Source organism: Mauremys mutica, chromosome 12 (genome assembly GCF_020497125.1).
Source record: "Mauremys mutica isolate MM-2020 ecotype Southern chromosome 12, ASM2049712v1, whole genome shotgun sequence".
Lineage (NCBI taxonomy): Eukaryota > Metazoa > Chordata > Testudines > Geoemydidae > Mauremys > Mauremys mutica.
In genome coordinates this window covers 64,889,648-64,961,465 of record NC_059083.1, presented here as the reverse complement: position 1 = coordinate 64,961,465, position 71,818 = coordinate 64,889,648, and the positions used below count along the sequence as shown (strand labels likewise).

General features: G+C 45.2%; 2 protein-coding genes across 3 annotated transcripts in view; both read right to left on the bottom strand.

The window, feature by feature from the left end:
• Positions 1-8,667, bottom strand: part of LOC123346339 (T-cell antigen CD7-like) — a 10,010-nt gene extending 1,343 nt beyond the window's left edge. The window contains exons 1-4 of the mRNA XM_044983670.1: positions 8,554-8,667; positions 5,040-5,378; positions 1,592-1,701; positions 1-258 (exon numbers count right to left, since the gene is read on the bottom strand). The exon at positions 1-258 is cut by the window's left edge and continues 1,343 nt beyond it. Of these exons, the coding sequence (XP_044839605.1) occupies positions 142-258; positions 1,592-1,701; positions 5,040-5,378; positions 8,554-8,626 (639 nt within the window). The 5' untranslated portion in view covers positions 8,627-8,667 and the 3' untranslated portion in view covers positions 1-141. The remainder of the gene's footprint in view (positions 259-1,591; positions 1,702-5,039; positions 5,379-8,553) is intronic.
• Positions 8,668-19,636: 10,969 nt separating this feature from the next.
• Positions 19,637-60,240, bottom strand: LOC123346297. 2 transcript variants are annotated; one of them, XM_044983632.1, is made up of 7 exons: positions 32,123-32,295; positions 29,209-29,346; positions 28,029-28,352; positions 25,766-26,080; positions 24,747-24,857; positions 22,990-23,047; positions 19,637-21,562 (listed from the first exon to the last, which is right to left on the bottom strand). In XM_044983632.1, exons 2-7 carry the CDS (start codon positions 29,276-29,278, stop codon positions 21,559-21,561), a joined length of 882 nt encoding a protein of 293 aa, XP_044839567.1. In that variant the 5' UTR covers positions 29,279-29,346; positions 32,123-32,295; the 3' UTR covers positions 19,637-21,558. The 2 variants fall into 2 exon arrangements, with proteins under 2 accessions (XP_044839567.1, XP_044839566.1); XM_044983631.1 differs by lacking the exons at positions 19,637-21,562; positions 22,990-23,047; positions 24,747-24,857; ... (2 more) ...; positions 29,209-29,346; positions 32,123-32,295 and adding exons at positions 41,239-41,974; positions 43,418-43,477; positions 45,383-45,493; ... (2 more) ...; positions 49,712-49,849; positions 60,026-60,240.
• Between the last annotated feature and the right edge of the window lie 11,578 nt (positions 60,241-71,818).

The following is a 71,818-nucleotide window of genomic DNA, read 5'->3' as shown; positions in this document are numbered from 1 at the left end:
GAAATATTGCACAGGACACGAGGCACGTATTTTTTTCTTTTCACTAAAGGGAATGATTGTCAGACGTCAGCCTTTCTAGCTCAAGGAGCACATGGAGAAGGAGCTGCTGATGTCCACACTGCCTCAGCTGGCAAGAGCTTGCTAACAATTGTTATAAGCGTTGCCTGTGGCCATGGTGTTGAGCCTAAGGGTGTAGGACATGTCTTCGTACACCGTATTTGATTGCTTTTTCTTTCCTTCTTGGCAGTGTTTCTTGATCTGCAAAAAACAAAACAAAAAATACCAAACACTCAGGCAGCCATTCAGGTCTAGGGCTGGAGCAGAACCCCTGCCAAGGAACTGTTCTCATCTCAGTGTGCAGGGAGTTACAAGTAGGGGTGGCTCCAGGCACCAGCACGCCAAGCATGTGCCTGGGGTGGCAAGCTGCAGGGGGCGCCCTGCCGGTTGCTGTGAGGGGGGCAGGCAGGCTGCCTTCGGTGGCTTGCCTGCAGGAGGTCCACCGGTCCTGCGGTTTCGGCGGCAATTCGGTGGCGGGTATGCCGAAGCCGCAGAACCAGAGGACCTCCAGCAGGCCTGCCATGCTTGGGGCAGCAAAATACCTAGAGCTGCCCCTGGTTACAAGCAGAGATAACAAAGCAGTCCTTCTCATAGCCCAAAGAGCAACAAGCAGAAAGGGCTGGGTTAATCCCCAAAATTCGTACAGGCTCTTCTACCAGCAGCTATAGGGCTGAAAGTATCAATGACTCCAACTGCTTTGGCCAATTGTCTTGTAATTATTGCAAGAGGAGACACGGCTTCCATAGGAGAGGCTCGCTGGCGTCATTGTACTGCAGTGCCTGGTAAACTCGTTAGGAGGCGGCCCAGAGCAAGGCTTTCATCTAATCCTGTTCTACAGTTTGAAATGACTCTCCTAAATAAACATGCGGGGCAGGGGAGGCGAGTGCGTGTGTCAGTCACAGCCCATTTCCAAAGAGGCTTTTCTGCACAAGCCATCTCAGGGAGCTTTATTGTCAGGATATGGCAGGGACACATGCCTGTGCTACCCTCTGATGCTGGGCTTCGTCATGACCCGGATCTCCCCCAGAACACCGCAAGAAGGGGACATCCCTCTCATCCATCCCAACAGGAGCTTGTTGAGATTCCGTTCTTCAGAGAGAAGGATTCTTCAACTGCAGAATGGTGGGACTTCAATGCAGTTACCACATCAAGGTCCATAGGCAAAGCGGGGGTGGGGGGGGCATGGCTCATGGTTTCCTCCTCCTCTCTAAGAAATTATCACATTATAATAGAGCCTGAAAATGAGCCTGGGGCTGTACAGACATGATAGAAGTGGCAGCCCCTCCTTCAGCGATTTACAGTCTACATGTAGTCCTGACACCAGGAGATGTCAGCACACAGTGGGGATGGAAGGACAAAAGGACAATAGAAAGCTGCACATGGTCAGACACGTTTATCATTTTCATGTCTTATGGCTCCACAATGTTTTGTGTGCACAGCACTTTAACAGGCACGGTTGTGCTTGGGGATGACTCCTAGCTGCAGGGTCAGAAGTGCAGAAAACTTTGCGGCTGTGGCCGAATGACATACTTACATCTATGTGAGACAGAATGAGGTATCCCAGCACAGAAACCGAGATCAAAACCATGAAGGAAAGGACATAGGGCACCCAGGAAGCCATGTGGCACTCTGCCTGCTCCATTCCTGTGGGTGATTTATCAGAGGAGAAGCAGAATTATGATTTCATGTGAGGAACATGTTATGTCACTCTGCAGGGGAGAGAGTAGTGCTTTGTACTGTCTGGTACTGCAAAAATGTTTGTGGGAATTATCATCCTTTGTGGAACAGAGCAGGTGGTTCCATGTGTTTAAGCGGAAGCTGAAAGGGCAGAACAGAAGCAGTATATCAATAGAGGAACCAGCGAGGGACTGTGGGAATAAGTTGATCTAGGGGAGATGTCTATGTCATGCAGGTCTTTGAAAAGAGGTAACCAGAACTCAGTTGGGCAATCTTGGCATCGGGAGCAGCATACTGGGTGAATGTTACCAGTGGGAATGATGTTACCCATCTTGCTTTTTAAGAAAATGTGATGGCACCAGGATATAGTATAAAGGAATGTAAGGGTGACTCTGCCACCGGGAAGAACTGTTACATCACTTTCCCTGAAAACTACAGTTGACGGTCATGGTTCAAACTCCTCTGTTCCTTATAAGTCCCAAGGGAGGATGTGGGACTTGAGACCCCAATATTTACCCATAGTATGAGTATCTGCTGCTGTATTTGTCTTGTTCTAGTGGTGGCAAGAAATTAACTGTGGGGAGAGATAGTTTGATGGTTTGAGCATTGGCCTGCTAATCCCAGGGTTGTGAGTATAACCCCTGAGGGGGCCACTTAGGGATTAGGAGCCAAATCAGTACTTGGTCCTGCTAGTAAAGGCAGGGGGCTGGACTTGATGACATTTCAGGGTCCCTTCCAGTTCTATGAGATTGGTATATCTCCATTTTTTTTAATTTTAGCATTATTACTGACAAACAGGCGATATTTTAGCTTTGTGCAAGAGGCAAAGTTGCAGCACTGGAATCTAAGAGTCCTTGATACAACTCCCAAAAGGGACAGATTCCTCACAAACGCTTTAGGCTTAATATTTTATGTAGGCACGCCTATCCGAGACTCCTCTGAATCCTTTCAGAGCTCCCCTGATTAGACAGAGCTCTGTGTACTGAATATGTGTTGTCTTTGAAGGACTGCAAGGTCCATGACGCAGTGGTGCACAACCTCTGGGACCAGACTGCTGCAGAGGGCTGGGTCTAGGCCGAGGAGACACTGTAACAGAGCTCTGTTGTTCTTGTCAGGGTTGAAGACACACAAACAGGGTTAAGACTAAACTGCAGCTGACAACTTGTCAGCGCTGACTGAGCCCTCGCTCATGGGCTCCGTCTCCACCACTAGGCATTGGGAGCAGAAGCGGGAAACTCAGTGAGGCAGCAGGTCTGAATTTGGCTTACGGACAATTGAGGAAAGAGCAAGTTACCCCTGGGCCATTGCTCTCTAATGTAACAACCAGTACTGCCGGCTAATACTGTGCAACCTAAGCTGGTCACAATACAAAATTGCCTCACTCCTTGGTTCACCTGGACTGCCTTTGCGGTCCTTACAAAGTGCTGGCCTGAACTCCTGCTCACTCATCTGCAGGGCCGGCTCCAGACCCCAGCACGCCAAGCGCGTGCTTGGGGCGGCATGCCATGGGGGGGCGCTCTGCTGGTCCCCGGGAGGGCGGCAGGCGGCTCTGGCGGACCTCCCGCAGGCGTGCCTGGGGAGGGTCCGCTGGTCCCGCGACTTTGGTGGAGCATCCGCAGGCGTGCCTGCGGGAGGTCCACCGGAGCCGCGGGACCAGCGGACCCTCCGCAGACACCTCTGCGGAAGATCCACCGGAGCCGCAGGACTGGCGACCGGCAGAGCGCCCCCCGCGGCGTGCCGCCCTGCTTGGGGCGGCGAAATCGCTAGAGCCGCCCCTGCTCACCTGCACCTGCGCAAGAGAGGGCCCAGGACTATATAAGCTTAAGGCAGAGTGTGCGCTCAGGGATGGGGTGGATCTGGGTATAATGCCACGAGTGTTGGTTAGGTTTATGTTGCAATTTGCTGTTGAAAATTGCAGCCATTAGCTGATGTGGCATAGATATAACAACTTAACCTATCACAGTCTGTTGCATGTTCTATTCTGTGTTGTTAGGATAAGTTCTAAGTAGAATTGTGTTAGGGTTTTTGGGGGTGTTTATTGCCATTATTTACATTTTTGTTCCTGGAGGTGACCTAGCTACGCCCACAGGTGTATATCAGGGGTTCTCAAATGGGATCAGGACCCCTCAGAGGGGTAGCGAGGTTACCACATGGGGGGTTGTGAGCTGTCAGCCTCCACCCCAAACCCTGCTTTGCCTCCAGCATTTATAATGGTGTTAAATATATTAAAAAGTGTTTTTAATTTATAAGGGGGGGGTCACACTCAGAGGCTTGCTATGTGAAAGGGGTCACCAGTATAAAAGTTTGAGAGCCACTGGTGAATACAGTGGCTGTCCAGGTGGAGGCACTGCAAACTATAAATATTCATAGGCGTGAGAGGACTACTATGGATGGGTGACTAGAAGATTCCCACCTAATTCTCCACCTCAGCTGGGACCCCCAGGATTTCCATTATCCTTAATGACCATAGGCACCCAGACCACAGGTGAGAGTTGCCTACTCCCAAGTAACCTGGGAAAGAAATGGGGGGTTACATTTAAAATTTTATGGCTGAACAGCAAATTTGGGAGGGAATAACTGTGGTGTCTGGAGTAGGGGCGGCTCTAGCGATTTCGCCGCCCCAAGCACGGCGGCATGCCATGGGGGGCGCTCTGCCGGTCGCCAGTCCCGCGGCTCCGGTGGACCTCCCGCAGACATGTCTGCTGAGGATCCGCTGGTCCCGCGGCTCCGGTGGACCTCCCGCAGGCATGCCTGCGGATGCTCCACCGAAGCCGCGGGACCAGCAGACCCTCTGCAGGCACGCCTGCGGGAGGTCCGCCAGAGCCGCCTGCCGCCCTCCCGGCAACTGGCAGAGCGCCCCCCATGGCATGCCGCCCCAAGCACGCGCTTGGCGTGCTGGGGTCTGGAGCCGGCCCAGGTCTGGAGCTATAAAACTATGATGCCTTTGTTTCCTGTGTATTGCCTGTTTACATATCAAAGAAATCTGTTCAATGCAGAAAGAGCAACCATTTCACTTTCAGACTTGCTGCAGCCTGTTACAGATGAGACACACACTGAACTCTCAGCTGGAGACTTTACTTTTGTTCTTTCTTATTGTCTTCAGATCAAAAAATTAAGGTTTGTATATAGGAAAAAGTGCATAACTGTAAGAAGATCCCTTCCCTCCATAAACCCATCCTTGGCTCTGCTAATATACTGAAACACATAACCATTCAGTTAATGTTCTACCCTTCCTCAGCCCTTTCAAGTGAAAATAAATACCCATTTGCCCTATACTTAAAAAAAAATAGAAAACCATACAATACCTTTCACCACCAATATGGTGCCTTGGCTCGACACACAATTGGGCTCGTAATTTTCTAGAATGCTCCCTCTACAGACATATAGAGCAGTGTCATTTTTCTGCAACTGGTGCAGCGTTATCCTCACTTCTGTCTGGAGACAGGAGATAGTGATGCGGTCTTTGTAGCGAACGTTGACGGTTAGGCTATTACAATTATTTGTGATGTATAGCACTTCCATGGCATTTAAAACTTCTCTTTTCAAATACATCCCTACTAGCATCCCCTTGGTACGATTGGAACAGGTTATATTGACCGACTCTCCTTCATTAACCAGGAGAACAGCTGGCTTCTGTGTAATATCTGTGTGCAGAGAGGAGGAAAGGAAAACATGTTATTACCATGTGGCTCACTGGGAACTGTTCGAGGCTAGACGGAAGATGGCCTCGCCATAGCAAACTCTTCCAATTACAAAACACACCTCTGCTCCAGAGCCAGGTGTCTTTGCCACACTCTTTCTAACAGAGTGTGCTGGCCCTTCAAGGGCAGGCACCATCTACCACTGTTCACAGTTCCAGAGCCATATCAAGGGAATTCTGGGACTTGTAGTTCAGGCACTGTTAGATTTGCAGGCCTGAGGGCAAGGCTTGATGGGAGATGAAGCAGGCTATAAAAGGCCAAACCACTTTCTCAGTTTAAAAAGAGATCTGGCGGGGACAGAGAGGGTTTGCGAGTCTGCCCCCTGGGAGACCTGAAAGGGAACAGCAGTGATTTTTAGGCCTCTCCAAGCAAGAACCTGAGGAGGGGCAATAGCTGTCTGGAACCCGTACAGCCTAGAGGTGGGACTTATGAACCCTGACACGAGAAGAAGAAGGTTATCTGCACACCCTATTGACTGGGCTGTGGGGCTTCCCAGGGAGGAAGCTATAGTCTAGGAAAGGTGAAGGACTATCTACAAGCCCAGAGGAGAGCCGTGGTATCCTGAGGAGGTGTGGGTGGATGGGGTCTCCTGTTGGGATATATTTTGTATAGTGATAAACCAAGGCTTGGGAGGGGAAGCTTTGAGATAGAACTTGAGTCATTTTGTGAGCAATTACAACAGATCCCTCTCCCCAGAAAGGAAACTGAGGCAGGGCTGCACATGGAGGACAGACGGGTAAGGTGCACCCTTACTCCCTATCTAAAAGTGAGAGGTGAACAAATAAGTCTCTAGTAATAGCCATTTTCCTTCCGCTGACCATCTTGGAAGGTTATCTCCATTGCCTTTGCCAGGTTTCTGAAGCCAAACTCTGGGGTGAACCTGGTCATTCGGAATCAGAATCCAAATGTGTGAATGCATATCCAGACATTGGAGCATGCCTTGCCCTACAAATATGCTCACTTTCCTCACAAGACTTCCCCCCTCTCCATCAGCAGGTCCAGGCTTCCATCCTTATCTTGGTTGTCTTCCAGGGGGAGACCCAGTGGCCTTCTGTCTCCCATCCAGTATCTTTGGGGGTTGCTCACTGGTCTGCTTCCCTTCCTGTTTTGTTGGGAGCTGCCACTGGGCAGGTGAGGGGCCACGGATGTGACTTTACATAAGTCCAGAGGACCCACTATTCCATGCAATGACTGAAGTAGCAGCTGCAATGGAGTCGCTGCGATAGCTGCCCAGGGCCTTGGTCCTGTGTTGGGGTATAGATTTCACCCCCAGGTACTCCAGCTAAATGCTTGGGTTTTATGTGCTGCCAGTGACTTTCACGCCATAATAAAAAAACGTACAAAAGTAATCCACAGGAACTGTGTACTGCAAGCTTCAGATCAGTAATGTAGATTATAACCAAACACTTGGGAACACAGAGTGTGTGCTCCACTACATTTGAACAGTACTAAGTACCCTGATGGCATTCAGTAAAAAATGAAAAATTCAGTATTTCCCTAGTTTGTTTATGAGAAGGTCATACGAGACTGTATCAAAAGCCTTACTAAAGTCAAGATATACCACATCAACCACTTCCCCTCGCGCCTCATCCATAAGGCTTGTTACCCTGTCAAAGAAAGCTATCATGCTGGTTTGACACAATTTGTTCTTGACAAATCCATTCTGACTGTTATTTATCACCTTATTATCTTCTAGGTGTTTGCAAATTGATTGCTTACTTATTTGCTCCATTATCTTTCCGGGTACAGAAGTTATGCTGACTGGTCTGTAATTCCCCAGGTTGTCCTTATTGCCCTCTTTATAGATGAGCGCTATATTTGCCCTTTTCTAATTTTCTGGGATCTCTTCCATGACTTTTCAAAGATAATCGCTAATGGCTCAGATATCTCCTCAGTCAGCTCCTTGCGTATTCTAGGATGCATTTCATCATTAAGCAAAGTGGCCCAAATTCGAATCAGAACAACACCAGTGGAAATCTATATTCTGCAAATGTGGATGACACTCCTCAACCCATACCAATGGTTTCATTATTTCCATAATACAAATATATTTCAAAGGGCGAAAGTTGAGGAGGAACTACAAAGATACAAGCAAAATAAGTGGCACTGACAAAATGCGTGTGCTACAAAATTCTTTTACTATAGCCACTTGATTGGACTGATTTGCAGAATTCATTCTTTGGCTCCAATGTATGCGAGTGACCGAGTTATCCCAAACTCTCAGTGAGAAATACTTTATCTCGCAGCACCCCCACACTATCACATATTCCCTCTTTATGCACATACAGAGGTACTGCAGGGGAAGAAAAGCAACTGAATTTAAAGTAATAAATCATCTGTACAAAAATTATTTGTAGTTGTATGAGTCCTACTGTAACAAATGATCTGAAGAGTTAAAAAGGTTCCAAGAAATCTTTGTTAAACATTGTTGGGGTTTTATCCTTGCGGTTGCTGGCTGAAATATATCACCTGAAGTGTATTTTCTTTTGACTAAAAAATACTATGACACACAGAACAATCCTACTGTAATTGAAATGGGCTAGGATATACCAAATTCAGTCTCAGAAAATTTCAGAAAACTTCTGAAACTTTTGTTTCCTTTTAAACCAACCCACCTCTCCCGAGTCAGCGGTTGATAACTTCTATTAACACCCAGAGAATACATTTGCAGGAAATAACAATGTTATAAAGTCCTTCTCCAAATAAGTTTGGTAAAGAACGTCATGACCTTGCTTTCCATAACATAAAGGCCTTGCAAAAATGTATGTGCAAATACCACGATTGCAGGCATGTGTGCAAACAAATAACAAGGTAGGCTAGGGTTTCTCAGCACCTATATATACACTGCGTGGTGGAGACCTGGTGGAATTTCATGGATAATAAGTTTTCTGTAAGAGTGATGAAAATGGTGTAGCTCTATCTACACTTGTAGCCAAATCATCTTCAATACCAGTTGAAAGAAATCCTAGGGGACCCATTGTTACTCCCCAGCCATTGTGAACAGCTGGTCATTTGCCCAGATTAGAAGGCCCCTAAGCCAAATTTGGGTTTAACAGACTGAGCCATTGGAGCTACGATATTCCAAAACAAAGTTACAGCTTGAATCTTCACTACATACCTTTCTGGGCTGGGGTAACCTGGAAAAGCAGGAAGAGCAGAAACGCAGCTGGAAGAGCAGGTGTCCAGGGCATTTTCACAAACTTTGGAGCTAGATTTCTGTGCTGCTGTGTAAAATGCCACCCAACGTCAAGTGAAGAAAGGCAGAGTTTGATGAGTTGTTTCTCCTGTGACGCTGAGCCGGTGACAGCTGACTGTTAACCACATCATTAACAAACAGAGTAGCACAAACACCACTGCCTGAGATAGTTTTGAAAAAGTGCTGAGGGGGGGGAAGAAACCCCAAGCATCGGTGTTTGTAAGGCTCAGTTTGGCCATGCACTGAGCTCTCTTTACTCCCACTGAAGTTAGCTAGAGCACAGGTCCCCCTGCACCTCACAGGAGTGCTCAGAGCTTTGCAGGTTTGTGCCATTGGAGGGCCACGTTCCACCTTGCTGGAATAGGTGAGGCTCCACTGACTTCAGTGGGTCTTGCACCCACTTACGCCAGGGCTGAATCTGGTTCAGTTTATTCCCACATCAGCTAATGGTTCACTCCACTTTCATTCCCACTTCTGCATTCTTTTCAATGTCTATTGCTGTTGTGACAAAGTCAGGCCGGACGGCTGCAGGAGGGTCTGGGGAAACAGGTATGTTAGTCCTAGAATGCTAAAGGCCCTTTTTCGGACAAGCTGGGAAGGGGTAACTTCAGGTCAATTAGGGACACCTGAGTCCAAATAAGGGCTGCCTGAACCTGTTAAAATCTCTCTCCTGGGGTGGGGGTGGAGAGTCAAACTGCTATAAGCTGGAGGCAGCAGGGAGACAGGCTTCCCCAGTGTGAGAGACGGGGCTCCTCCCCATAGGGGAGACACCTAAAACCCAGTGCCTGTTTAGGGGAAGGACTGACACCCGGGGGCCAGCAACAGGACAATGCCTGCACCAGCGATGGGGCCAGGGAAAGGTATTCCCCTTTTGCTTTAGTGCTTTATAGACTTGTTCCCCTCTGTTTGGCAGAGGAGCACTCCTCAGGCCTGCCCCGAGGCCTACTGGGAAGGCTCTGAGAAACAAACCCTGAAGAGGAAAGACGGACACGCTCCAGAGTGGGGGCTCATTTACCCCAGGCCCTGTCCCTGCCAGAGGAGGGCACGCTAAGCCCGGCGTGGCAGAAGGGGTGCCTTGCCACACTGTACATGCAGGAAGGCTGAGTTCTGGCAAGGTTATAAAACAGGGAAGTGTTTTTATGAAATCAGCATTTCACTAGAGAAATCTGCACTCATCGGTATGGACAAGAGGCAGATCTGGTGCTAAGTAAAGACTAAAGCCACCTCCTGTCTGACAGCCCCTGCACTGTTAAGGAGTTTGAAAGTCTTGGGGCAGGAAAGCATCCAGCTGCAGCAGAGGGAAACAATCCCATAGTTGGGACTCGCCTTCCAGATGATCTCATGATATCCTCTTGCACTGAGGATACCCCTCTGGGGAGCAGGCAGGGACCCCAGTAATTAGCGAGAGACACGCAATAGTAGTGGTGGATTTGATTATTAGAAATATCGATAGTTGAGTTTGTAATTACCGGGAGAACCACATAGTAGATTGCCTGCTGGGGACAAAGGAGTAGACTTCACAAGACATCTGGATAGGCTTATAGGTAGTGCTGAGGCGGAGCCAGTGGTCTTGGTACATGTAGGTACCAGTGACACAGAGAAAAGTAGGACTGAGATCCTGGATGCCAAATTTAGGCTGCTAGAGGAGAGATTAAAGTCCAGGACTTCCATGGTAGCATTCTCTGAAATGCTTCCAGTTCCATGCGCAGGGCCAGATAGACAGGCAGAACTGCGGGGTCTCAATCTGTGGATGAGATGATGGTTTAGGGAGGAAGGATTTAGGTTTATTAGGAGAAGGAGTAGCCTATACAGAAAGGATGTGCTCCTCCCAAACCAAAATGGAACCAGATTGCTGGCATGTAAAATTAAAGAGTGTAGAGGATAATTTTTTAAACTAAGGGGTTGGAGGAAAGCCAACAAGTGCAGAAGAGTACATAGTTTCGGTGGAGACATCCTTTAGGGAAGAATTTATTAAAGGTGAGACTCTGTATCCTCGTGTAGAGGAAAGGAAAGAAGTTGATAAAGTACAGGTAGAAGCTAGCTACTGAGGAACAGTCAAACATAAAAAAGTCCCATTTAAATATACCACATGAAGGCAAACCACTAAATATTGACAAAAAGTACAAGGGCTTACTTCCAAAAACTAGAAGTCTAAATACTAAGATGGGTGAACTAAAGTGCCTAGCTTTAAATGAGGACATTGATATAATTGTATCATGGAAACTTGGTGGAATGAAGATAATCAATGGGGCATGGTAATACCAGGGTAAAAAATATATAGGACTGATACTTAGAGTAGGTCACGTTGGTTGAGTGGCACTATATGTTTGAAAAAAAAGCAGAGTGTCAAATAAGGTGAAAATCTTAAATGAATACAACTATACCACTGAATCACTATGGCTAGAAATGCCATGCTTGAATAATAAAATACAACAGGAATATACTATCCAGCTCACAATTAGGATGGTTATAGTGAAATGCTAAGGAAGGGTAGAGAGGCTACAAAAGCAGACAGTGTAATAATAATGGGTGATTTCAACTATCCCCATAGTGACTGAGACCATGTCACCTCCGGATGTGATGCAGAGATAAAATTTCTAGACACTACAAATGACTGCTTCTTGGAGCAGCTAGTCCTGGAACCCAGGAGCAGACAGGCAATTCTTGATTTAGTTCTAAGTGAAGTACAAGATCTGGTCCAGGAGCTAACTTTAACTGAGCAACTCAGTAATAGGGACCATAATGTAATTAAATGCAACATACTGTAGGGGGGGAATATTAAAAAAATAAAACATCACAGTAACATTTACTACACACGAATGAGGACACTAGTTAGAGGGAAATTAAAAGGAGCACTCACAAGGGTAAAATGCATGCAAGCACATGCAGACTACTTACAAACACCATAATAGAGGCTCAGACTAAATGTATACATCAAATCAAAAACGACAGCTGGAGGACCAAAAGAATGCCACCATGGCTAAATAGCAGAGTAATGGAGGCCTTTCGAGGCAAAAAGACATCCTTTAAAATTTGGAAGTCAAATCCTAATAAGGAAAATAGGAAAGAGCACAGACTCTGGCAAGTAAACTGTAAAACTACAATAAGGCAGGCCAAGAAAGCATTTGAGAGGCAACTTGCTATAGATGCAAAAACTAACAGTAAAAATTGTAAGTATATCAGAAGCAGGAAGCCTGCCAAACACGTAGTAGGGCCACTAGATGACAAAGGTATTCAAGGGGCGCTCAAAGGCCACCACAGAAAAGTTAAATTCATAATTTGTATGGACCTTTACTGCAGAGGATGAGGGGGAGATAACCAAAGAGAATAGCTCTGAGTGGGTAACAAATTTGAAAAACTGATGTACACAAATTGATGTGTCAATAGAAGAAGATTTAGAACAAATCAATAAGTTAAACAGTAGTAAGTCACCAGGACCAGATGGTGTTCACCCGAGAGTTCTGAAGGTAGTCAAATATGAAATTGCAGCACAACTAACTGTGATATGTGACCTATCCCTGAAATCAGCATCTGAACCAGGGGACTGGAAGGTAGCTAATTTAATGCTGATTTTTGAAAAGGGCTCTAGAGAATATTCTGGCAATTACAGGCTGGTAAACCTAATTTTAGTACTGGCAAATTGGTAGAAAGTATAGTGAAGAACAGAATTATCAGACACATAGATGGACACAATTTGTTGGGGAAGAATCAAAACAGTTTTTATAAAGGGAAGTCATGCTTCACCAAATCCTCTGATGGAGCCAACAAGCAAGTGATAAGGCCGAGCCAGTCAATATAGTGTACTTGGATTTTCAGAAAGCCTTTGACATGGTCCCGCATCAAGGGTCTTAAGGAAACTAAGTAGCCATGGCCAAAGAGGGAAGGTCCTCTCATGGATCAGTAACTGGTTGAAAGACAGGAAACAATGGAGAGAGGTGAACAGTGGGGTCCCACAATAATCTGTACTGGGACCCCATGCTGTTTAACATATTCATTAAAGATCTGGAAAATGGGGTGAACAGTGAAGTGGCAGAATTTTCAGATGATAACTAGCTTGAATAATTTTATAAGTCCAAAGAGGACTGTGAGGGGATTTCACAAAATTGAATGTCTGGGCAACAAAATGGCAGTTGAAATTCAGTGTTTATATATTTGGCATATGCAATTCGGTCAAGTTAAGCCGCAGTGGTCTTATCAATGACATTCAAAGCACAAAGACCAGGAAGTTGAGTTGTTTTTCATCCTCAACAATATGTGTTGTGGTTTGTGGCTGCTCACACTGTCATAGTGGACTGTCTCTAAAATGCTAAAGAAATTCTGCTGCAGCACAAATTCCATGTCTGGTACGAAACCTGTTCAGAAGCCTCCATTTTTTCTCAGTCAGTCAAACCCAGGTTGACGTTGAGTGGGGTCAGAGTCAAGATAATTATTTGTCACTTTCTCTGCGGACCATGAAGCTCACCATGTGTCCTCTACTGTAAATCCCTCACCCAGTTAATTTATCCACAGTGGACACTGTGAGGGCAGAAGACCATGTGGTGGATTAAACAAGTCTTTAATTAATGGTAAATCTGGCATATCATGCAATTTCATCACAAGCTTTGCTACGCTTTCCTCTCTTTGAACACTGGGCAGAGCATATTTCAGAGAATCGGTAATCGTGGTAGAGGAGTAGATTTAAGTGTGCCTGAAATAATACACATAATTCAATGCTGATACGTGAAAAGTGATGCACAGTAAAAAATAATCCCAACTATATAAACACAATACTGGTTTGGAGTTAGCTGTTATCACCCAAGAACAAGATCTTGGAGTCACCATGGATAGTTTGCTGAAAACTTCTGTTGAATGCACAGCAGCGGTCAAAAAGCTCAACAGTATGTTAGGAACTATTAGGAAAGAGAGAGACAATAAGACAGAACATACCATAAAGCCATCATATAAATCCATGATGTTCATGCCTTCAGTACTGTGTCTAGTTCTGGTCACTCCATCTCAGAAAGGATACAGTGGAACTGGAAAAGGTTCAGAAATGGACAAAAAACATGATCAAGGGTGGGGTGAATCCTAGTCCTATCTCTTATGCATGTAAGTCCAGATTTTTAAAGGTATTTAGCCTTCTAAATCCCTTACAACTTGCAATGCTGAGTGGGACAAAAGCTAAGTTCCATTTTAAAAAATGACTGTGGCACTCATCTCATCTTGCCTTTATTCTTGGCTAGGTGGAAGAGGAAGGGTCCTTTTTGCAGCTTTTCATTTTTTAAATTAACCTGTAGGCCAAATGCTCACATGCTCCACGGCTTGCATTTTCGGGAGGGGGTGGGGATAGGGCTTCCACTGAAATTCAAGAGGAGCTGGGTACCTTGGTCTTTATGAAAATACTAGCTTATGTGCGGAAGGTATGAAATCCCCCAGTGCTGATGGCCAGCCTAGGCCTCTGCCCCACTTAAATCACATTGAAGACCTCTTGTGACGACTTAAGGGTGCATAGACCTCATACTGGTCCTCCACATGGGGAATTTCACCCCTAAAGTGTGACTGAAGTGTATCCCTCTGACACACCCTGGTACCCCCATATTGACCACTGTCATGTAATTAGGATATGTTTTGTACAAAGTATGCCTTGTGAGGTATCATTCTAAAAGTCCTGATCTGCAGCTAGACATTAATATCTCATTGGATTCTATGTGCTATCGTCATATGTGAAGTTATAAAGTTTGGCTATGTATGTGTGACTGAAACATGTTGTGAGGTTGCAAACACCCACAAGCAGCCTTTCAGGCACAACAGTAAAAAGGCCAAACAATGTTAATGGCTTATTGAGAAAATGCACACAAGCACAAGGATTACCCCAGGAACAGTGTACAATAGAAACCTCTCAGAGATAGCACTACACAATGGGAACTGTTTGACCCATGTCACAACAAAAGAGCTTTCCAACAAGTGGGAAGAAGATATAAAAGGGGGAAATGACACCATGATGTTACCTCTCTCTCCCTACAATAACACACCTGGAAGCATCTGAGGAACAAGAACTGAACTGTGGGAGGTGACGGTCCCAGGCTAAGGGATTGCTAGTCTGTGTATGACAACCTGGGAAAACCAAGCTGCGAAGCCAAGGCAGCTTGTGCCTTAAGAATCTGCTAGCCTATTTATCACTCAGGGTGAAACTTTGCTAATTCATATCTTACGTATCTAATATGTTAAGCTCAGTTTGCATTTTTTGTTTATTTGCTAGATAATCTGCTTTGATCTGTTTGCTGTCCCTTATAATCATTTAAAATCTACCTTTTGTAGTTAATAAACTTGTTTTTGTTTTGGTCTAAAACCAGTGTGTGGAAATCCTAACTGGGGGCAGAAAGCTGTTGCGTATCTTCCTCCACATTGAGGGAGGGGGTGAATTTCATGAGCTTACACTGTACAGTTCCTGGTGCAGTGCAAGATGGTATAATTTTGGATTTCCCCTTCAAAGGGGAGGGTGCTCTTGAGTAACTGGGCAGTTTCTTAGCTGAGTCTTCCCATGCAGAGCTGATCTCAGCATGTGTGAAGCTGTAGCTGAGTGCGTCCCTACCTGTATGTGTGCTGGAGTGGGGCTTGAGAGCCTGTCACAGCAGTATGGTGTAAAGGGATACCAGGGTCAGGTGGGTTCAGTGTTACCCCAGTTCCAATTAGCACACTGGGGGGAACCCATCACACCATCCTCCTAAACCCTAGCAGACAGTGTTGCCAGGACTCTGGGCTCTTGTCACATGTAGGCGAGGATGTGAAGAGTTGCTGCACGTGGGGCTGAAAATTCCACAAGTGGTCTCTGTATTCTGTCAGATGGTTTGCTGGACCCACAAGTAGAGCCGGCTCCAGCCGGTTTGGTTACGCAGCAAGAGCCTGAGACACTGAGGTATCAGCACACCCGGTGCTCATTGCTGACCTGACTCACTCTCCTGTCTCCATCCCTGACTATATGGCTTATTACGGCTCCTAGCTTGCAGAAATGATGCTTGCATTGGGCAGAGTTCTTCAGCCCATGTGGAATGTGGCCATGGCCTTAGCTCATCCCTTTTCTCCATGACTAAGCCTCCTATCATCTCTGCCTAGACAGAGCTGTGGAACGCTGGCAGAGCGTCGTGCAGTTCTCCTCTCTGGACTCAAGTGACAGAGCACATGGGTGTGCTACATGACAGCCACCATTTTGCCAGGTATGTTCAACCTAGCACTCTGAATTTAGCCTTTGTCTTTTCTATCCTGCCCTAAACATCCCTGCTCAGCTTATGCTGCGGGGCATTCAATCAATATTTCAAAGGTATCAGTATGGTCAGAAAGTGAAACTACATTCACTGGTTGTTGTTTCCTAAGTCTGCTAGGTGTACTAGACTTTGCTATTGTCAGCTCTGCAGAGCCGGTACTGCTGCAGGAGATCAAACCGTGCTCTGTTCCACTTGGTGCAATTCCTGGCTGAGAGCCAATTCCCATCTCATTATGTATGAAGTAGGATTACTCTAGACTGCAAGCTGAGCTAGCAGTGGTGACAGAAAGGAAAATCTTGGTTTGCTTGGAGCTAGTCTAGGTTGGAAATATGGAATTTATGATACAAGATTCAAACAAGATAAGTTATGCTATCTACCTACCTTTCTTTCATTCTAGCTATGTAAAAGTAGAAGTGTGACTGTACAAAGAAGGGGGGTGAATTCTGTTAGAATATAGATATTCAGGCCTGTCTGCAAAAGCCTATACTTTAAGAATTTAGGTGTATTCTTATCACTTAGCTAGTTATAGAGATATAAAAGAAAGACTAAAAAGTCACTGTCTGTCTGTGTAATGGACTTCTCTTACTGTGACAGTCTGAGGCCCTGTTTAGTCATATTGAAATAGGGCAATCTGGGGCTGTTAGGAAGGTGACCCAATCTATCACTTCCAGAGAAAGGGAAGAGCCTAGAAGATGTAAAAGGAAACTTAGTTTAATAGCATCCTGTCTGGTAAGAACTCACTTATCAATAGACACAGCTGGAAAACCCTTATGTCTGTATAGATGTAGTTGTGAAATCCTCACTTCTGTATTGTTTTGTATGTTTATTTGCATGGTCTCTGTCTGGTTCTATAATTGTTTCTGTCTGCTGTATAATTAATTTTGTTGGGTGTAAACCAATTAAGGTGGTGGGATATAATTGGTTAAATAACCATGTTACAATATGTTAGGATTGGTTAGTTAAGTTTCAGTAAAATGATTGGTTAAGGCATAGTTAAGCAGAACTCAAGCTTTACTATATAGTCTGCAGTCAATCAGGAAGTGGGTGGAAAATGGGAATAGGGATTGGGGATGGGGGAATTGGGATCATGTTTTGCTAAAGGGGGAAATGGGAACAGGGGATGGGAACAAAAATAGTGACACAGGCAAGGCTCTGTGGTGTCAGAGCTGGTAAGGGGGACACTAAGGAAGGAAACTGGAATCATGCATGCTGGAAGTTCACCCCAATAAACATCTAATTGTTTGCACCTTTGGACCTCGGGTATTCTTGCTCTTTGTTCATGTGAGAAGGACCAGGGAAGTGAGAGAGTGAAGGAATAAGCCCCCTAACCAATTATTTCGGGTGATCCAAGCTGGTACAGCTAGGAATAATGGGATGAAGCTGAGCAAAGGGAAAACATTCCTTACAATAAGGTCTAATAGTCTCCTGAGTTGGAGAAATCAATGTCTGGAGTAATTTAAAGCTAGACTGGACAGAGGCTGGAGAGCAACCCAGAACTGCCTAGAGAAGCAGCACTTAGACAGGATGGTCCTCGTGATCTTTGCAGTTCTATACAGACTGAGCTGTCATTTTCACAGATGCTTTTCACACCACAGCTGCCTTTGAAGCCCCAGCAGCTTTGCGATTCACAGCGATAGGTATACGGTGAGCTAGGCTACATTTGAGAAGGTGGTTTGGCAGCTTTCCATGTACCTGCCCCAAAAGACTCCTGACCCCTATTAAAAACAATGTTTAAACCATTTTAAAACAATTTTTAGTCTTCTTTGCAACTATAATAATTAAGACAGAAATCAAAACGGTGACTTCAAAATCCTGTCTGGTTAAAACCTTCTGTTCAGTTAGCAGACAGACAGAATCCAGAGACTAAAAACATTGAGAAATAATTTCCCACTTGCCAGTGAATTGATTTAATGTTTATGTGAAAATCTTTCATATCATTGAGTAGATTGGGTGCTAAAATGACACCACAGCCAGCAATTCTCATTTTAGCAGAAGACATTGATCCATTGCATTATAAAACAAAGCACCTTGCATTTGTGTTTTGATTAATGTTATCTACAGGATTGATTAGAGGGGCACAGAGCCAAGTAGTTTAGTTCAAAACTTTCTATACTTTGGAAGTTGCACATTATGGCCTTGGTCCTACAAGCGTCTGATCATCCCCAGGGGAGTTGAGGGTGTTGGACATCATACAGGGGAGACCTATTAGCAGATATCCTTTGATTATTGCCCTTGTTTCTGGTTTGAATAGCAAGCTCCGAGGAGCTAAAATATATTCCATTGTCTGTCTCCTACTGTAGGTGTCTTGCATAGCTATAGCTGCATATAGGTGGACTGCCAGCCCCATCTCTCTTCCTTGATATGGGCACCTCCTAGCAGGGCTCAGCATGAGTGCTAGGTTCCTTTCTCAGCCATGCCCCCCTCCACCACGCTCAGCCCCACTCCCACCCTGGCAGAAATCCAGGGGGAGGGGCACATGACCCCACATGACACTCCCCCCCACACACATATCACCTCAGCTCCCTGCTATGTGAGATACAGGTGAAGGGAAATCAAGACTCCTTCATGAACAATCATGGTCTAGCAGCCTGTCCCTTCCTCGCCCACAGCCGCAGGTACCTGCTTGGCTGTAGGTGCCCACAGCCCTCTCCGGCCTGGGCCGTGCCCGCAGCGGGGAGGCAATGGGAGCTGTGAGGAGAGTGGGGGCAAGTTGGTGCTGGCTTGGAGCGGGTGTGGATGGTGCAGGGGGAGTAGAAAAGGGGCCAGAGGCAATACATGGGGTGGTCACGTGCCTCCCCCAACCTTTAAATTGTCGTCCCCCCTGAAGAGTTATAGGTCATTTCTGGCTCGGAGTGCATCAGATTCAACATGCTCATCTCTCAGGTCCCAGTCCTGCACTGTGATCTCATTGTGTCCATGTGGAGCCCATTGACAGCAGCTGGGCTTCGCACAGGCGCTGCAGTCTGCCTACATGGGTCACAGTGCAGGATTGAGGCTTCCTTTGGTGCAGCTCCCCTGCACCTCAGGAAAAACTAATAAAGTTGTGCAGGTACGTGAGCACCCAGCAGAGGCAACACGCTAACACCCAGGCAGGAATCCGAGCCCTGATCTCACGCAGTGTTAACCTCTGCGTTGGACATAAAGAACACACTGTCATGGCTTTAGTAAATACGTAACTGTCAGGATGGGAACATTTGAGACCTAACCCACCAGCCAAGGTGCCCTTTCCAGCCATAGGAAAGTTCAAAACCTTATGGAAAAAAAATAATATTCTTATCACTGATACTGCAAAATTAATTCAAACGGATTTCTTACAGAAATAAACCACAAGTAATTAGTGTTACCATGAAATAAAAAAATGTCAAGAAAGAAAATGCTATCCACAGCCAGAGACAATGCCAGAGCTAATTCTGGAACACAAGCTCCCGTGGCAACCTGAGTGAAAAAAAGAATAACTTTGGTTCACATTTGAAAAATGTCACTAATGGAAATTCCATTAGAAAAATGGACTAGAAACTAGACCAGCACTAGAAACTAAAATAGACCAACTGAAAGATTCAAAAAGAGCCGACTGGAATTGTCATTACGGGTTTGATGCTCCAGAATCTGAAAGGACAGTGTTAGACTTTGCTTTGCATTACCTTTGGCTCTATACACACGACATTCTTTGTACATAAAATACACTATAATTGATTAAATGCCTTTGGCCTTAATTAACAGAGAATGAATCAGCATAGTAATGATAAGAAAATCCACCTCTTTAATTAACAGATTCCTGAGATTATCCCAATGGATACCTGGTCATGGGATCGCCAGCTGTTTGCATAGGTTTAGATGGAATTTTGTATCTGCAGCTTCCTGCCCTGAAGAAGCTAGATCCTGGGCCTAATAACTGGTTTAAAACTCAGCCAGAGGAGGTGTGACAGGGTGCTATTAATAACACCCTGGTCACTGAGTTTGCTGCAGCACTGGCAAGAGTGCAGGATTAATTGAAGCCAATTAGACACTTTCTGTTGGGGGATTATGAGCCCCTGGGTGCTATTCACTGAGCTAACGAGGTAATTGGGAGGCTGTAAGTGGGAGGAACAGGAAGCAAGGGGAGCTCAGAGGATGAGCCTGGGCTGAGGAGTGAAGGTGGCATGGAAGCCTCCTCTTGGTATAACCCCGCACTGAAATCCTCACAGCGTGTAAAAGGAAAGAATAAATACACCCCTGGTGAAAGGGTAATGGCCAGGCATGTGTTTGTGACTGTGAGACGACACAAACTGGCCTGGAGGTCATGGTACACTGGGCAGCGACAGAGGCACCCAGTTACAGGACGAATAGTCTCACAAATCCTCCCACCTCCAGGTTCTAACACACCCATGTGCAGGCCCTTGTGTCGCTGGTGGGTAACTGGAGTGTCACAGGAATATAGGCTCAGCTCAGTGGCCCATCAAGGCTAGTGTTTTACATCTTATAGCAACTAATAGTGAATGCTTCAGAGGAAGACAAACCAGCATCTCCCAAACATGCACTAGTTATCTAGGACAAGGTTCCCTGATATCCTAGGCAGCTTTACGTCTGCTTGTTTAAGCCTGGTGGGTACTACAATTCCCAGCAACCACTAGTACAATTTTCAATTAAGCTTATTTAAACAAGGGTTTCAAAGGTCCTGGCCTTTCCATAGAGAGTGTTTGGAAAAAAATACTAAAATCTGGCCCTGTGGGAATCTCCCACAGCTTTTCAGCCAGAGGGAGGAAGGCAGGTATCTCTGTGTTTTTCAACATAGCAAGACGTTTGGATAAAATCCATGGCCAAGATGTTTTTTCAATGGATGCCTAAAGTTAGTGTCCTAAATTGATATTTTAATTACCTGATTAAAAGCCTTGACACACACCACACTTTCATTATTTAGGGTGAAATAATCCAGGTAACTGTCAGCCCACAAAACAAGATTCTCCACGTTCTTTCTATATTTTTTATCATATGTCAGAAGAAAATCAGAGCAATTAACTTCTGCAATCTAATTGTGAAGTTGGGGCCCCATTCACATTCATTTTCTCTTCAGTGTGTCCATTCAGCAGACGACTCTTGCAAGTAATTGAAGTTGGTGCTGAGTCAGGGGATGTTTCCCAGTTCCACAGTCCCCTCACAACACAGTATTTGGTTGGTGAATTAGATCGGCACTTGCACCACAATGTCTTTGTGATCGTGCACTGCACGTCTGTCCTGATGGCAGCAGGTTAATAATGCTACATAATGCAGGGGATAAAATGCTCCATACGTGTAGCTGCTGTATTAGCCCATCCTAAAGGGCTGGCTATTAAGGTAGGAAACAAAGCTTTGATTCCATCAAAAGTGGGGAAAATAAGGCCTTAAAGCATCAGTGTTTCAGGGAGGGAAAGAACTTTGCTCAAATTATCAGGCCACATTTTCCACTGAGTTACACCAGTGAAACTGAGAGGAGAATGTAGCCCCCAGTCTGCAAAACGGGGGATGTCTGACAAAAAAAAGTCTTTAAAATGCTAGTTGTGTCACACTGTTTGATTGCTTAGCGTGTATGTACTGAATCTCTGAGTTTCTGTCTCTACTGCTTTGCTTAAATTCAGTTGCATTGGTGCAGGCTGGATCATCGTTTTCATTCAGGAGCCATTTTTTTTTCACCTGTCACACTTCTTGGTTAGGTGCATTTTCTTCTACTTTTTCATCTGTAAAAATCGAGGGGAAACTCTTGTGAGAACATCATTGATTCAATTCCCTCTTTACAAAAGAAATGTCTGAAGCCAGGTTAGTGGCAGCTGGGTGACGGCGAGCTTGCTCCTGCTCTATCTCACACCAGTGTAAATAAGAATCCCTGACACCAGGGTAAAATGGGTTTCAATTAGATCAGAACCAGGCCCGTGTGTATCTGGTTGGATACAGTACAGGCAAAGCACAGACTGTGGTGTGCCAGCTTCCCCTGTATGGCCCTGCCAAGGTACCTCAGCTCTGAGCTAGTGGAACTGTCTCTAGGGGCGAGGAGGATTCTGTCACCGTGGTTCCATAGGGGCTAGTATACGCTACAAAGGCTTTGCCAATACCATATAACTGCACTGGCAAAGCCCCTGATGGAGACCCAGCATGGTCCGACAAGAGGCATTCTCTGCCATTATAGTTCATAGATTCCTACATTCCAGGGCCAGAAGGGACCACTGTGAGCATCTAGTCTGGCCTCCTATGTGACACAGGCCATTAAACTTGCCCCAATTAATTCCTTTTGAACTAGAGCATATCTTTAAAAAAAAAATCCAACTGTGATTTGAAAATGGCTATTGATGGAGAATCCACCATAGTGCTTGTTCCAATGGTTAGTTACTTTCACTGTTAAAAATATACATCTTATTCCAGTCTGAATAGTTAAACCATCTCTCCGAACAACATAAACCATCCAGGCAAAAGTGCCCCTTTGCCAGAATAAGCTGCAGCTACACAGCTGTTTTGCCGGAATAGGTATGATTATTTTTTCTCACACCACAAATGACATAGCTATGCTGGCCAAACTTTACAGGGCAGACCTGGCCTCTGCCTGTAGCCTGTCGGTTCAAACTGCCAGTGATGAGTTGCAATGGGAGAGCTGGGTGGGTTGCCAGGACTGGAAGTGAACAGGACATTGCAGATGATTATAGGGGGGCAGAGGCTGAGTTTCGGTAGGTTTAACATGCACGGCTAGAGCTGTGTGGTGGTTTTAATGAGTGGTTGGGGGAGGGTGGCAGCACTGAAATAGGAGGTGTGGGGTCCATCAGCTGAGCTGTATGGTGTCCCAGGACTGGCAGTGGGTGCTTCAGATCAGGAGTTAGGTACTTTTCACAGCTGTGTGCTCCTGGAACATATTTGCTTGGATTGCTGCAGGTCAGAACTGAGGTGTGTTTGGCAGAGCTGCAGGGGAACAGCACGTATAGCCAATCCATGCAACGCACGACACTGGGTTCTTATCAGCTTTTCATTGTGAAGGGCACTAAAATGTAACAAAGCAATCACATCACATAGATATTGGGCTAAATTCAACCCTGGCACAATGCCACTAATTTCAGCTGAATTACACACTGGATGAACTTGACCCATGATTAGATAAAATATGAACAATGGAAAGGCTTACGTTGTCTCAAAATTGGAAGGAGGGTCCTTAATAGGTCTGAAAATTCCCTCTGGCTTTGCTAGGAAAATGAAGGGGGAAAGGGATTGGTATTAGAAAATGTACGAAACCATTAGATGATTTAAATTCAGGAACTATACTGCATCACTGAAAACAGATTTTAGCAGTGCTGCCTTAACCGTGTTGACCAAGACAATGAATGAGAGGCAACATCCCATTGTGAGCACAGACACAGGAAAGGACTATGTTTTGATTTTGACTGGGGCCAGTCACGTGTTTCGGTGCAGCCCTCTGCATGCTTCCCTGGTTATTTGTATACCAGGGGCAGTGTTGTCTTGTGTGTGTTTGAAATTCTTTCTCTGGACTGGATTTGGCACTGCTACCCAATGCTTTACTTTAAATGCCATCTGAAATTTAGCAAGAGATTAACTCTTTGCCTGGCTTAAAACTAATGGCAAAGGGAAACATTTTCAAATATGCCTATGTTACTTAGGAGCCCTGGTCCCAATGACTTTCAGTGGGACTCAAAAGCATCTCCTTGGGACACTTTTAAACAATATTTCTCTGTTAATGGAGGGGCTGGACTTTACTGGGGGCAGAATTGGACCATTGGAGCTGGGAGTTACACCTCTCCAACACCATTATTTCACATGGTAGGACACATTCTATGGATATGACTGAAAAACACAGGTTACTTTAGTGCAGGAAAAAGATACCCTTGATTGCCTGGAGGACAAGCAGGAACACTCTACTTTCCTGCTATCTCTATTACAATTTCTCATTCTCTTTACAGGGTGCAAGGTAAGGTCCATTGGGTGTTACAGGTTTGCATTTGTTCATTTGTATGGAATCAGTCTCCACCAAGGATCATGCAAACTTCCTATTACGTTCTTGGGTGTAGCATGAAGTGCGAGGTTTCAGTCATGAGGACATATGGGCTGGAATGGACTCTACCCGGTTTGTAGCATGGAGGGGTTCAAGTGCCCACAAATACTGGCTAAATCAAGCCTGTAAACTTAAGAGGAGATTAAGCTTTTGTCTACACTCCTAACTCAGATTAAAATAGCGGTGAAGATGCAGCAACTCTGCCTTTAATTTGGGATAGCAGCTAGAGTGCAGGCCTAAAGGGATATGTCTACACTGCAGCTGGGCGCAAGCCTCCCAACCTGGGTAGGCAGACTTGTGCTAGTAAGAGCAGTGTGGACATTGTGGCTCGGGCTCTCGAGCCCACCTGACGCCTGGGTGTGAGCTTGGGTGACCAGCCTGATTCTTGCTGGAGCTACAACCGCCACATGGTTATTTTCAGCATGATCGCTTGAGCCCAGCTAGTGTGAGTCTGTCTGCCCAGGCTGGAAGGCTCACATCCAGTTGCTGTGTAGACATACCCCAGGGGAGCCTGGGGTTGAATTTGAGCTGCTAATCCAAGTTGACATGTTTTCACTGCTATTTTAACCTGATGAAAGACATTTCTTTTGCAGTGTAGACATATCCTTAAGCAGCAGCATTCCTCCCTCTTCTAAACTCATGGGATTGGTCTGCACTGGACATTTTAATCTCAAACCTTTTTGTTACCAATTAACATGTGGTAGCTAACACATTTACAAAGGCTGGCATGGACACTCCCCACATGTTTGTTCCAGGCTACCTCCATTAAGTGTGGATTAGCTGAGTTTGTGATACTAGCTCCTAGCAAGTGACTTTTTGAAACTCAGTAGATGCAGATCGAACAGGCTTCGACTTTAATGTGTGTCAAACTGTACCTCGCTGGCAGCACTTGTAGTATAGAACAGCTGCAAAACAGCAGAGAACCAGAATGATGGGCACTAGAATGATGGGAACGTGCTCTTTCATAGTCTTCGGAATTTCTGGATCTGGAAAATAAACCAGGTGTGTTAATAAGAACTCAAAAACATTATGGTGATAACCAAAGCCGTAGCTTGTTTAAAGCAGTAATTTACAGCCAGAGGACTTGCGGGTCATATGATACGTTCGGCAGATGTTGATGGTAACTTTTGTGATCTTGCTTTCAGCTTACTTGGAGGAAAATTTTGAAATATGCCTAAGTGATTTAGGAGCCTCAGTTGACTTCCAGTAAAACATAAGCAGCTACAGGCTAGATCCACAAAGAGACTTAGGCACCTTGGTACCCAGTGCAATCCACAGCCCTCAGTTAGGCACCCAACTCCATATGCAATGCTTGAGGTCAGTTAGGAGCCTAAAAAAGGGATCTGCAAAAGCCAGCATGCTGAGCGAGGAGCTGCCTAAGCTACCCAATGGGAAATACCTTGGCACCAATCTTCATGCAAGGTGACCAGATGTCCTGATTTTATAGGGACAGTCCCGATATTTGGGGCTTATTTTTATATGGACTCCTATTACCCCCAACCCACTGTCCCGATTTTTCACACTTGCTATCTGGTCATCCTATCTGCATATGAGATTCACAGCCATGAACCCTCTCATGGCATCGATGCCTAAGCTCTTTCTTGTACAAAATACACTGCCCACACTGCTTTGTGCTCTAAAAAAACCTAGCATATGAAGCAGACGCATGTGAGATATTATTCAAAAATCTCTGCTTTACCTGCATACAGCTATTTCTGGAACAATATGTTGGTGGTGCTCAATAATAATGGCATTAGAACTAGTACTCTGAGAACTGCCAGTTAACCTCCAGCTGGGGAGCAAGAATTCTGCACATGACACCTGCTAACATTACATCATCAGGAGATGATTGATTTCTGGCTGAAACTCAAAGTATTTCTGCTATATCTTATACCTGGGGTTGAAGTGAAATGAGGATAATCAGTGACTGCTTTGTGGGTACTAAGGCACTTGGTTTTGTTTCTCTTGGTGTGCACATCATACAGCACAGTGCAGCAATACTTGGAGGCAGTTAAGATGGGTGTCTCATGGAGAGTGCTAGTAAGGCTGGTTAAGCCACCTTCTACTTCCTCAGAAACCAGGCTTGCACTGCCCGTCAGGTTAGTCCCGTGATCATCGAACCAATGGAGCTGCCTTTGTGGATGCCCTGTAGGTGACAGGCAGGCGAGCTTTCTTCCATTCCAGGTGAGGCTAGGCTCAATTTCAGGAGCTGAAAGAAACACTGTGTTGATTATAGCTTGTGCAATATTCATGGCTTTTTGAGGGCCTGATCCTGCACCTCTGAAATCATTGGACACAGGATTGGGTCCACAACAACTGAATGATTTCTGCTATTTGCAAGCATTTACAGTCATCTGAATGTTGCTTTCCCCAACGATTTCCTCAATGGGTGACTAGGGGTCCTAATTAACAGCTAACCTATGGGTCAAATTCAGCTTTGGCGTGTGTGGGTAACTCCACTGAAATTCAGTCGAGGATGAATTGGCCCTAGAACTGGGTAACAACAGTCCTGGCTGGATTTCTGTGGGGATGGAGCTAAAGGATCTGGTGCTAGGGTGGGTTATAATTGCAGCTTATACCATACGTGGAAGTACAGCTGGGGGAAAAGGGAAAGTGACAATAAAAGAAAAGTGGATTGTGGAATCACTAAAGATTCTGGAGATGGCAGGGAGTTTATAAACACAAATGGTTTTTGCCAGGGTGGTTTGGGAGTCTGTTTACAGCTGATTTCTCTAAATGTTTTATATTGCGGGTGAACGTGTAATGCAGAAGGCTTCACAGCAGTGACTTCAGTCACACACAGTGCAGCCATGTGCTCTACAGGCTTCCCTCCCGCAGCAATTCAACAGCCCTTGGTCCTTTTCTCAGCTCCCTGTGTCTGGTCCAGTGCTGACCTGTGTGACTCCTGCTGTTCTAGCCATGGCTGTCACAACCCCAGCTTTCCTACAGCCCAGACAATTGCTGCCCCTTGGGGAACTTTATATCCTGGCCCCCCTCACTCTGCTCCCTTATTCCACAGGCCCCATCCTCAGGAGCGAGGGGCTTGCTGATCAATACGGTAGGTGCCCTTTGAAGGCCATTGCAGGGAAACTCAGTCAACGCTAGCTCCAGGCCAGTCTTGGTTAACAAACTCTTACTTTTAAATGGCAGGTAAACCCAGGTATTAACTCATTTAGTGTGGGTCTAAAGGTGCCACTTTCCCCTCTCGCTTACCAGAAAGTCTCATTACAGATCCCAGGTCAGACTTCCTCCACAGCTCTACCAATGCATCACAACCCTCTCTGGCAGCATTTATCTATTCCTGTGCTGCTATACATGGGCTAAATAATGGCTTTGCCCAGGGCAAAAAGCAGCATGTAGCCGCACTGACCCAGGAGCAGACTTGGAACTCAGAGACTCACAATCTGGTCCCCAGTTTCCTAAGGGCTCAAGGGAGAGGGAAGAGAGGGGCGATTAATCTATGTCAGGTCTCTACTTGGCAAAGGTTACTTCCCCTTGCATGCAGGAGGCAGCTGCGTTGGCTGATATGTTGGGGGGAAGGGCAGAACCAAGCTTCCCTGCAATGCTCACCAATGCCCACTCTCTGCCTGGCCACATTCATGGGAGGGGGAGTAGTGATGGTTACCTGTCATGGCTGCTCTTCCACCCTGCACTGGTACCCGTGACATGGGCAACAGGCACGAGGGAATGGCCTGCCTTAACCCTGGGTGGATAGACAGTAAAGGCCACAATCCGGCCATAAACGAGTTAACATAATACAAACGATGGGAACAGAGAGAAGAACATGGTTAAAGTCTGTCTCCCTATTGAGCTAGAACCTTGACACTCGGTGAGCTCACTCATTATGGAGTGCTGAGAACAAGAACAGTGAACGCTGAGCTTTCACCTGTCCATCAGAGGTGACCAAACAGTCACCACTCTTTTATGGTATTTCAACCATTTAAGACAAAGGGGCTGTGCAGGGCCTAACTCTGTGTTTGAAATGTTTTATTTTTTCTGAAAACCTCATTATCAAAAACCTCTAGTGCTGATGATCGTCCTTTGAAAACTAATCCATGGTCTAATTGAACTTCTCTATTAAAATTCTCAAAAAAGTAACTAAAACCTGGAGTAGCTTTATTACAGTGTCCATGATCCCCTCTGTGCCGTGAGTTTACCTGTAATCTCAAGGGTTGCACATCCATCGCCTACTCCAGCGTCAGAATAAAGATACCATTTATAACCTCCTTGATCAGTTGCTTTAACTTCCTGTATGTGCACTTCAGAAACGTTGTGCTGAAGCACCAACCGAATTCTTCCTTTTTCACTGGAATTGTTTCCTCTCCACGTGTTAATAACAGTTTCTAAGCATGAGTTCTGTTTATTACAATTTTCACAGCGCTTAACTATCACGTTTGTAATATTTTTGCTGCCAATGCATGAAATTGCTGCCGGTTTGTAATATTCTGTCTTGACATCACTGCAGACGAAGGTTGCAAGTGCTGAGGGGGAAAAAGAACACAAATAAATTATTACTCAAGCAGAAATCATTAAGTGAAAAACAAGTGTTTGATTGCTAAAATATAGAAAAGGTTTAAGTGGAAAAAATTTGTATCTGTTAGAGACCATTTGGTTATATTCTGTCCCAAATTACACCTGTGCAACCCGACATAAGCAAATACATGTAACTTAGCACAGAATTTTAATTTGGGCTAAACTAATCTCTAGTGTAATTCCACTGATGTCTGTGGAATTACACCTGGGGTGAATGTGCCCTAAGATGACAGACAACTGATGACCAGCAGTTACGTCTACTTTACCCAAAGAGCATTTCCAGTGGAGGGAGTAGCACTGTTACCATATTAGCACATCTTAGTCTCAGTCTGGGATCTTGGGGCTCTGTAGACAGGGGTGCTACCAGGAGAGCCAAAGTGGAGCTTCCTTATTGTCTGAGCCAGTGGGAGCAATGACCAGCCTGTCTGAGCTGTGTGTCGCTCTGCAGAGCTCACAGAAGACAAATGGGATATAACGATTGCTCTCAAACCGATCTGCTGGCTGATTCCAAACCACGCTGGATGTGGTGGGAGCGGAGCTAGAGGGAAGAGGTGATGCTGTGGTTTGCAGTATCCCTTTAGGCTATCAGTACTGTAACGTCTCTTCTTGCCAAGTTGCTAGTCCCTCTCCGCAGAAGGTTCTAGCTTCATTTCTTTCTAAGTAGCCTAACTCGGTTTCCTCCTTGTCCTTGCCCCAGCTCATTGGGTTGCTGGTTTTAATTGTTAACAGTTCAGCTTTCTCCTTGGAGCATAAAAAAACATATTGTGTGGTGAGAGGCAAACACAGTAACATGAGGTGACTTACTGCTGTTGGAGGCTCTTGAGAAAATGGACAGGAACAGGAGGCAGACAGCTGTTTTCTGGAGGGAGCCCATCAGGCATCTCAGATGTCTGAGATCCTGAGGTGAAAGATTCTGTAGACATCCAGTGTTTTGGTATTATTCTATTAGAGCAGAAGAGGTGACATCAATTTCCTGGGTATAAACTTAATTTACAGCCTTTAGAATTCCCGTCCTCTTCTCATCCTGTTCTCATCCCCTTCTCAACCCCTCACCACAGGCCTTTTGCCGAAAGAAGAACCCATTGTACAACACAGCAAATGCCTTTGGATGATGACTGGGCAGCACAGGGATGCAGCTCAATCTAGTCAAGGAAGGGGGTTGGCAGTGGGGACACTTGGGTTCTGTTGACGATTCTTATGCCATGGGACCCTGGCTTAGACTGTCCCTGACCCTGGTGACCACTCCCACAGCCTACCCTGGCCTCATGTCTTGGGCACAAAGGAATGCAAGCAAGAGCATGGAAATGGTGATTTTCAAAAGTATACGTCTCAGCAAAACCTGAATGGAATTTCCTGGTGCAGGGGAGGGAAGGTCCTTCTTTAGTCTGAGGGGTTTCTCCCTCCCCACATATTAAAGGTCTACTGCAAACAATGAAGGTGTGGGACTTCTCAAAAAAACAACAACCATTAGGCATCCAAAATTTAAGGGTTACTACCAACCCTGTCATGCTAAAACCAAGAGGAATGTAGCTTCAGATCTACTCTGGATTAGCCACTTCTAAGGATGAGTGGGTAATTGTCTCCACGGCCCAGACAACCTTTGGTGTCTGTGGTGGAGTGGTGGCAAGGGTGTAGTGCAGTCATGGTGCAGGTGTCTGCCATTTGGACATCTGTCCTGCAGGAATTTGGCCTGAGAATCATTACTAAACCGCTGAGCAGTTTTCAGACTCTAGTAACTTCCCTGCACTGCTACCATGGCTGAGATTTGAACCAGTGACTCAGGTGCTAAGCTTCTGGATCCTCCATCACTATACTGAGCCCCATCAAGCTCTCAGAAAATAAGAAACATAAGATATTTATTCTTCATCTGAATTTGGTAATGATAAATAATGGAATTCCTGTATTTTTCCTTTTAAACCACCAGATGGTGCATTGCATTCAGTTAACAAGTGACAATGCACAAAATGTATGTTGTTTTGCATTTCTAATCTTCGTAAGTTTCAGGTGCCCTCTCCTGCCGTCTCCGGCTACTAGCAACTCCTAAGGACGTTCCTCTCTGTTTCACAGCGCTTAAGTTTATGGAGGATGCTGTACATAAATAAATGTCATTATTTAGGGGGCTGCTATTAACTTGAAAACAATCTTACTTTTCTCTGAAAATGTTGCACCTACTATTCTTACAAGGTTATTATCACTGAACAAAGTTTAAAAAAAATTCTCTGTTTTCAGTGTATTTTTTTTGTACATAGTCAATTTCACTGTTTCCCCTAAACCGTCCATTGGTCTTGATCCTGTAAAAAATTAATAAGATGCTTAACCTCACTGAGCTCAGTTAAGAGAATTACTCATAATGATCCTTACAAGCATCAACCAGGGAACAGAAATGTCCTTATAACGTCTTTAAAGGAATTTAAGCAAACATTTCTGGACATACTATTTCAAAGGTGGGCTAGCAGAAGCTAGTCAAATTAGAGTGAAAATTAAAAAAAAATCAAGTTGGCTGATGTCAAACCCCAATGAAGAGTGAAATTAAATCCAATGGAAATGAATAATTCTTTGTGTGTGAAATCTTACCATCTGGGTATAGTCCACATTTTTTTTTTTTTTTGCAATTCTACACTACCCATCTGTCTTTTTGTTACTCATAGGTTTGCTGGAATGATTAGCCTACATGACTGGAGAGGCCTCTTAGTTTGGCCTGGAAAAAAGCCATAATTTTTGAGGCATTCAAAGGTGTCTGGAAATTGTGGTCCATTTCAGTTTACATGTACCAGACTTACAAAAATGAAAAAAATGGCCGAGACTCTCTATGTCAAGTTTTGTCGCAAGGAAATTATCACCGATCTGACAGAACAAGGAAGCTTACAGCAAAAACACCAACTAATAATTAACTAGAGAACCCAGCCTAGAACCAGGAAAGAGGAGCAATCCTAGGACCTGTGCCTGCAAACCCTGCAAACTAATCATTAATCAGTGAACCCAGCCTAGAGGCAGGAGAGAGGAACAAAGAGGTGTGATCCTAGGGCCTGTTCCTGCAAACCCTTAAACCCAGGACTTGTAACTTCACCCATTGACTTCAATAGGATACTCCCATAAGTGAGGTTGCTTATGTGCTTAAGTGTTTGGCAGGATACTGAGCCTGCACTCAAATGCAGAACATTTGTAGCACACCTGTTTCACAGGTTGTGTCTTCGTTGCAAAACAAGGTGGTGTGTTTTTAAATGGTTAGCAATCTCAATGTAAACTCCTACTGCAGACTATAATTTTTACCTCCATGTAGTTAGTTGAAGTAAATCTCAGGTCAGGGGTGTTTGACCTCAACTAATTACAAAGAGAGGTAAAACTACAGTGTCTTGCATGTCGATTTAGCTATCACAAAGTACAAAACAACATACAAATATTTTGCAATGAATACATAACCTTAGTCTCATCTCATGGCAGGCAAAAGCAATCTCTGTGGGTTTAAAAGATTTGGGAAAGTACTCAAGATTGCAGAGAATTGTTCAGACATCCTAAGCAACATGCATAGAACACAAGCAACAAGGAACTTCCTTATACAGCATATGTTCTAAAAGTTTGAGCTGCTCAGCTGACTTAGATTTTCAATACAAATTCCTAACTGACTGTTTACACTGGAAACCAGCAAGCTTTGTAATAGAAAAAAACAATCTGGCTGTCACTTGTTCAGAGCCTGGAAAAGAATAACCTAATACAGTACCTGAAAGCTGACAAGAATCCAAAGTAAGTTTTCGATCCGTGACTGCTTCATTCCCTAGTAAAGTCATTTCCAGTAGCTGGCAATCTTGCAAGAGGAGGATTTCACCTGTAAACTATAAGCTTTCCCACTCGTTTATTCTGCAGATGCTTCAGCCCATGGGTTTATTTTCATAGCCTGGCAGGTGAGTGGAAGCTGGGATTTTCCTGCTTCGTGTTGTTTATCCCTGAGCTCAGGATATGCAATGAAATGAAATCACTGAATTTCCCATCATAACACCAAGGAACTTTCACTTTCATTCCTATAGCCTGCACTTTTACCTAACTAAATATGAACTGGTACTATCTTTCAGTGCTGGATACAGGTAGAGGAATTAGAAATCATTGTACAGGTCAAGAAAAGGTGAGGCTATGCCAGTGGCTTTCGAGTTGTGGGAAGGACACAACTGCGGCAAAAAGGGAGAAATGACTCAGTGTCGTAATTAAGCACATTATCTCTATTTGTAGAGCTGGTTCTTACATGGGTGCTTGGCTAGTGCCATAACTTTAAGCAGTGGGGGAATAACAGTAGGGTGGACTGGACCCCAGGCTGGACATCAGACTAGGACCCCTGTTCCCTGGGACCTCTTTCTAGCTCTGCCACTGATTGGCTGTGTGACTCTGGGTAAGTCTAGTGAACTTCCCTGAGTCTCAGGTTCTCTATTTGTAAAATGATGCTCACCAGCCATGGCAGGACGATTTGAGATCTACTGATGAGCAGCACTATCTATACAAGTATTGTTATTGTTTAAATGGAAACGGTAGGTAGCGTTATTCTGCAATATCCTCTTGAGGAAGGGAGTGCGGCTCGATGGGTTTGAGCAAGGACTCCTCGGTTCTATTCCTTATTGCCTCACACTCTGTCATGTGGCCTTTGTGTGCCTCAGTTTACCCATCTCTAAAATGGTTCACAAAGGTATTGGGGGGCTGCATTCCTTACTCAGATGAAATGCTCAAGGACCCATATGGAATCATCCCCAGTGTTTGTAAAGTGCTTTGAGATCCCTGGAGGAAAAGCTAAGCATTAACTACTACTGACATCAGTGAAGGAGAGGGGCATGTATCAGTTTCCAGAAAGACAAACAACAAATCAATATAGGCTCAGGCACAGCAGTCTCTCCAGCAGTGCTTTAGGCTGCCAGGATATGGTCTGAAGCCAAATGTTCCCAGTGGATCTCAGCTGCGTCCCAGACCAATGAAACCTTCTGAGGCAGCATGTAGGGAATGGGAATGAGGTGAGGGATTCATGCAAAGCGTAGATTCAAAACACATGTTGCCCAGCTCTCGTGCCTGCTGTTTGCACTGCCACATATATGTACAGCAAGAGACGATAGAACAAGAAATCCCAGAAAGCCATTTCTGGACTCTCATTTGGTTCAATGTGCCATGGAGACGAAAGAGTGGCAGTGAGTGGTGGATTTAAGTAATAGTGGTGGATTCCTTTAGAAAGATTCTGCCACATTTCAAAGTGTCTTATTGTACGGTCATGTTCTCAGGCAAATGGGCCCAGATCCTCAAAGGCATTTAGTTGTATAACCTGCACTGATTTCATTGATTTAGGAGCCTAAATACCTTGGAGGATCTGGCCCACTAATTCCTAGCATGTAGTACTAAGATCTCAAGAGGGCTCCTGACACAGACACTGGCTCAACATGATTGTGCATCCACCAGCAGAAGGCAGAGGATTGAAAAAGAAATCCCAAGCTGGGAGTTGCTGCTTAGAAAGTTTGGGGATGAACACACCTTGAGTGGAACAGGGAGGCTGGAGAGTTTGGTCTAGAACACAAGATGTGGGAGTCCTGGGCTCCACTCCTGACTCTGTCAATCTTTGGCCACACAAGAGCAAGTTCTTGTCCTCCAACACAACGCCCAGCTAAATAGGCTTTGTCCAGGGGCCTATGTATAGGGTTGAGAGGATGGTATATGGAGCAGCCAGATAGCCAGTGAGCTCTGCTAGTCATAGTGACCCACTATGCACCTCTTATACAGGGGTTTTCTCAAGCCTATCTGCCAGGGCCCAGGCCCACTGCCTCGCCCACTCCTATGTCCCTTGCCACAGAGACAGCCTAAGTGGCACAGTGCTCTGTGAGTGGAGGGAGACTTCACCCTGTTTCTTGACAGAAATGAAAACCATGCTCTGCACTGGCATGGGGGGATGAATCCCGGCGGGCACGTTTTAAAGCAAGTGGACATTTTATACTGAAGTGAATAGACACTGGAGTCAGCAAATGGTTGCCTTTTCCTGAAACACATCCACATGAGCCGTCCCAGTGATGTCAATGGAATTGTGTGTGTGACTGTAAGCAAAGTCTGGATGAGCTCTCCGCTGACATCTAGTCGTGAGTTGTGGAAAAAGACTTCCAAGGCTGATTTAGTCTGCATGGACACACAAACCCTGCCTAGGTGCTCAGCATGATGGGACTACTTGCCCAAATGATCACTTGTGGCTAGTGTTGGATCCCCAATCTTCTTGTTATTTGGGCAGGAGTAATAAAGGGATGTTATCTTTGTTGTGTGATCCGAGGGCAGCAGAACTGTACCTGGCATATCCCAATGGAGGGACTCACCCTCAAAGGAACAGCACTCACTAGGCAGGGGACATGGGTTCCAAAGCCCAATGAGTTGAGAGAGGGTGGGGACAGGTACTTGTATCAGGTGGTGTGGGCCTTGTGTAAGGGTCCTAGGCATCACTTGATCTTTTCTCTCTCCATGGTATAATGAAAGAGCTAATTTAGACTCAATTGAGAGTCTTGTAACATGCTGAAGAGCTGAAATCACTGATATCTAGGTCTAAGTATTAGACCTAGTTTGGGACAATTTCTCAATTACAAGAAATGGCCCAGTGTGCACCAGCAGTGAGGCTTCCCCCACTAACAGCCAAAAATCACTGAGAGATGTGTTAAGGGGGGTGGGAGGGTCTGAAGCAGGGCCGGCTCCAGTCACCAGCTTATCAAGCAGGTGCTTGGGGCGGCAACTCTGGAGCGGGGCAGCACTTTCAGGTATTCAGCAGCAATTTGGTGGAGGGTCCCTCACTCCTGCTCGGAGCGAAGGACCTCCTGCTGAATTGCCGCAGATCGCAATCGTGGCTTTTTTTGTTTTGTTTTTTTTGTTTGGCTGCTTGGGGCAGCAAAACCCCTGGAGCCAGCCCTGGTCTGAAGACATCTTGGCAAGTGAGCAGCTGGTGGAGAGGTGGGCTGGTGGAGAGTGTTAGGTACAAGAACTAGAATGGATAAGGCAGCAGGGAGCCCCCTAACAATAAATGAGCTCTCAGTCCTTTACTCTGAGACCAGCATCTACCATCTGGTTGGCTATCACTCTCTACCATGTAATTTCCCTCCCCCTTCCTATGATGGATAATGATACAAGTGATAGACAGGCGTATGTAAACCAAACAGAAAATGTTTACTTGGGGATATATATACAAAGCAGGGACAGGGAAGTGAGTAAACATTAACTGAAACTTATTCTTTTACAGGTAACCTAGTGAATGCATGGTGTGAAGCCAGGACCCAAATCAATACCAGATGGGGTACAAGGTCACTCTGACATACATATATCACCCTTCCGTCGGTTGCTCGGGATCGCTATCTCTTAGCTCGTATAGAACCTCGAGAGAGGAACACTGAGGCGATCCCTTGTTGGTCTGTTCTTCCCTGATGACACCAAGACAGGTTTTCGCAATGACAGCGGGGCGTCTGAAGGCAGACGATAATGACTGTGACAGGTAACTGATCCGGAGTCTAGATGGCCTGTTGGAGCAAGACGCACACACCTGCCTCTAGGATGGGCAGCCCCTAACTGAGGTAACTACCAGCCTTATAAAGATTCTAAGGCAGGAAACCATGTAGAATCCCCGCGCAAAACTGGTTTGAGCTGGTACTTGTACCATTGCTGACTGTTGAAAAGGGCGGGAAGGATTCTAGCTGACCCTTGGGTCACATGACCAATACTCCATTTTGGATTATAACATGGATGCCACCCAAATACAATAAACTATGATAATACAAACACAAGCTTTAGGATTTTTCCCCTAATAAGAGGCACGACCAGCAGGGCGGCTGGTGGAGAGGCGTGGTAAGCGGCCAGCAGAGAAGCTGGTGGAGAGGGCCAGAGAAGAGCCCCATAGAGATGTGGCAATCGGCCATTGGGGTGACGAGTGAGTGCAGAAGCAGTGCATTCCTTACTCCCCCACCCCTGCCTTCCACATAGGGTGGGAGGTGACCTCTGCGGATGAACCTCTGAACTCTGTGACTGCATTGGGCAAGGACAGCAACTGTGAGTGGAGGTACAGAGAAGGGACAGGCACGCTAAAGGGACTTTTGGGTTGCTGGATTTAAGACCCAGAGGGGAAAAGGACACTGCCTAACTTACTTGGGGGTGGGTCTTTTGCTCATGGTTTGTGTTTATGAACCCTCGTTGCGGTGTTTTCCCAAATTAATTAATTAATTATTAAAAGGTTTTGCTACACTTAGACTCTGTGCTTGCAAGAGGGGAAGTATTACCTCTTAGAGGCACCCAGGGGTGGTGTGTAATTGTCCCAGGTCACTGGGTTGGGGCTTGAGCCGGTTCTGTGTTGTATTGTTGAAAAGGAACCCCTAGATACTGAACCTGGACCTTGTTGTTGCTGGCTTTACCTGGCAGAAGGGTTACATGAGTAAGGGCTGCAATGCAACTTGCAGACTCAGGCTCCAGGACAGGGGATTGCCCTCCTACGATCAGTGGGGTGCATTTCCCTTTGACTATCTGCTCTCAAGTTTTAGGGCTGGGAGCTCTCCCAGGCTTCCTCCCACACTTCATTTAAACCCAGCTTGTTTGCTATTTTGAGTTGTGTCTTTCTGCCCATTCCTTTTGGCTCTTGTGTGGCAAGAGCTTCTCCCAAGAACATGAAATGGAACACGGGACTGGATGCTAGTCTTTGCTTCCTTAATCACTTCCTTTGCATCTGATCATCTTCAGTGGATGTTGTGAGACTCCTCTTTCCCTCCCACCCAACCCCACAGTGTTTAAAGGTGGCAATCACAAAGGCGGGGGATTTCACTATTTTCAGTGCTCGGAAGTGGTTGGTGGTTCTCTTAAAATTATACTGCAGTATGTAGGATATATTTCCGAGTTATGTGAAGAAAGCTTAGGCCAGATAGATAGGTGCCTTTGCTAGCATTTCTATAGATTTAAAGAAATAAACATTCACCCTACTGCAGAGCTGATGGAAGAACTTGGCTTCTGGAATGACCTTTGTCCTGCTTACAATGCAATCTTACGCCTTATTTCCACGTTTCTCTCTAGATATTTCCCATGGATTGGTTACCCCCAAAATGGAGAATTAGGTTGGGACCTATTCAGATTTGCTAATTACTGTAATTCAGATTTTAAACCCTAAGGGGTGGAAAGATAAAGCACAACCGTCCTTCGTACTAAAGGCCTCAAGTGCCAGAAAAGAATCCTGAAACCTTGTTTTTATACAATTTTTATACAATTTTTAGTCTTCTTTCCAACTATAATAGAAAGATAGTGGGGGGAGGGATTTCTAAGATAGAAATCAAAACAGTGACTTCAAAGTCCTGTCTAGTTAAAACCTTCTCTTCGGTCAGCAGACAGAAAGAATCCAGAGACTAAAAACGTAGAGAAATAATTTACCACTTGCCAGTGAGTTGATTTAATGGCTCTTTAATTTCTATGTGAAAATCTTTCATATCGTTGAGTAGATTGGGTGCCAAAATGACACCACAGCCAGAAATTCTCATTTTAGCAGAAGGATTTGATCCATTGCATTATAAAACAAAGCACCTTGTATTTGTGTTTTGATTACAGTTATTTACAGGATTGGCTAAAGGGGCACAGAGCCCAGTAATTTAGTTCAAAACTTTCTATACTGTGGAAGTTTCACATTATGGCCTTGGTCCTACAAGCGTCTGATCATCACCAGGGGAGCTGAACATCATACAGGGGAGACCTATTGGGGATGGCCTTTGATTATTGCCCTTGTTTCTGGTTTGAATAGCAAGCTCCGAGGAATTAAAAACTATTCTATTGTCTGTCTCCTACTGTAGGTGTCTTGCATAGCTATAGCTGCATATGGGTGGACTGCCAGCCCTGTCTCTCTTCCCTGCTATGGGCACCTCCTAGCAGGGCTCAGCATGAGTGCTAGGTTCATTTCTCGGCCATGTCCCCCCTCAGCCACGCTCAGCCCCACTCCCACCCTGGCAGAAATCCAAGGGGAGGGGCACATGACCCCACGTGACCCTCCCCCCACATATCACCTCAGTTCCCTGCTATGTGAGATACAGGTGAAGGGAAATCAAGACTCCTCCATGAACAATCATGGGCTAACAGCCTGTCCCTTCCTCGCCCACAGCCGCAGGTACCTGCTTGGCAGTAGGTGTCCACAGCCCTCTCTGGCCTGGGCCGTGCCCGCAGCGGGGAGGCAATGGGAGAAGTAAGTGGGAAGAAGCTGTGAGGAGAGTGGGGGCAAGTTGGTGCCGGTTTGGAGCAGGTGTGGATGGTGCAGGGGGAGTAGAAAAGGGGCCAGAGGCAACACATGGGGTGGTCACGTGCCTCCCCCAACCTTTAAATTGCCCCCCCACCATCAAGAGTTATGGGTCATTTCTGGCTCAGAGTGCATCACATTCAACATGCTCATCTCTCAGGTCCCAAACCTGCACACTGATCTCATTGTGTCCATGTGGAGCCCATTGACATCAGCTGGGCTTTGCACCGGCGCTGCAGTCTGCCTACATGGGTCACAGTGCAGGACTGAGGCTTCATTTGGTGCAGCTCCCCCGCACCTTGAGAAAAACTAATAAAGTTGTGCGGGTGCATGAGCACCCAGCGGAGGCAACACGCCAACACCCAGGCAGGAATCCGAGCCCTGATCTCACGCAGTGTTAACCTCTGTTTTGGACATAAAGAAAACACTGTCATGGCTTTAGTAAATACGTAACTGTCAGGATGGGAACATTTGAGACCTAACCCACCGGCTAATGTGCCCTTTCCAGCCATAGGAAAGTTCAAAACCTTATGGAAAAAATATATAATATTCTTATACTGCAAAATTAATTCAAATGGATTTCTTACAGAAATAAACCACAAGTAATTAGTGTTGCCATGAAGTAAAAAAATGTTAAGAAAGAAAATGCTATCCACAGCCAGAGACAATGCCAGAGCTAATTCTGGAACACAAGTTCCTGTGGCAACCTGAGTGGAAAAAGAATAACTTTGGTTCACATTTGAAAAATGTTACTAATGGAAATTCTGTTTGAAAATTTTTATCTGGATTCTACTGATTCTGCTGGCAAAAAAGTTTTGGCACAGAACAATACTCCTACTATTGGCACAGAGCAATAGTTTCATTATTGGGCTACTGGTGTCTGGCCCAGCACTAGAAACCAACATAGACCAACTGAAAGATTCAAAGGCCTGGTCTACACTAAGAACGGGGGTCGAACTAGGGTACGCAAATTCAGCTACGTAAATAGCGTAGCTGAATTCGAAATACCCTAGTTCGAAGTACTCACCCGTCCAGACGCCGCGGAACCAAACTCCGCGGCTCCAGGGTCGACTCCGCCACCGCCGTTTGCAGTGGTGGAGTACCGGAGTCGACGGGAGCGCTTCCGGAGTTCGAACTATCGCGTCCAGATTAGACGCGATAGTTTGAACTCCGAGAAGTCGAACTCACCGCGTCGACCCGGCAGGTAAGTGTAGACTAGCCCAAGAGCCAACTGGAATTGTCATTACGGGTTTGATGCTCCAGAATGTGAAAGGACAGTGTCAGACTTTGCTTTGCATTACCTTTGGCTCTATACACATGACATTCTTTGTACATAAAATACACTATAATTGCAGAAACGCCTTTGGCCTTAATTAACAGAGAATGAATCAGCATAGTAATGATAAGAAGATCCACCTCTTTGATTAACAGATTCCCGAGATGAACCCAATGGATACCTGGTCATGGGATCGCCAGCTGTTTGCATAGGTTTGGATGGAATTTTGTATCTGCCGCTTCCTGCCCTGAAGAAGCTAGGTCCTGGGCCTAGTAACTGGTTTAAAACTCAGCCAGAGGAGGTGTGACAGGGTACTATTAATAGCACCCTGGTCACTGAGTTTGCCGCAGCACTGGCAAGAGTGCAGGATTAATTGAAGCCTTCTAGACACTTTCTGTTGGGGGATTATGAGCCCCTGGGTGCTATTCACTGGGCTAATGAGGTAATTGGGAGGCTGCAAGGGGAGCTCAGAGGGTGAGCCTGGGCTGAGGAGTGAAGGTGGCATGGAAGTCTCTTGCTATAACACTGCACTGAAATCCTCACAGCGTGTAAAAGGAAAGAATAAATACACCCCCAGTGAAAGGGTAACATCCAGGCATGTGTTTGTGACTGTGAGACGACACAAACTGGCCTGGAGGTGATGGTACACTGGGCAGCGACGGAGGCACCCAATGACAGGAGGACGAATAGTCTTACAAATCCTCCCACCTCCAGGTTCTAACACACCCATGTGCAGGCCCTTGTGTTGCTGGTGGGTAACTGGAGTGTCACAGGAATATAGGCTCAGCTCAGTGGCCCACCAAGGCTAGTGTTTTACATCTCATAGCAACTAATAGTGAACGCTTCAGAGGAAGACAAACCAGCATCTCCCGAACATGCACTAGTCATCTAGGACAAGGTTCCCTGACATCCTAGGCAGCTGTACGTCTGCTTGGGGAGGAGTTGTTTAAGCCTGGTGTGTACTACAATTCTCAGCAACCACTAGTACAATTTTCAATTAAGTTTATTTAAACAAAGGTTTCAAAGGTCCTGGCCTTTCCCCAGAGAACGTTTGGAAAAAAATACTAAAATCTGGCCCTATGGGAATCTCCCACAGCTTTTCAGCCAGAGGGAGGAAGGCAGGTATCTCTGTGTCTTTCAACATAGCAAGACGTTTGGATAAAATCTGTGGCCAAGATGTTTTTTCAATGGATGCCTAAAGTTAGTGTCCTAAATTGATATTTTAATTACCTGATTAAAAGCCTTGACAAACAGCACACTTTCATTCTTTAGGGTGAAATAATCCAGGTATCTCTCAGACCACACAACAAGATTCCCCACATTCTTTCTATATTTTTTATCATATGTCGGAAGAAAATCAGTGCAATTAACTTCTGCAATCCAATTGTGAAGTTGGGGCCCCATTCACATTCATTTTCTCTTCAGTGTGTCCATTCAGCAGACGACTCTTGCAAGTCAACTGAAGTTGGTGCTGAGTCAGGGGATGTTTCCCAGTTCCACAGTCCCCTCACAACACAGCATTTGGTTGGTGAATTAGATCGGCACTTGCACCACAATGTCTTTGTGATTGTGCGCTGCACGTCTGTCCTGATGGCAGCAGGTTAATAATGCTACATAATGCAGGGGATAAAATGCTCCATACGTGTAGCTGCCGTATTAGCCCATCCTAAAGGGCTGGCTATTAAGATAGGAAATAAAGTTTTGATTCCATCAACAGTGAGGAAAATAAGGCCTTAAGGCATCAGGGAGGGAAAGAACTTTGCTCAAATTATCAGGCCACATTTTCCACTGAGTTACACCAGTGAAACTGAGAGGAGAATGTAACCCCCAGTCTGCAAAACGGGGGATGTCTGACAAAAAAAGTCTTTAAAATGCTAGTTGCTTCACACTGTTTGATTGCTTAGCATCTATGTACTGAATCTCTGAGTTTCTGTATCTACTGCTTTGCTTAAATTCAGTTGCATTGGTGCAGGCTGGATCATCATTTTCATTCAGGAGCCATCCTGTTTTCACCCATCACACTTCTTGGTTAGGTGCATTTTCTTCTGCTTTTTCATCTGTAAAAATCAGGGGGGAAACTCCTGTGAGAACATCATTGATTCAATTTCCTCTTTACAAAAGAAATGTCTGAGGCCAGGTTAGTGGCAGCTGGGTGATGGCGAGCTTGCTCCTGCTCTATCTCACACCAGTGTAAATAAGAATCCATGACAGTCAGTGACATTACACCAGTGTAAAATGGGTGTCAATTAGATCAGAACCAGGCCCGTGTGTATCTGTTTGGATACAGTACAGGCAAAGCACAGACTGTGGTGTGCCAGCTTCCCCTGCATGGCCCTGCCAAGGTACCTCAGCTCTGACCTAGTGGAACTGTCTCTAGGGCCGAGGGGGATTCTGTCACCGTGGTTCCATAGTGGCTGGTGTATGCTACAAAGGCTTTGCCAATACCATATAACTGCACTGACAAAGCCCCTGAGGGAGACGCAGTGTGTTCCGACAAGAGGCATTCTCTGCCATTATAGTTCATAGATTCCTACATTCCAGGGCCAGAAGGGACCATTGTGAGCATCTAGTCTGACCTCCTATGTGACACAGGCCATTAAACTTGCCCCAAATAATGCCTTTTGAACTAGAGCATATCTTTTAAAAAAAAAATCCAACAGTGATTTGAAAATGGCTATTGATGGAGAATCCACCATGGCGCTTGTTCCAATGGTTAGTTACTTTCACTGTTAAAAATGTACATCTTATTCCAGTCTGAATAGTTAAACCATCTCTCCGAACAACATAAACCATCCAGGCAAAAGTGCCCCTTTGCCAGAATAAGCTGCAGCTACACAGCTGTTTTGCCGGAATAGGTATGATTATTTTTTCTCACACCCCAAATGACATAGCTATGCTGGCCAAACTTTACAGGGCAGACCTGGCCTCTGCCTGTAGCCTGTCGGTTCACACTGCCAGTGATGAGTTGCAATGGGAGAGCTGGGTTGGTTGCCAGCACTGGAAGGGAACAGGACATTGCAGATGAGTATAGAGGGGCAGAGGCTGAGTTTCGGTAGATTTAACATGTGTGGGTAGAGCTGTGTGATGGTTTTAAGGGTCTTTGGGAGAGGGTGGCAGCACTGAAATAGGAGGTGTGGGGTCCATCAGCTGAGCTGTATGGTGTCCCAGGACTGGCAGTGGGTGCTTCAGATCAGGAGTTAGGTACTTTTCACAGCTGTGTGTGCTCTTGGAACATATTCACTTGGATTGCTGCAGGTCAGAACTGAGGTGTGTTTTGGCAGAACTGCAGGGGAGAAGCACATATAGCCAGTCCATGCAACGCACGACATTGGTTCTTATCAGCTTTTCATTGTGAAGGGCACTAAAATGTAACAAAGCAATCACATCACAGATATTGGGCTAAATTCAACCCTGGCACAACGCCACTAATTTCAGCTGAATTGCACACTGGATGAACGTGACCCATGATTAGATAAAATATGAACAATGGAAAGGCTTACGTTGTCTCAAAATTGGAAGGAGGGTCCTTAATAGGTCTGCAAAATTCCCTTTGGCCATTGCTAGGAAAATGAAGGGGGAAAGGGATAGGCATTAGAAAATGTACGAAACCATTAGATGATTTAATTTCAGGAACTATACTGCATCACTGAAAACAGATTTTAGCAGTGCTGCCTTCACCGTGTTGACCAAGACAATGAATGAGAGGCAACATCCCACTGTGAGCACAGACACAGGAAAGGACCACGTATTGATTTTTCACTGGGGTCAGTCACGTGTTTTGGTGTAGACCTCTGCATGCTTCCCTGATCACTTGTATACCAGGGGCAGTGCTGTCTTGTGTGTGTTTGAAGTTCTTTTTCTGGTCTGGATTTGGCACTGCTACCCAATGCTTTACTTTAAATGCCATCTGAAATTAGCAAGAGATTAACCCTTTGCCTGGCTTGAGACTAATGGCAAAGGGAAACTTTTTCAAATATGCCTATGTTACTTAGGAGCCCTGGTCCCATTGACTTTCAGTGGGACTCAAAAACATCTCCTTGGGACAATTTTAAACAATATTTCTCTGTTAATGGAGGGGCTGGACTTTACTGGGGCAGAATTAGACCGTTGGGGCTGGGAGTTACACCTCTCCAACACCATTATTTTGCAGGGTAGGACACATTCTATGGATATGACTGAAAAGCACAGGTTACTTTAGTGCAGGAAAAAGATAACCTTGATTGCCTGGAGGATGAGCAGGGACACTCTACTTTCCTGCTATCTCTATTACAATTTCTCATTCTCTTTAAGGGGTGCAAGGTAAGGTCCGTTGGGTGTTACAGGTTTGCATTCATTCATTTCTATGGAATCAGTCTCCACCAAGCATCATGCAAACTTCCCATTACATTCTTGGGTGTAGCATGAAGTGTTGGGTTTCAGTCATGAGGATGTATGGGCTGGAATGGACGCTACCCAGTTTGTAGCATGGAGGGGTTCAAGTGCACACAAATACTGGCTTGGGGGGAAGGATAGCTCAGTGGTTTGAACATTGGCCTGCTAAATGCAGGGTTGCGTATTCCCTCCTCGAGGGGGCTATTTAGGGAACTGGGGTAAAAATCTGTCTGGGGATTGGTCCTGCTTTGAGCAGAGGGGGGGGACTAGATGACCTCCTGAGGTCCCTGCCAACCCTGATATTCTGTGATTCTAAATCAAGCCAGTAAGCTCAAGAAGAGAGTAAGGATGTGTCTACACTGCAAAAAGAGCTGTGTTTGTAACTCAGGTTAAAATAGCAGTGAAGATGCAGCAACTCTGCCTTTAATTTGGGATAGTAGCTAAAGTGCAGACCTAAAGGGATATGTCTACACTGCAGCTGGGCGCAGGCCTCCCAACCTGGGTAGGCAGACTTGTGCTAGTAAGAGCAGAGTGGACATTGTGGCTCGAGCTCTCGAGCCCACCTGACCCCTGGGTGTGAGCTCGGGTGGCCAGCCCAATTCTTGCTGGAGCTACATCCGCCACATGGCTATTTTCACCATGATCGCTTGAGCCCAGCTAGTGTGAGTCCGAGGCTGGGAGGCTCACATTCAGCTGCCGTGTAGACATAACCCAGGGGAACATTGGGTTAAATTTGAGCTGCTAATCCAAGTTGACATGTTTTCACTGCTATTTTAACCTGGACAAAGAGCTTTTCTTTTTCAGTGTAGACATATCCTTAAGCAGCAGCATTCCTCCCTCTTCTAAACTCATGGGATTGGTCTGCACTAGACATTTTAATCTCAAACTATTTTGTTACCAGTTAACATGTGGTAGCTAACACATTTACAAAGGCTGGCATGGACACTCCCCACATGTTTGTTCTAGGCTACCTCCATTAAGTGTGGATTAGCTGAATTTGTGATACTAGCAAGTGTACACCTAGCAAGTGACTTTTTGAAACTCAGCAGGTGCAGATCGAACAGGCTTCGCCCTTAATGTGTGTCAGACTGTACCTCGCTGGCGGTGCCTGTAGTATAGAACAGCTGCAAAACAGCACAGAACCAGAACGATGAGCACTAGAATGATGGGAACGTGCTCTTTCGTGGTCTTCAGAATTTCCTGATCTGGAAAAAAAAAAACAGTTGTGTTAATAAGGCCTCAAAAAACATTACGGTGACAACCAAAGCCGTAGCTTGTTTAAAGCAGTAATTCACAGCAGGAGTACTTGTGGGTCCTATGGTACGTTAGGCAGATGTTGATGGTAACTTTTGTGATCTTGTTGTCAGCGTACTTGGCGTAAAATTTTCAAAAGTGCCTATGTGATTTAGGAGCCTCAGTTGACTTCCAGTAAAACATAAGCAGCTATAGGCTAGATCTACAAAGAGACTTAGGCACTTTGTTACCCAATGCAATACACAGCCCTGAGTTAGGCACCCAACTCTGTATGCAATGCTTGAGGACAGTTAGGAGCCTAAGAAAGGGATCTGCAAAAGCCAGCACACTGAGCGAGGAGCTGCCTAAGCTAGCCAATGGGAAATATTTTGGCGCCAATCTCCATGTGGGATTCACAGATGTGAACCTTCTCATAGTGTCAGATGCCTAAGCCCTTTCTTGTACAAAATGCACTGCTTTGTACTATAAAAAATTATAGAATAATCTAGCAGACATGTGAGATATTATTCAAAAATCTCTGCTTTACCTGCATACAGGTATTCCTGGAACAATATGTTGGTGGTGCTCAATAATAATGGCATTAGAACTAGTACTCTGGGAACTGCCAGTCACCCCCTTCCAGCCAGGGAGCAAGAATTCTGCACATGACACCTGCTAACATTTCCTCATCAGGAGACGATTGATTTGTGGCTAAAACTTGAAGTATTTCTGTTATATCTTATACCTGGGTTTGAAGTAAAACGAAGGTAATCGGTGACGACTTTGTGGGCACTAAGGCACTTGGTTTTGTTTCTCTTGGTGTGCACATCATACAGCACAGTGCAGCAATACTCGGAGGCAGTTAAGTTGGGTTTCTCATGGAGAGTGCTGGTAAGGCTGGTTAAGCCACTTTCTGCTTCCTCAGATACTAGGCTTGCACTGCCCGTCAGGTTATTCCCGTGACCATCGAACCAATGGACCTGCCTTTGTCGATGCCCTATAGGTGACAGGCAGGTGAGCTTTCTTCCGTTCCAGGTGAGGCTAGGCTCTATTTCTGGATCTGAAAGAAACACAGTATTGGTTATGGCTTGTGCAATATCCATTGCTTTTTGAGGGTCTGATCCTGCACCACTGAAATCATTGGACACAGGATTGGGTCCACAACAGCTGAATGATTTCTGCCATTTGCAAGCATTTACAGTCATCTGAATGTTGCTTTCCCCAGTGATTTCCTCAATGGGTGACTAGGGGTCCTAATTAACAGCTAACCTATGGGTCAAAGTCAGCCTTGGCGTGTGTGGGTAACTCCTCTGAAGTTCAGTCGAGGATGAATTGGCCCTAGAACTGGGTAACAACAGTCCTGGCTGGATTTCTGTGGGGACGGAGCTAAATGATCTGGTGCTAGGGTGGGTTACAACTGCACCTTGTACCATACGTTATGAACACCGCTGGGGAAAAGGGAAAGTGATAATAAAAGAAAAGTGGATTGTGGAATCACTAAAGATTCTGGAGATGGCAGGGAGTTTATAAACACAAATGGTTTCTGCCAGGGTGGTTTGGGAGTCTGTTTACACCTGATTTCTCTAAACATTTTATATTGCAGGTGAACGTGTAATGCAGAGGGTTTCACAGCAGTGACTTCAGTCACACACAGTGCAGCCATGTGCTCTACAGGCTTCCCTCCCCCAGCAATTCAACAGCCCTTGGTCCTTTTCTCAGCTCCCTGTGTCTGGTTCAGTGCTGACCTGTGTGACTCCTGCTGTTCTAGCCATGGCTGTCACAACCCCAGCTTTCCTACAGCCCAGACAATTGCTGCCACTTGGGAAATTTTAGATCCTGGTCCCCCCTCACTCTGCTCCCTTATTCCACGGGCCCCATCCTCAGGAGCAAGGGGCTTGCTGATCAATACGGTAGGTGCCCTTTGAAGGCCATTGCAGGGAAAATCAGCCAACCCCAGTTCCAGGCCAGTCTTGGTTAACAAACTCTTACTTTTAAACGGCAGATAAACCCAGGTATTAACTCATTTACTGTAGATCTAAAGGTGCCCTCTTTCCCCTCTCGCTTACCAGAAAGTCTCATTACAGATCCCAGGTCAGACTTCCTCCACAGCTCTACCAATGCATCACAGCCCTCTCTGGCACCATTTGTCTATTCCTGTGTTGCTATACATGGGCTATATAGTGGCTTTGCCCAGGGCAAAAAGCAGCATGTAGCCGCAGTGACCGAGGAGCAGACTTGGAACTCAGACTCACAATCTGGTCCCCAGTTTCCTAAGGGCTCAAGGGAGAGGGAAGGGGCAGGGGGATATTATATGTCAGGCCTCTACCTGGCAAAGGTTACTTCCCCTTGCATGCAGGAGGCAGTTGCATTGCGTGATATGTTGAGGGGAAGCGCAGAACCAAGCTTCCCTGCAATGCTCATGAATGCCCACTCTCTGACAGGCCACATTCATGGGAGGGGGAGTAGTGATGGTACCTGTTGTTACTGCTCTTCCACCCTGCACTGGTACCCGTGACATGGGCAACAGGCACGAGGGAACGGCCTGCCTTATCCCTGGGTGGATACACAGTAAAGGCCACAATCCGGCCCTAAACAAGCTAACATAATACAAATGATGGGAACAGGGAGAAGAACACAGTTAAATTCCGTGTCTCTATTGAGCTAGAACCTTGACAGTCGGTGAGCTCACTCATTATGGAGTGCTGAGAACTAGAACAATAAACACTGAGCTTTCACCTGTCCATCAGAGGTCACCAAACAGTCACCGCTCTTTTATGGTATTTCAACCATTTAAGACAAAGGAGCTGTGCAGGGCCTAACTCAGTGTTTGAAATGTTTTATTTATTCTGAAAACCTCTTTATTTTATCAAAAACCTCTAGTGCTGGTAATCGTCCTTTGAAAACTAATCCATGGACTAACTGAACTTAATTTATTAAAATGCTCAAAAAAGTAACTGAAACCTGGAGTAGCTTTATTATAGTACCCATGATCCCCTCTGTGCCATGAGTTTACCTGTAACCTCAAGGGTTGTACATCCATTGCCTTCCCCAGCATCAGAATAAAGATACCATTGATAACCTCCTTGATCAGTTGCTTTTACTTCCTGTATGTGCAATTCAGAAACATTGTGTTGTAGCACCAACTGAATTCTTCCCTCTTCATGGGAATGCTTTTCTTTCCATGTGTTAATAATAGTTTCTGAGCATGAGTTCCGATTACTACAATTTTCACAGCGCTTAACTATCACGTTTGTAATATTTTTGCTGCCAATGCATGAAATTACTGCCGGTTTGTTATATTCTGTCTTGACATCACTGCAGCTGAAGGTTGCAAACGCTGAGGGGGAAAAAGAACACAAACAAATTATTACTCAAGCAAAAATCATTAAGTGAAAAACAAGTGTTTGATAAAATATAGAATAGGTTTTAGTGTGGAGAAAACTTGTATCCATTATTGACCATTTGGCCATATTCTGTCCCAAATTACACCTGTGCAACCCGACATAAGCAAATACATGTAACTGAGCACAGAATTTTAATTTGGGCTAAACTAATCTCTAGTGTAATTCCACTGATGTCTGTGGAATTACACCTGGGGTGAATGTGCCCTATGATGACAGACAACTAATGACCAGCAGCTAAATCTACTTTACTCAAAGAGCATTTCCAGTGGAGGGAGTAGCACTGTTACCATATTAGCACATCTTAGTCTCAGTCTGGGATCTTGGGGCTCTGTAGACAGGGGTGCTACCAGGAGAGCCAAAGTGGAGCTTCCTTAATGGCTGAGCCAGTGGGAGCAGTGACCAGCCTGTCTGAGCTGCGTGTCACTCTGCAGAGCTCATAGGAGACAAATGGGATATAACGATTGCTCTCAAACCGATCTGCTGGCTGATTCCAAACCACGCTGGTTGTGGTGGGAGCAGAGCTAGAGGGAAGAGGTGATGCTGTGGTTTGCAGTATCCCTTTACACTATCAGTACTGTAATGTCTCTTCTTGCCAAGCTGCTAGTCCCTCTCCACGGAAGGCTCTAGCTTCAGTTCTTTCTAAGTAGCCTAACTCGGTTTCCTCCTTGCCCTCGCCCCAGCTCATTGGGTTGCTGGTTTTAATTGTTAACAGTTCAGCTTTCTCCTTGGAGCATAAAAAGCATATTGTGTGGTGAGAGGCAAACACAGTAACATGAGGTGACTTACTGCTGTCGGAGGCATTTAAGGAAATGAACAGGAACAGGAGGCAGACAGCTGTTTTCTGGAGGGAGCCCATCAGGCGTCTCAGATGTCTGAGCTCCTGAGGTGAAAGATGCTGTAGACGTCCAGCGTTTTGGTATTATTCTATCAGAGCAGAAGAGGTGACATCAATTTCCTGGGTATCACTTAATTTACAGACTTTAGAATTCCTGTCACCTTCTAATCCTGTTTTATCTCCTTTTCACCAGCAACAAAACAACCCCTCACCACAAGCCTTTTGCCGAAGGAAGAACCCATTGTACAACACAGCAAATGCCTTTGGATGATGACTGAGCAGTATAGGGAGGCAGCTCAATCTAGTCAAGGAAGGGGGTTGGTAGTGGGGACACTTGGGTTCTGTTGCTGATTCTGAGGCCGTGTGACCCTGGCTTAGACTGTCCCTGACCCTGGTGACCATTCCCACAGCCCACCCTGGCCTCATGTCTTGGGCACAAAGGAATGCAAGCAAGAGCATGGAAATGGTGATTTTCAAAAGTGTATGTCTCAGCAAAACCTGAATAGAATTTCATGGTATGGGGGTGGGAAGGTCCTTCTCCAGTCTGAGGGGTTTCCCCCTCCTCATATATCAAAGGCCTACTACAAACAAGGGAGGTATGGGAGCTTCTCAAAAAAACAGCCACAAGAATAATTTATACCAGAAAGTGTTAGGCATCCTAAATGTAGGGATTGCTACAAACCCCTATCGTGCTAAAACCAAGAGGAATGTGGCTTCAAATCTGCTGTGGATTAATGACTTCTAAGGACAAGCGGGTAATTGTCTCTATGGCCCAGGCAACCTTGGTGTCTGTGCTGAAGTGGTGGCAAGGGTGTAGTGCAGTCATGGTGCAGGTGTCTGCCATGTGGACACCTGTCCTGCAGGAATTTGGCCTGAGAATCATTACTAAACCACTGAGCAGTTTTCAGACTCTAATAACTTCCCTGCACTGCTACCATGACTGAGATTTGAACCAGTGACTCAGGTGCTAAGCTGCTGGATCCTCCATCACTATCCTGAGACCATCGAGCTCTCAGAAAATAAGAAACATAAATCGTATTTATTCTTCATCTGAATTTGGTGATGCTAAATAATGAAATTCCTGTACTTTTCTTCTTAAACCACCGGAGGGCGTGCTGTGTTCAGTTAACAAGTGACAATGCACAAAATGTATGTTGTTTTGCACTTCTAATCTTTGCAAGTTAAAGGTGCCCTATCCTCCCGTCTCAGGCTACTAGCACCTCCTAAGGAAGTTCCTCTCTGCTTCACAATGCTTAAGTTTATGGAGGATGCTGTACATAAATAAATGTCATTATTTAGAGGGCTGCTGTTAACTTGAAAACAATCTTACTTTTCTCTGAAAAATTTGGACCCACTATTCTTACAAGGTTATTATCACTGAACAAAGTTAAAAAAATATTTTTCTCTATGTTTTCAGTATATTTATTTCGTATATAGTCGATTTCACCGTTTCCCCTAAACAGTCTATTGGCAATAATCTTGTAAAAAATTAGACAGATGCTTAACTTCACTGAGCCAAGGAATTACTCATAAAGATCCTTACAAGCATCAACGAGGGAACAGAAATGTCCTCATAACATCTTTAAAGGAATTTAAGCAAACATTTCTGGACATACTGTTTCAAAGGTGGGCTAGCAGAAGCTAGTCAAATTGAGTCAAATTTTAAAAAATCAAGTTGGCTGATGTCAAACCCCAATGAACAGTGCCATTAAATCCAATGGAAATTAACAATTCTTTGTGTGTGAAATCTTACCATCTGGATACAGTGCATATTTTTTTTTCAGTTCTAGACTACCCATCTGTCTTTTTGTTACTCACAGGTTTGTCAGAATGATTAGCCTACATGACTGGAGAGGCCTCTTAGTTTGGCCTGAAAAAAGCCATCATTTTAGAATCAGAGGGGGAGCCGTGTTAGTCTGGATCTGTAAAAGCAGCAAAGAGTCTTGTGGCACCTTATAGACTAACAGACGTTTGGGAGCATGAGCTTTCGTGGGTGAATACCCACTTCGTCGGATGTATTTTCACCCACGAAAGCTCATGCTCCCAAACGTCTGTTAGTCTATAAGGTGCCAGGAGACTCTTTGCTGCTTTTACATCATTTTAGAGGCATTCAAAGGTGTCTGGAAATTGTGGTCCATTTCAGTTTACATGTGCCAGACTTACAAAAATGAAAAAAATCGCAGACTCTCTATGTCAAGTTTTGTCGCAAGGAAATTATTATTATTATTATTAATAATTAACTAGAGAACCCAGCCTAGAGGTAGGAGAGAGGAGCAAAGGTGGGTGATCCTAGGATCTGTTCCTGCAAACCCTTAAACCCAGGACTTGTAACTTCACCCATTGACTTCATAGGACTATTCCCATAAGTGAGGTCGCTTAAGTGTTTTGCAGGATACTGGGCCTTGAGATTAGTTGTCTCCTTCATGACCTATGTGCATACTTCTTCTTGTTCATCTTGGGCTCTTGTGTAATCTTTATCTTTGTTTTCAGTCTGTAACTGTACAACTACCCTCATTTCAGGCTGTGTTTTCTCTGCTACTCTCCAGCACTGCACTGGAGAATTTGTACCTTGGATCTGCCTCTTTCTTACCTTTGGCTACTTCTTGCTCTTATTTTTAATTCTGCACAGGTCTGTACATTGCTCATTCTTTCCTGCATGGCTCAAACTCTTCGGTATAGATTCTTATCTCTGGAAACATTTTCAATGTCCTCCCTGTCATGTTGATGAAAATCATAGATTTGAATGTCGTGCTCAGGAAAGGGTTCCGTTAAGACTGAGCCAGACTTAGCATAGGAAGCTGATGTTGGGCAAACTTCTCCCACAGGCTCCATTAACACACCTCAATCCCATCCTGCAACATCTACATATTCTGCCACTAAATCTGCACAGAGCTTTGCCAGTGCTCCTCAGCCCTGACCGGCAGCACAGCTGTTCCATTCCTAGGCCCACACACAGCTCTGCCAAAGCATCTCAGTGCTGATCTGCAGCACCAACTTTTTTGCCTACACACAACAGTGCCAAAGTACCTTCATTCTGGAGGAAACCAGAGGCAAAGGGGTTCCTGCAACAATGAACTAATGAGAAATTGTACATAGATTTTCACAGACCAACATTTTCCAATTTCTCCCAGCTCTAATGTTGATCTGTGAGCCGTATACCACTCTGTACAGATGTTGTAGCCTGTTCTGTATATTTTGTGTGGATTTCACAAAATGTGTATGAAATATTTGGACAGCTCTACAAGGTTTTCATGTGGGGCCTTTTATTCAGACCAGTAGAATCAGGCACATACTTAACTAAACTTTTCATTAATGCCAAGATCTACTTGTCCTTCAAATAGATATCTCAATAAAAATGGTGAGGAGGGAACCAGGAATCTGAATTAATAAGTGCTGCAGCAAACCTGAAGGGGCCATCACCAGAACAGCATCATCGGGGAGTGACAGGACACACTCATCCCCCAGTGTTTGCACCTGTGCTTTGAAGTGACCTCATTTTCCATCTAGCCCTTAAGGTACCATATTGTACAATACCAGATACCTACAAATAAAACGATTAGACTGTGATATAAATCAGAGCAGTCAGGTAGAATTGCCAATAGCTCTTAGGGGAAATCGTTTCACTAGACTGAACTTTCTGCTCCGTCAGTATCAGTGAAGTGTGACATTTAACTTTGCCTTTAGCCTTATCAGCTGTGCCAGTGTTCTTCAGGTTGGGTCTGTTCCCAGGTGCAGAACTTAGCCACTCTTACAACCTGTCCTGGGATGAGCACCTTCCACAGGATCCTTAACTCCCATTGATGTCAATGAGAGTTGAAGCTGCTCAGGACTAGGCCGTTCATAGCTAGGGTCTGATTTCCCCACCTTTACCACGGTGCAAGCTTGGAGGAACTCTGTGAAGTCAATGGAGGTAACACCCATGTCTAACTGATGAAGGTGAAGGGAAGATTAGGGCCCCATAACTTATTTTATGGCACTTTGCTCTCCAAGGGAAACTGAAAAGTTTATCATTTGCCAGTCCAGGCCCCACAGATCTCAGCTGCACTCCAGACTCAAGGCACCTCTGACCACTGGCAGAGGTTTGGGAACAAGGCTGAGCTTCAGGCTGTTTTTCACGGTCTAAGAAGCAGTTTGCACGTCCCTACTCAACTGGCCTGATTCTGTGAGATCAGGGCTGAGCACTGCCGGCTGACAGTGTCACCAATGGCAGTTGAGGGTGGGGAGCTGAGAGATAGATGGAGCCATAAATCACCTTTGAATTCTTCACCAAGGTCACAAGGAGGTTTGGCTACTAAATCCTTGGGCAGAATTTGCCCCTAGTGTACATGGGTGCAACTTACATTGACTACAGGGGGGCGCTGAACCTGCTTATGCCCGGATGAATTTAGGACTACAAGCCAACGCTGAACTCAGTAGTGTCACATGTAAATCAGTGTAGCTCTGACTTCAATGGCACAATGCCAATTTACACCCGATGAGGAACTGATCCTAGATGTTTAATCATATCTCAGGAGGCACCAGAGGTGAAGCTATTCCAGCAAAAGTCAGCAGGATATTAACAAGATGCTCTGTACTTTTCATGTCCATTTGTCAATAAAAATGGATTAAAAAAAAAAGATAAGACATGGTCACTAACGTGGGACCTTTTAAGGTATGGTAGAGAATTAAACACTGCCATGCAGGGGCCTGGAGAACAGCTCCTACCTGTCTATGGCTGAAAGATGTTAATACAGAGATAGATGCATATCATTAAGGAGCATTGATATTAAGTGTGGTTAGTGTTGAATGCAAAGTTTTGTAACTTGAATAAAGACACACGTAAGGCCCCACCTACACTGTAAAAAGCCCCTGGTTGGTGATTCCACTATGGTTACTGCCTGACACAGTTAGCCACATGGTTCAGGCTTGCAGTGTAGGGAAAGGGGAAAAAGGCAATCCAGGAAACTACAGGCCTATTAGTTTGGCCTCAGTTGTATGCCAAGTCTTGGAACAAATTTTGAAAGAGAAAGTAGTTAAGGACATAGAAGTAAACACCAATTGGGAGAAAATGCAACACGGTTTTACAAAAGGTAGATCGTGCCAGACCAACCTGATCTCCGTCTCTGAGAATGTAACTGATTTTTTAGACAAAGGAAATGCAGTAGATCTAATCTACCTGGATTTTAGGAAGGCATTTGATACAGTTCCACATGGGAAAATATTAGTAAAATTGGAGAAGATGGGGATTGATGTGAGAACTGAAAGGTGGATAAGGGACTGATAAAAGGAGAGACTACAGTGGGTCATACTGAAAGGGGAACTGTCAGGCTGGAGGGAGGTTACTAGTGGAGTTCCTCAGGGATCAGTCTTAGTACCAATCTTATTTAACATTTTTATTACTGACCTTGGCACATCAAGAGAGGTATTTCCAATAGAAACAGGGAAGTGTTACTACTGTTATACAAGGCACCGTTGAGAACTCATCTGGAATACTGTGTGCAATTCTGGGCTCCCATGTTTAAGAAAGATGAATTCAGACTGGAACAGATGCCAAGAAGGGCTACTAGGATGATCTGAGAAATGGAGAACCTACCTTATGAGAGGAGACTCAAAGAGCTTGGCTTGTTTAGCGTAACCAAAAGAAGGCTGAGGGGAGAGATGACTGTGCTCTGTAAATACATCAGAGGGATAAATACCAGGGAGGGAGAGGAATTATTTAAGTTAAGCGTCAATGAGGACACAAAAACAAATGGATATAAACTGCCCATCAACAAGTTTAGAGTTGAAATTAGAGGAAGGTTTCTAACCATCAGAGGAGTGAAGTTCTGGAGCAGCTTCCCAAGGGGAGCAGTGGAGGGCAAAAAACCTGACTGGCTTCAAGACTGACCTTGAGAAGTTAATGGAGGGGATGGTATGATGAGGGATGGGGAGGGCTCTGAGTTACTACAGAGAATTCTTTCCCAGGTATCTGCCTGACATGCTCAGGATCTAACTGATCTCCATATTTGGGGTCACGAAGGAATTTTCCCCCAGGTCAGATTGGCAGAAACCTTGGGGGGGGTTCATTATCCTCTGCACGGGTCACTTGCAGGTTTAAACTAGTGTAAATGGTGGATTCTCTGTAACTTAAAGTCTTTAAACCATGATTTGAGGACTTCATTAACTCAGCCAGAGGTTAAGGGTCTATTACAGGAGTTGTAGGGGGGGGCTGGAGGGAAAGATTCTGTGGGCTGCGATGTGCAGGTCAGACTAGAAGATCATGATGGTCCCTTCTGACCTTAAAGTCTATGAGTAAGAGTTCCTCCTGCATGAACTGAATTCCTGAATCCCATGAATCCTTGTACTTTGCCACAGCATGATTTGCTTAGCCATAGCGTAACCTGTTTTTTTTTAAATTGACTAAAACCTTGCAGTGTAATGGGACAGATAAGTGAGATATCTCATATTTTGTATGATGTCCCTTGCTCGGCCACACACACATTTCTTGTGTCTCCAGACTTGGTCTGGAAAACTCGGGAGGGTTTTTCTGATAAGCCTCCCTTCTGCTGAGGCTACCTATACCCTGGGCGAAATTCAACCCTGGGGTAGCTCCTCTGAAATTAATGTGATGGGTTTGGCCCCCTGTGAACTGCCTTTTGCAGAAGCACAAGAGCAAATATCAGAAATGAGGGGCTGGAAAGGGGGGAATTAACCAAAGAAGGAAGGGAGTTTGGGAGATAACGAATCAGACTCTCTGGCCCTAACTAGAAAGCTCGGAGCTCAGATAGCAAACGGTTAGGAGTGCATGAATTTTGTTCATCAGCTGCAACCTTTTTGTGTCTCTCGTTTTCCCATGGTTTGGCTTTGTTTCTTGCATTTCATTTGCTATACACAAGGCCTATGTTTATTAAGACGGAAATAAACAGATTAACCTAGTGGTCCAGAGCTCAGTCTTTTCATACTGGGAAGATACAATGTTGATCCAATGTTAATAAAGGGTCACATCCTGCAACCCTTACTCTGGCAAAGCACCCAGTGAAGTCAGGGGGATTTATCCTGAGTGAACACATAGGACTGCAGGGTTTGGTTTGTTAAAAATAAAACTCAGGATTCAAAAGTGCTTCCCAAATATTATACAGATAATTCTCACAGCCCAGTTGTGAAGTAGGGTTTGAAATACCCTATTCTACAGACAGATAAACTGAGGCAAAAAGGGCCTTGCTCAGGATCACAAGGTAATTCTACGGCAAAGGGAAGAATACAAAGCAGAGGTGAAATAATGGTTCCTATTGAAATTAATAGCAAAATTCCCATTGACATCCATGGAGCCAAGATTTCAGCTAAGGAGTCCCAATCTTACACTGCTACTCTGATGACTAAACCCCACTTCCTCCCACCTTAAATCATGGAGGCTTGCACGAACAAGGCCAGGGAACCAGTTCTTAGTACGGTGAGTGACAAGCAGAGGGATAAATTCATTCCTGGTGCAACCCTTTGATGTCAGGAGAGTTACATCAGTGACTAATTTGTGTCCATCTGTACAAAGGGGCATGGGGGACAAGACGTCCACTCAATGTGCAGCGGCAGGCTAAAAAGACAACAGAATGTTGGGAATCATTAATAAAGGGATGGATAATATGACAGAAAATATCATATTACCTCTATATAAATCCATGGTAGGCCCAAATCTTGAATACTGCGTGCAGATTGTGGTCACCCCATCTCAAAGATATATTGGAATTGGAAAAGGTACAGAAAAGGGCAACAAAAATGATTAGGGGTATGGAACAGCTTCCATATGAAGAGAGATTAATAAGACTGGGACTTTTCAGCTTGGAAATGAGACGGTTAAGGGGGAATATGATAGAGGTCTATAAAATCATGACAGGTATGGAGAAAGTAAATGAGGAAGTGTTATTTACTCCTTATAACACAAGAACTAAGGGTCACCAAATGAAATTAGTAGGCAGCAGGTTTAAAACAAACAAAAGAAAGAGCATAGTCAACCTATGGAATTCCTTGCCAGAGGATGTTGTGAAGGCCAAGGCACTAACGGGGTTCAAAAAAGAACTAGATAAGTTCATGGAAGATAGGTCCATCAATGGCTATTAGGCAGGGATGGTGTTCCTAGCCTCTGTTTGCTGGAAGCTGGGAATGGTGACGGGATGGATCACTTGATGATTATCTATTCTGTTCATAACCTCTGAAGCACCTGGCATTGGTCACTGTTGGAAGACAGGATACTGGGCTAGATGGACCATTGCTCTGACCCAGTATAACCATTCTTATGTCCTTATGACAAAGGAGAGATGGTGTTTAGGAGGGTGATAGACAATTAACAGGCTCCATATCTTCCCTACAATATATAAATGCACCTGCATTTCACAACCCCCACTGCACATGCACACCAGGTGTTCATCCCATGACCTTTTTGGTGTCTGCTACAACAAATGGATAGGTGATGTGGATCTGGAGATCTCTGCTTTCCAGGGGGTTGACAGAGATCCCAGCAGATCACCAGTTAAATAAGGAGGCTGCTATCAGCCTTTTAAAAGGTAACTTGCTCCAAATTTCAGATCCCCTTTGCTAGTGGCAGAATCAGACTTGCTGAAGAATTCAGGGATTGTTGAATTCCTCACACTCCAGACTAAGTACCTGCTAGCTGTGAGATTCAATCCATAAACACTGTACGACAAATAGAAAACACTGAACAAAATGTGAGCTATTGAAAACAATAAGGAAATCGAGCCAACAAAAAATAACCTGCCCCAGAAAAGTCTTCCTTGAATTGTCACACCGAGTCTGCAGCTTCATTCTGGCAATCCTAGTTGGGTTTATATTCACTTGAAAGGTCCTTCCTGCTGAGTTACAGCTGAAATTAATTGGGACCCATTAACTCAACTGGGGAAAACACTTTTCCCTGTCAATAACTCTACAAAATAAGCGCTACCGCCCTAAAAGAAAACCTGCAAGATGACAAGAAAGAACACCACACAACATGGCTCTGAGACAAACAAAACAGCGAAATCAGCAATTTACTGGGGTGACGGGATTCTGTGGGGAAGCTGTATTAGACTCCGTGGGAAAGAATGCAAAATAAGCTGAATATTTTAAAGCACATTTGCTCAAACCACTGGCTATTACTCAAGAGTTGTTTACTGCTTGCAGCCTTTAAAGTGATTTTAAATGAAAAGAGATGTGGCTGTGTGGAAAGTTAATTTCAAGTCAATACATCCCTGCAAACTAGATTGTTACTGGTTTGCTTCCAGCCCTGCTGCAGTCACAACAGATCTCCTTAGAATTTAGTAGTAGGTACACTAGCAGTATAAATCCATGCTGTAATGTAATGCTCAGTGCCTGCTACTTCTCAAAATCAAGAGTTGCAAGAATTTTAATTGTAAAGTTATGACAAACTATTTAAAACCATTCCTTTGCAAAACATCTACAAAATAACCACTTTAGGAAAAGGGGTCATCCCCTTTCCAAAAACACCACTAACACGATATGGCAAATAGCATCAGTGTGATGGGACACTCACCTGAAGATTAAAATTCTGGATGTGTTATAGTGATTCAGGACCTGACTGTCCATGCTTTGCCCCTTGTATGGTTATTCACACCTGTGTAAAGTGGCTGTAAAATGGGACCATTTTGATAGGGTAACATTTTTTTACCCACTTTGCACAAGTATAAATGATACGAAGACAGAAGAGAATTATGCAAAAGTTTTGCTAAACAGCACTCAAATGCAGAACATTTGTAGCACACCTATGTCACAAGTTGCTTCTTCACCACAAAACAAGGTGGTGTGTTTTTACATGGTTAGCAATCTCAATATAAACACCTACTGCAGACTATAATTTTTACCTCCATGTACCTAGTTGAAGTAAATCTCAGGTTAGGGGTGTTTGACCTCAACTAATTACAAAGAGGTAAAACTACAGTGTCTTGCATGTCGATTTAGCTATCACAAAGTACAAAACAATGTACAAATATTTTGCAATGAATACATATTCTTAGTCTCATTTCATGCCAGGTAAAAGCAATCTTAAAACATTTGGAAAAATACTCAAGGTTGCAGAGAATTGTTTGCACATCCTAAGCAACATGCATAGAACACAAGCAACAGGGAACTTCCTTATACAGCATATGTTCTAGAAGAGTGAGTTGCTTAGCTGATAACTTAGATTTTCAATACAAATTCCTAACTAACTGTTTAAACTGGAAACCAGCAAGCTTTGTAATGGAAAAAAAACAATCTGGCTGTCACTTGTTCAGACCTAGGAAAAGAATAACCTAGTACAGTACCTGAAAGCTGACAAGCATCCAAAATAAGTTTTTGATCCGTGACTGCTTTGTTCCCTAGTAAAGTCACTTCCAGCAGCTGGCAATCTTGCAAGAGGAGAACTTCAGCTGTAAGCTATTAACTTTCCCACTCCAGTTTATTCTGCAGATGCTTCAGCCCATGGGGTTGTTTTCATAGCCTGGCAGGTGAGTGGAAGCTGGGATTTTCCTGCTTCGTGTTGTTTATCTTTGAGCTCGGATATGAAATGAAAGCACTGGATTTCCCATCATAACACCAAGGGACTTTCACTTTCATTCCTATAGCCTGCACTTTTACCTAACTAAATATGAACTGGTACTATCTTTCTCAGTGCTGGATACAGGTAGAGGAATTAGAAATCATTGTACAGGTCAAGAAAAGGTGAGGCTATGCCAGTGGCTTTCGAGTTGTGGGAAGGACACAACTGCGGCAAAAAGGGAGAAATGACTCAGTGTCATAATTAAGCACATTATCTCTATTTGTAGAGCTGGTTCTTACATGGGTGCTTGGCTGGTGCCATAACTTTAAGCAGTGGGAGAATAACAGTAGGGTGGACTGGACCTCAGACTAGGACCTCAGACTAGGACCCCTGTTCCCTGGGACCTCTTTCTAGCTCTGCCACTGATTGGCTGTGTGACTCTGGGTAAGTCTAGTGAACTTCCCTGAGTCTCAGGTTCTCTATTTGTAAAATGATGCTCACCAGCCATGGCAGGGCGATTTGAGATCTACTGATGAGCAGCACTATCTATACAAGTATTGTTATTGTTTAAATGGAAACGGTAGGTAGCATTATTCTGCAATGTCCTTTTGAGGGAGGGAGTGCGGCTCGATGGGTTTGAGCAAGGACTCCTGGGTTCTATTCCTTATTGCCTCACACTCTGTCATGTGGCCTTTGTGTGCCTCAGTTTACCCATCTCTAAAATGGTTCACAAAGGTGTTGGGAGGTTGCATTCCTTACTCAGGTGAAATGCTCAGAGACCCAAGTGGAATCATCCCCAGTGTTTGTAAAGTGCTTTGAGATCAGTGGAGGAAAAGCTAAGCACTAACTACTACTGACATCAGTGAAGGAGAGGGGCATGTATCAGTTTCCAGAAAGACAAACAACAAACCAGTATAGGCTCAGGCATAGCAGTCTCTCCAGCAGTGCTTTAGGCTGCCAGCATATGGTTTGAACCAAATGTTCCCAGTGGATCTCAGCTGCGTCCCAGACCAATAAAACCTTCCGAGGCAGCATGTAGGGAATGGGAATGGGATGAGTGATTCATGCAAAGTGTAGACTCAAAACACATGTTGCCCTGCTTTCGTGCCTGCTGTTTGCACTGCCATGTATATGTACAGCAAGAGACGATAGAACAAAAAATCCCAGAAAGCCATTTCTGGACTCTCATCTGGTTCAATGTGGCTTGGAGATGGAAGAGTGGCAGTGAGTGGTGGATTTAAGTAATAATGGTGGATTCCTTTAGAAAGATTCTGCCACATTTCAAAGTGCCTTATTGTACGGTCATGTTCTCAGGCAAATGGGCCCAGATCCTCAAAGGCATTTAGTTGTATAACCTGCACTGATTTCATTGATTTAGGAGCCTAAATACGTTGGAGGATCTGGCCCACGGTTGCTAATTCCTAGCATGTGGTACTAAGATCTCAAGAGGGCTCCTGACACAGACACTGACTCAACATGGTTGTGTATCCACCAGCAGAAGGCAGAGGATTGAAAAAGAAATCCCAAACTCAGACTCCAATATATAGGAGTCGCTGCTTGGGAAGTTTGGGGATGAACACACTTTGAGTGGAACAGGGAGGCTGGAGAGTTTGGTCTAGAACACAAGATGTGGGAATCCTGGGTTCCACTCCCGACTCTGTCAATCTGTGGCCACACAAAAGCAAGTTCTTGTCCTCCAACACAACGCCCAGATGAATAGGTTTTGTCCAGGGGCCTATGCATGGAGTTGAGAGGATGGAATCCTCCCTCCTTCACCCTGTATCCAAGGTATATGGAGCAGCCAGGTAGCCACTGCAGTGGTTTTCCCAAGCCTAACTGCCATGGCCCAGGCCCACTGCCTCTCCTACTCCCATGTCCCTTGCCACAGAGAAAGCCCACATGGCGCAGTGCTCTGTGGGTGGAGGGAGACTTCACCCTGTTTCTTGACAGAGATGAAAACCATGCTCTGCACCAGCATGGGGGATGAATCCCAGCTGGCACATTTTAAAGCAACTGGACATTTTATATTAAAGTGAACGGACACTCGAGCAGCACTATAGGGTCAACAAATGGGCTGCCATTTCCTGGAACACATCCACACGAGCTGTCCCAGTGACATCAATGGAATTATGTGTGTGAGTAAAGACTGCAAATGTTACTTGCAGACTCAGGCTCCAGGACAGAGGGGATTGCCCTCCTAAGATCAGAGGGGTGCATTTCCCTTTGACTTTCTGCTGTCAAATTTTAGGGCTGGGAGCTTCCTTCACACCTCATTTAAACCCGGCTTGTTTGCCATTTTTGTCTCCTGGAGTAGGAGCCCTTCTGGTATAAACATTTTCATCCAACACCTTGTGCCTCTACAGCTTGAGTTGTGTCTTTCTGCCCATTCCTTTCGGCTCTTGTGTGGCAAGAGCTTCTACCAAGCACATTAAATGAAACATGGGACTGGGTGCTAGTCTTTGCTTCCTTAATCGCTTCCTTTGCATCTGATCATCTTCAGTGGATGTTGTGAGACTCCTCTTCCCCCTCCCCCCTGGTGCTTAAAGGTGTCAATCACAAAGGTGGGGGATTTTACTATTTACAGTGCTCACAGGAGAAAGCTTAGGCCAGATAGATAGGTGCCTTTGCTAGCATTTCTATAGATTTAAAGAAATAAACATTCACCCTACTGCAGAACTGATGGAAGAACTTGGCTTCTGGAATGACCTATGTCCTGCTGCTGATGCAATCTTACGCCTTATTTCCATGTTTATCTCTAGATATTCCCCATGCATTGGTTACCCCCAAAATGGAGAATTAGGTTGAAACCCATTCAGATTTGCTAATTATTGTAATTCAGATTTTAAACCCTAAGGGATGAAAGGATAAAGCACAACCATCCTTTCTACTAAGGGCCTCAATTGCCAAGAATTTTCTCGCCAAATCCTCAGTTCGGGCCTCTTCCTAAACTAGGTGCCAAGCATCAATCCTTTATGGAGACAAGCAATGGGTGGGGGAAGAGGAAGCAAGAGTACACAGTGTGTACACAAAGCACGCTCATCCAGCATCAATCAAATCCTGCAATCCAATCAATGAAATAAAGCCAACCAGTGAAATGTAAAGACTTTTCCAAAGGCCTTGTCCCAATCCCATTAGAATTGGCATTTCAAGGAGTTTCGCATCCCCTAAGAGATTTCTAGGCAGGGGAGTAACTCCATAAACAGATTCATCATCTGAAAACTAGAGATGGGGCAAGCAAATCTGAGCCTCTACAAGACTCCAGGTTCAGTGTCCCTCTTTCTCTGGGCCCATTCTGTTCTGCCGTGTGAGGAACTTGAGGCTGCAGACACAGCAGCACTGGCTGGATTAGTCATGAAAACAAAAGGAAAAGGGAGCACTAGAAATTCATTGTTAGTACAGTGCCGGGTTTCTCAGAAACACAAAGACACACTTTAGAAAAGGGAGAGGAAGCTGGCACAGAAGTGTTTGTTTGGCCTTTTTGAAGTTCCCTTTCCTTTGTGAGCAACCAGCACACCCCATGTTCCCCAGTGTGAGCAACCAGCTTCGCTCTCCAGTGCCCAGAGACAGCAGAACTATGACTCCCCGCCTGGAGCCCCATGTTCCCTGGGGGAGCCTATCAGTACCCACTCTGAGCTCCCCTGAGTACAGAGGGTGTAGAGCCATAGTGAAGGGAGGCTTCTTGTCCTGCTCCCCACCACATAGTGCACCTACCTAAGGGCCAACCAGACTCTAACTCTCAGAGGCAGATTTTTCAGCAGAGTCCAGCTCCCATTTATGCACCTAAACACGGGCCAGAGAGTGCAAAATGCTTACTACCCAGTATGCCGAGCTCTCTTGGAAATGCTGATTACATGTGATCCAGCATCATGTAGAACAAGCAGGTTTCACATCTCCTAAAACAGCCCTTAATTTGGCCAGTTAAGAAAAGCAACAAACCAAACCCCGTGCAGTAGAAGAGAGACGTCAAAGAGCAGGGTATCCAATATATGGCTCCTTAACTCACAGAACCATAGACATCAGAGAAGGAAAAGCCCTGTTATGTCCTCCTCTCTAACAACTCTCTGGATCTCTGATACGTTAGAATATTAGGGTTGGAAGAGACCTCAGGAGGTCATCTAGTCCAATCCTCTGCTCAAAGCAGGACCAACACCAACTAAATCATCCCAGCCAAGGCTTTGTCAAGCCTGGCCTTAAAAACTTCTAAGGATAGAGATTCTACCACCGCCCTAGGTAACCCATTCCAGTGCTTCACCACCCTCCTAGTGAAATAGTGTTTCCTAATATAAAACCTAGACCTCCCCCACTGCAACTTGAGACCATTGCTGCTTGTTCTGTCATCTGCCACCACTGAGAACAGCCGAGCTCCATCCTCTTTGGAGCCCCCTTTCAAGTAGTTGAAGGCTTCTATCAAATCCCCCCTCACTCTTCTCTTCTGCAGACTAAATAACCCCAGTTCCCTCAGCCTCTCCTCATAAGTCATGTGCCCCAGCCCCCTAATAATTTTCATTGCCCTCCACTGAACTCTCTCCAATTTGTCCATATCCCTTCTCTAGTGGGGGGGACCAAAACTGGATGCAATACTCCAGGTGTGGCCTCACCAGTGCCGAATAGAGGGGAATAATCACTTCCCTCGATCTGCTGGCAATGCTCCTACTAATACAGCCCAATACGCTGTTGGCCTTCTTGGCAATGAGGGCACACTGCTGACTCATATCCAACTTCTTGTTCACTGTAATCCTCAGGTCCTTTTCTACAGAACTGCTGCTTAGTCAGTCGGTCCCCAGCCTGCATAGGATTCTTCCTTCCTAAGTGCAGGACTCTGCACTTGTCCTTGTTGAACCTCATCAGCTTTCTTTTGGCCCAATCCTCCAATTTGTTTAGGTCACTCTGGACCCTATCCCTACCCTCCAGCATATCTATCTCTCCCCCCATTTTAGTGTCATCCGCAAACTTTCTGAGGGTGCAATTAATCCCATCATCCAGATCATTGATAAAGATGTTGAACAAAACCGGCCCCAGGACCAACCTCTGGGGCACTCCGCTTGATACCGGCTGCCAACTAGACATCGAGCCATTGATCACTACCCATTGAGTCCAACAATCTAGCCAGATTTCTATCCACCTTATAGTCCATTCATCCAATCCATACTTCTTTGACTTGAGGGCACTAATACTGTGGGAGACCGTATCAAAAGCTTTGCTAAAGTCAAGTTATACCAGGTACACCACTTTCCCCATATCCACAGAGCCAGTTATCTCAGACCAGGCCTTACTGAAGTCTTTGAAGTGTGTCAGTCAATTGTTGTGCCTAATAAGTGCAGCAGGGAATTGCACCCACTAGCTCTTGATGGGCCATTATCTATAGTACGCAATTTCTTTAGGGAGAGAAGTGTATTGATTCCTAGTGGCCAAAGACTTTCAGATGGATATGGACATACTGAACTTGCTTTAGAAAGATCCAGTGTGGATCGCTTGAAGGAGGTTTCAGATGGACTGCAAAATTTTTTATTTTTTTTTAGAAGAGGAAAAAAAACTTTTATTTGAAAATAGTCCCTGCACATTTCTGCCAAGAAGAACTCTACAAAAATAATTCTCTAAAGAGAAAATTCTGAATAATCACAAGAACAACGCTGACCCTCCCTAACAACTGCAGGATCTCGGAGGGCTTTGAAAGCCAGGCAGTCTGCTTTTGGGGTGGGGGAAACAGAACAATGTTAGAAACTCCCCTTCCCCCCATCTCTATAGTGACCCCTCCATCCTGTTAAGGTAGGACTTGGCTGGTGGCACTTTTTTGAACAGTCCCACAACCAAGAGGCTGTGCTTGGCCAGCAGTTTGGGGTGACAATGTTGTCGAAACAGGAACATCACCATACTGACGTTGTAAGTGAACAGCTTGTGTCTCAGGTTCAGAGGGAAGAATGGGTAGCTGAATCTGCCGGGCAGAACAGCTGTGCGGTTGATCTCTGAAGTGGGGTGGCAGACAAACCCTCATCCCTAGACACTTTGGATATGTCTTGTGATCTCTTAGTGAGCTCAGTGCATCTGATCCCATGTGGATGAAGAAATTGGTAGTTGAAAAACAAGAGGACTGTAGTTCAGACCTTTTTAATAAGAATCGGCTGTAAGTGTGTATTTGGGTAAAGTCTGAAATATTCACTGACCTGGTGGGTAATGCGTCCGATGTCTTGGAATTGGTAGAACTTTATATACGGTGAACAAGCTTTCAAGTAATCCTCACCATATTTGACTTGGCTGTCTGGGTAGGAGCTCAGGGCTGGATTGCTGAAGGGAAACTTTATTTTTGGGCTTCTGGGTAACCAGGAAGGTACTGTAGAAGCTGCTTTGTTGCTGGCTCGGTCAATCTAATTATTAGAACAAACCACCAGTTTGGGGATCACGTGCCTCCTTCTTTGCAGGTTGCTCTGATTGAGCAATCTCAGCATGGTCCCTCCATGTATGAACAGTCCAGATTTTTCCATCCTTTGAAGCCAGTGGACTTACACTAGGGAGGACTCGGCCCATTTAGTTTGATTAAAGCTTTGAAAGAAGATTTAAAATGCTCAGTATGCAAAATGACAGCTGAAATTCATAGATACCTGGAGTGCTGACCTATAAAATGTCTAATCTGCCTAGCAATATCTTGGGTTAGTTAGTTGTTTTTTCTAATTGGTTCCTGCTTGCATTACTAAACCCTAGACCGCTACACTCTGCTGAAACTGGTAAACACAATCAGAGTGACTTCAGCCTTTGGAAGCTTCTGTTCACTACTGCCATTTCATGGGTTTTAAAAAAAATCACATGGGCTGATTTACTGGAAACACTTTATATTCCTTTGTTAATCAGTCACAAACAGCTTGTTATAACGAGCCAGGCTAATATGAATTATCGAGTTCAAGATAAATGTGCTTTCACTTTTAGGATGACACACAGACTAGATCATCATATTTTGCGGTTTTATGGCTCCTTTCATTAAGAAAGGTACCGGAGGGCCTCATGAACTAGGTGTACACACAATCCCAATGAAGTGCAGCCATCCTGGGGGAGGAAGAGGGTAGCAGGTAGGTAGCTAACTGACATGCAGCACATTGCACAGTATCAGAAGAAGGGTCAAGGGCACTGGGGGAAACAGTGTGATAGGGCAGTGAATGTCCGTTCAGATGGGATGGGATGGGATATTGGGTCTCGTTTAAACATCTCCCGTCACCACTGCCCCATACACAGAATAAATCACATTAAATTTAACTTATCTATTTCTGAAGGATGAAGGGCTGAAAACCCAGAACATGGCCAAGACAAATGGCATTCAAGCATCTGCAGACGAAAGGGCTCTCCACTTCCTTTACAACCGTGATGTCCACCCAAGGCAATTGCCCGGCATTTTCCTGGTGGCTCCCACTCTGTGTTTCTGGTCCTGCTCGGATGCACTTTTGCTTACCCACTTTCTGAGGAGTCCTCCTCAAATGCTCCCCATAAGCTATTGCACTAATTTCGATGATGCCTCCTTGGAAGCAAAAAGGGTGTGTGTGAAATGGACCAAGAGCAGATGGCTGAGTGAAGGCCTGATACAAAAAGTTGGGCTGAACCTCTTACTAGACGACAACAGGTATTACCTCTAGACGACAACTATTACAGGTAGTAAGTAACCTCTCTACTGCCACCACCACTAAAATAAGTCCATATAATGGATATTCACTATCTAAAAGGGTTGTGAGTTCTTCTGTATGATCCTTCTGTGTCACCTTCTTTACCATCCTTAAAATGAATTAAGCAGGGCCGTCCCTATGCATATGCAGCATACATGGCTGCGTAGGGCACCAGAAAATTTGGGGCACCACCAGAACCAGGGATGGCATTTCTGGGGTGGCCGGCCAGAGCGGGTGCCCAGAGTGGCACGTCAAAGAGGGTGCTGCACATGCAGCTCCCCACACCCCCACCCACATGCACCCACCCCGGCCCTGCCATTATTCAAATGGGGAGGCCAGGGAGCATGGGGTTCCCAGACCATGCTGGGCAGGAGGCGGCACCGTCACCCAGAGGACAGACACTCCGACCAGTGGGTGCTCCTTGTTCCTGGTAAGCCACCTCGGCCCAGGCCCCATGGAGCAACTGGAGGCCCAGTTCCCCCCGCCCCATCCCCCGCACCATCAGGGCAGTTCGGTATCCTTGGCTGCCTCGTCCCTCCCCCACCCCTGGCTGCAAGCCCAGGCTGTTACAGTGTCTGCCCCGTATGAAGCTCAGTGCATGTCAGCAGTGGGGCAGGGGGGACATAGTCCATCAGCATTATTGTGTGCTTAATTTTTTTTAAACTGGTTTTAATAAAGTGCATGTGGCAAGTTTTCCAATACTGTAAGCTTATGTTTGTCTTACTAAGAGCAAGTCTGGCATAGGGGTACCAGCGTAGGGCCCTATAAATCCTAAAGACAGCCCTGGCATTAGGTTCTACTAAGCAAGCCAAATATAAACCATAAACATCACGTTAAGTAGAAATGGACAACGAGGAACAAAGATAGCATCCAGCTGCAGAACTGAACTTCTCCAAAGTTGGTAATGTTTGCATCTCGCCTTTTGGCTCATCTCTAATATTAAGGCTGAGTTAGCTGAGCTAGTAATCTCTACATTAAGGAAATGTCTTTTGCAACTGCAGAGGGAATCATGCAAAGCAGTCCTGTCTGCTCGGACCCAGACGGGTAGACCACTTTGCTGGGTAAAGCTGGTTGGAGTCCAGCCACACCGAGCCTGGGGCCCTGATCAAAGACGAGGGGCTCCTAGAAACGACTGCAGTATAAACACATAATAATAATAATTAGACCTCCAACCCTGCTCACACCACTGCTGCTGAACCTAAACCAATGTCCTACTTTAGTCAAGGCCACACAGAGAACTGTCTTGCAAACTGCTAAATCTGCGGAGGGAAGATTGGATCCAAAACTTGAAGACTTTGCCCCTGGGTTCCTCAAGAGGTTGAATGACAGAAAGGTGTTTAAGATGCAACTGATAATGGGATGTTGTAAAAGCTGAACTTGATAGCTCTAAAAATCCCTGTCCATGAGGGTTCAAGAAAACATTGCTCGATGCAGAGAACTAGAAATCATTCCAAGTGTAAAAATCTCAGGATTCTTGGCATGGAAAAAACCTGAGACAGGGAATCGGACACAGAACTTTAAGGTAGCTCTCGGAAATCAAATTTTAGTCCCTTTTGGATGGCGTATACTTCCTGTGTCCCAATCCCAGCATCCAAAGCCTTTCACAGGGGCAAAGTTCCTCATTACACACATTTTTATAGCATCTCATTTTATAAGTTGCACAGAAGAAAGGGAAAGAGAGACTTTACACACAATTAAAGGACACAGTAGAAGTACTGGCTGAGAGTGGCTAAGAATAAGACTTATTTTATTCTATTCTACACACTGCGCTCTGTTCTTATACCACGCTCATCCCCCTAGTATCTGAGCACCTTTCAGAAATGCATTAAGCCACATGGCTATATATCTGTGCACTTGTTGTCATCTCTCATCCTCTCCCTGTGGAGGTGTGTGCAGTGGAAGGTCTTTTTTTGGAAGGAGTTATTTGTTTGTTTGATTGTTTAATGTACACTATTGCATAGGATCATGATACAGAATGCATGTCTTTGACCTCACCCCTTGCAGAAGGTGGTGAGGTTTGGGATGATCCTTATTTGCTGGGGGAGTCCATTCTACAGTATTGGATTGGCCCCTGAGAAATGTCTATCTCCAGCACACACAAACTTTCCCCTTATTGTTGAGAATTACATCATGCCTGAGAAGCAAAGCTGTTGACCATGGTCTTCATCCTGGAGCACTAGGCAGTCTGGGTGCGGGCTTTGGAGAGCTTCACGGATAAAGACTGAGACCTTGATCCCGATTGGATCGTCTATGGGAAGCTGGTGTAGGGAGCAGAGGACTGGTTTCATGTGCTCATGGTAGCCTATGTTGCTGAGGAGACAGGAAACTCCATCTAGTATACAACACTGTAACCTAAGTGCTGAAGGCTTCATGCCCAGGTATATCCCATTGTTGTAATTCAGCCAAGCGGTGACTTTGTCTGCTAGGGTGGGACAGCGTCTCCTAGCCAACCGGGGATGATAGAAAGTGCAACCCGTGGCTCCAGCTATGTTAGAGCTCAGTGTCAGCAAGGAACCCAAGAGTACTGCTAAACTATGGACTGATTTGACCAATCATGTGTGTACCTTCTGTCAAAGAAGACTGTGGCTGTGAACTCTTCTGAGTGCTTTCCTCTGCCCACCAGCGTTGTGCCCCGGAGAATGGGACAGGGTTCAGACCGACACATCTCTATGGTACCAAAGATGACAAGCCATAGTGCTCACTCAAGCGCTCCGTTTATTCCCAGGGTAGGTGTGGCCTAGCCAGCAGCAACGCAGCCTTTCCCCACAGTCAAACCCCGGTGTGGACGGACCACATCTTGGGGTGAGAGTGTAGCTCAGGCAATGTCTCTTCAGTCCTTGGCCACTCTGCTGAGACTGCCAGCAATGGGGCCAGTTCCCGCCAATAGGGGTAGGTTTGCAGCTGTGAACAGCTGCCCACTGGGAACTGGCCTGACACCCCCAAACTCATTCATAACAGGCAACAGAACAGTCTTCCAAAGGGAACAGATTCCAGTTAATACTCTTCTGGGCTGGATTTGACCCCGAGATCCAGGATCTCTGTCTGTCACTGGCCTCTGGACCATTTCGACCCCTGTAGATGGCTAATTGTTGTTTTTCTTTCTTTTCTACATACATGAGATAGAAATAGAGTTTGGGGAAAGGATGAGAGCTCAAATACTCAGGGCTAGTTCCCCTGGTGCAGTGTGGCTCCATTGTGCTGGACCAGCATCAGGATTCTGGCTGCAGAGCTGGTTTATCCAGCCCTAAGAGATTCACCCTGGCATAGAGATTCCTAAAACTCCCCCTTCATGCTGATGGAACAAGGAACACAGCCAGCAGAAAGGGGGCACGGCAGGGATGTCTTTACACGTCTCTAATTCCTGCAGTTTTGCCCACTTGTGGCTATTTGCGCTGGCATACACTGGAATAGCTGGTGCAGAGGTCTGGCTTAGGAGCAAGATTATAAAGATTACCCTTAGGACCTCTTTGTCTGTGCAGAAGAAAGAACTTTCTTGGGGGCCGGTCTGAGTCTGTGGAATTAACATTCCCAGGACCTACGGACCATTACAAACCTCCCATTTGCATTTCTTTGACCTTGCTGTCTCTAACATAAACATATAGCAACCTGTATAATTAAAAAAAAACCCTACCAAAACAAGACACTCCACTGCACACACTTCTCTCACTGAGGAGAACAAACAACATATGACAGATGTGTACTCAAATTGCTCAATGCACTATTGGCAGGTTGTCAGATACTATGGTGACGAGCGCAGTACAGAAACTTGACTAGAATAGCAACCTATGGCATGCAGGCATACTCACCTAAATGAACTCAACCTCCGTCTCCAGGGTGCAAGGCAAACGGTTCTGGATCTTTATGAAAACTGGAAGGCATTTGTTGTAAAACTATCATGTTTTTCGTGGGATATTCGAACTTTGACTTTCCGCTAC

What these genes read in the sequence shown, in the direction of transcription:
- LOC123346297 (XM_044983631.1), bottom strand. Translation starts at nt 49,781, where the DNA reads ATGGGCTCCCTCCAGAAAACAGCTGTCTGCCTCCTGTTCCTGTTCATT. An exon ending in TACAACCCTTGAGGTTACAG is followed by an intron (nt 46,582 to 48,534) that starts GTAAACTCATGG and finishes TGTTTCTTTCAG; the next exon opens with ATCCAGAAATAGAGCCTAGC. An exon ending in TCGTTTTACTTCAAACCCAG is followed by an intron (nt 45,494 to 46,266) that starts GTATAAGATATA and finishes TTTTTTTTCCAG; the next exon opens with ATCAGGAAATTCTGAAGACC.